The following is a 72,089-nucleotide window of genomic DNA, read 5'->3' on the forward strand; positions in this document are numbered from 1 at the left end:
TCAAAAGGAAATTAAAAAAAAGAGAAAAATTTAAATAAAAAAAAGTCCAAAGACGAAAAGTCCAAAGACGAACAGCACGTTCCAAAAAATAAGAAAAGCCAATTTCCAAAAAAGAAGGTAGCAAGTCTAAAAATCAGACATGCCGAGGATCTTGAGGACACAACTAAAGAACGGGGAGTGGGCCCAAACAATGCTAGACAGCGCAGCAGAGGTAACCATAGCTTGCAGGATCCTGAAGGATCATCTGGAGACAGTGGACATGAATGAAAGCATCCAAGTTGAAACTGCAGATACCAGGGTTAGTGTACCACATAAGTTATATGAAGTAACACTCCGGATGGAGGGTGACAAACCAAGAAAAATTAGAGCACTCTTTTGGGAGAAGCTCTCTAAGGGTTATGACATCCTACTAGCTGAACAAGACTGGCCACCTGGATTTGTCAGGGAGTGCCCACATGGCGAAGATATAATTATGCCAGCCTTCTCAAATCACATTCCAATTTATAAAAAATACACATATGCTAGGAAATGGGCTCTAGCCCAGGCCCCAGCACTATACAAAAATCATGTAGGATATGATGAGGATTCCCCTCACCATAAAATCCAGTTGAAAACTCAACCAAAAATGCAAAGGCAATATCCTGTAAAACAGGAAGCTAAAAAACAGGTCAGGGAGATTTTAAATCAACTTGACTACCAAGGGGTGATTGAAACATGCACCTCATCAATGAACAATCCTTTGTTTCCTGTCTCCAAACCAGACAATTCATATTGTCTAGTTTTGGATTACAGACATCTAAATTCCTGTTGCAAAACCTTTGCAGTACAAAATGCACATAGTGCAGCACTGATGAATAACATTGTGCGCAAAAAATATAAAACTACATTAGATATCTCAAATGGTTTCTTTTGTCAACACATTGCAGCAGAAAGCAAGTATTTGACAGCTTTCTCCATAATGGAGGCACATGGACAATGTTGCCGTCTCCCCCAGGGATTCAAGAATAGTACAGGGTTATTTTCAGCCAGAGTAACGAAGTTACTACAAATGTACGATGATGAGGCATTGTCCTATGTCAATGTCATCTATTTTACAGATGAGGATTTCGGACGTGCACTTGAAAAGAGTGAACACCATAATACTTGGGTTTGCTTCTGAAGGGTATAAATTCGATTTCAAGAAATCAAGAATTGTCCATCTCAACGTCCTATTTTTGGGATATGAGTTATCAAGTGAAGGCAAAAGCCTGGCAGCAAACCTTTTAGAGAAATGTGAGCTGCTCCAACCTCCAAAACGCTGAAAAACTTACAGTCAATTCTAGGTTTCCTGAATTTTGGAGGAACTTATATTCTAAATTACGCAGAAAGGGTTAAACCTCTCTATGAACTAATCAAACCTGATTTCAAACCTACTAATTGGACACAAAAATACACAGAAATTTTGCGTTCAGTGCAAACAGACATGTTAGCAAAAATACAGTTACAAACACGCGACAACGTGCGCAACCTAGTGATCCGAATCATCCCAGGAAGATGCGGATTCACATACCTAACCTTTAACGAAAGTGAGACGGTACCAATAGCATACAAGTCACACTTGTACACACAAGCTGGAATGAAATTCACTTCAACAGAAAAGATACTGACAGCGGTTCAGACCGCTGTAGCAAAAGAAAGAGCCCTCGTACAGGGTAAACGCATTAAAATCGTTACACCTGTACCTGCCTTAGAGGCAGTGACAAAGGCAAGCATTCCAAATGCTAAAGCTCTACATCCGAGAAGGATACAATTGGTTAACTCTCTTGCTGCAACAGACGAAAACATTTTTTACCCCTATTTAAAAACACAAGAATTCCTACAATACGAATTAAAATGTCCTCTGCCAACGGAAATTCTGCCACTTGAACATTACGGCTGTATAATATATACAGACGGCTCAGCACAACCCGCGTTTGGGGGTAAACAAGCTTATAATGCTGCGTGAGCGATTGTTAAAGGTCGCTGGCGCGAAGGTAAATTCAGACCTATGGTCACTAAAACTCAATCACTCGGAGACTGTACAGCTCAGCGAGCTGAACTACAGGCTTTGAAGATGGCGCTTGAAAATACAGATCGCGAACTCCCCACACTGATAGTGTGCGATTCGTATAACTGCGTCAGGAATTATAATGAATATCTGCAGACCTCGGTTCAAAATGGTTTCAAAAATACAAAAGGTGGCACAATCTAGCATAAAAAGCTTTGGGAACAAGTAGTTCTTTTGCAAAAAGAACTACAAAAGACTCACGTGATTCATACACTGAGTTATCAGCGTGATGGCGTTCACGTTGAAGGGAATTCATTGGCTGACAAAGCCGCAAAGGCAGCTGTGCAAACGGCTTCCGTAGCTGCAATCACTTGTTCAAAAACTAAAATAGATGGTGAAACAATGCTAGCAGTCAAAGCCTCATTGGAAGGTAGCTATGCAGCGTTACCTCTAAACTATCCACTCACGTATACATACATAATTGATGCAAATTTGGAATTAACTGCGACACCTGTTACAAAGATCATAGCTTCGAAAACCACCAGGTACCTGACTACAGTGTAGCCAGCCCAGTCCAGACACCATTAATAGACAGCATCAGGCTTTCTACTCGCAGACGTCGCCATTGACGTACGCAGTCTCACAAATATTAAGACAAGATGCATTTGGATGTGGCCCCAGCGCTGGGCTGATGCCAGAACTGTTATAGAAGATTTCCGAGTCTTTATCGGAACATACCCAATCGGCACGCTACATTCTGACCAGGGTCCTGCGTTTAGCTCTCGAGCTTACAAGGAGGCCATGGCCAGCTTGGGCGTTGCATTGCGGTTTTCGAGTCCCTTCCATCCTGAGGGAAATGCGGTAGTGGAAAGAAAAAAACGTGACATAAAGCAATCTATAACAGCTAGGGTATTAGGTTCGGGTGACGGGTGGGTCAAACATCTAAATAGTGTCCAAAGAAGTCTTAATAATCTGCCAAGAAATTCTCTGGGGGGGATCACTCCATATGAATTATTATTTGGTACAGAATGCTTATCCAGGACCTTGATTGTCAAACTTCAGTGGTGGAACAGAAACACTTTGATATCAAAGACCGTTTCGCTGTTTTACAGGACTTAAATGAAACAAGAAGAAGTCTGAGTAACACAACACAGAAGCCGACTACCACTGAAGAAAAACCACCTGTCCCAGCAATACCTGTCTGGATTCCAAAGATTGGGGATCTAGTCAGGGAAAAGATCGCGGTAAAGAAGGAATTTGGGCCTTCTTATAGAAAAGCTGTACCTGTCTTAGCAATTCTTGGAACAAGATCAGTGTTACTACCGCCGCTTGCTGGAAAAAGGGAGAACAGAACAGTGTCAATTGACCTGGTAAAACCACATCATGTGGCCGATAATAAGTAGTAGGCCCAGTGGACTCCCAAGAAGTAGCAGACGACCAAATCTGGCTACTATTCAAGAGGTTCGAACTGAAAGACTTATCACCTTTGATAAACCTACAGTGAGAAAAGAAGGACTAAGCAACAAAGCTATGGAACTCGTCCCTCTTGATACCCAAATATCAGTTTGTCAAGAAACTCCTGTCTACAATGATGTAGAATCTGACTATTCAAACATGTCAAAGGAGGTAGCTACTCCAGTGAACTCAAAAAATCCGGATGCAATACCAACTATTGACAGAACTGCCTCTGGCTATTTTATCAACTTTTCTGAGGATCCTAGTGAACCTGAAACAACGCCAGTTAATAAAACTTTCAAAGAAAAAAATAACAGAACTCTTTCATCAACTTGAGAAAACATATCTGGTATCACCATGGGTTGAATTTTGGATAGGATTGGGTGTACTTTTTTTACTACTATGGCTCATTCTGGTTTTAAGTTTGGGACGAATGATAGATGGAAAATACAGTACAATGGACACAGCGAGTAAGAACATCAACTTACTCCTGCAACCCTACAAATCATCTCATCGTGAGCGAAGAGACCTGGTTTCACCATGGGTTGAATTTTGGATAGGATTGGGTGTACTTTTTTACTACTATGGCTCATTCTGGTTTTAAGTTTGGGACGAATGAAAGATGGAAAATACAGTACAATGGACACAGCGAGTAAGAACATCAACTTACTCTTGCAACCCTACAAATCATCTCATCGTGAGAGAAGAGACCTGGTTTCACCATGACTATGACATTTTGGGCCCAGTGGAACTGTTGAAAATTCTACACCAGTTCAAGGTTTCTTTAAGTGATTTTATTTCATCAAGCACCTTTTCAGATGATTGGGACTTTGAAACTGTTAATAATATGATGTCAGACTTAGAAATGTCAGCAACATTTCAAAAACATGAATACTTAGAAGGTTCAACAAGTTATGAAGAACTGTATTGTTACAATCATTTTGGTCACCATTATTTGCACAAATCTGTAAATCCAAGAAATGTTTTTACTTATAATCAATGGGAACATTGTCCAACGCCACCAAAAGGCAGCTCTAAAACATTTAATGAGAAATTTCCATACTTTACAGGTTTTAATGTGACAAATCCAGAAACGTTTTATTTTAAAAATATAAATAAGACAGGAATGAAAACCATGTTCACCAATACTAAACAAATTTATTCTGCAAACTTTTATGCTCAGCTGTCTACATTAGGTTTTAACTTTTGGAAAGACAACATTGAGACAAAAACTGTCTTGGGCACAGAAGAATGGCAGGTTCAGGGTTTAGTAGCCTTGTTCAGAGCATGCATTATACCAGAACAATTATATTTTTGAACGACACCGTTCAACAAACATAATGTCTTGGCATAGCTAAGATAAAAGATTTAAACAAAGCGTTCATACCTAAGGCCACACCTTAATGGCAATGCAGATGAGGAGGTAGACGTAAAACAGATTTTAAAACACAACAGAACCAATTCTGATTAGAAACAATGGTTATTCTGGCCCATAGAAACGAATAACTGTCAAGATAGATTCCTGAACAAAACACAGGGGTTCAAAATTAACAGGCCAGATCCACGGTACTCCCAGAGACAACATCCAGGGATAGTCACCACATACAGTGTAGGAAAACTATGCCTTGATTGGCTACAGAAATCCACACTCCCAGAAATGAAACAACAAAGGCGTTGACTTGCGAGACTTCTTACTCGGGCCTCCCAAACAACGACAAAAAAGTTTCATATACGCCGGTATATACGCTGCGTACAACAAAGCTTGGAAAATAACGCAAATGGAAACTGCAGAAAAAAACGAGAAATTTATCGTATTAATTTAGAGAAAGCACTCTCTGTAGTGGAAAATGGGTTAATGACTCTGTCCTCCAGAATTTATTCTTTGGACAGCATTGTATCATCTGCCATTGACATAATAGAACAAGATTTGCTAATGTTACAACATGGCCAGTCTCAATTGCGTTCTATAATGCTACTAGGCTGGGCGTTGCAAAATCTCCATTCAGGCTATGTGCCATGGCGTCTAATCAATACCACATCATTGTTTACTGTCTTTAACCTTACAGATAAACACATCTCTTTGGCACAAAGAGGAGCAGACTATACGGTGCTGAGCATTGAAAAACTGGAAAGATTACCATTGACAGTTTCTGAGAAACCTGGTGTTGAAAGGATAATACATGGCACCATCTCGATACCAGTGACGATTTTCCAATTTCAGTATTGTCTACAGCACCAGGCTTGTCTACACCAGCAGGCCTGAATGAAAGGTTGGGTAAAGGATACATTAGGTTGACCTGGTCTTTACCATACACACACAAATGTTGGAGTTGGGGAAAGGAGGTATTTCTTAGTACAAAGAACTGTAAAAACTCACTAAGCGATACACTTTTATGTGAAGGTATTAATTTACATGGAGCCTGCAAAGGTTCTTTAAATAACCTTTCTTGCCACATGCACGGTACTCCAGCGGCCGTGATAGAACCAATTTTTAGGCAGCTTTCCAATGGGAGCTACGTTATGCTCAATGATCACAGCTGTTGTGGCATGTTGCCAGGAAGAGCCTATCTGGTTAGTGTGTCAGCCAGGGTCACTTGTTGTATGCAAGTATTGTATCCAAAGAGTACTACAGACAGGGAGACGGCATTATAGCATTCACTGAATATCTCTTCTATACGAATAGATACTTTAAGCAGAATGAAAGCCATTCTTTTGCAAAAAACTGTGCCACTGACCTCGTCTAGAGAAATTTATGATCTACAAGTTGCAAGGACTTCTGCAGAGATACAAAAGGGGGTGGTGATGGACGGAGCATCTGAACCAATCAAACACTCACACCCAGTCAAAAGATCTGGGTTTGATCCATCACAGTTCTTTAGCCCACTCTGCCACCCCAGTTCAGACATGGCCATATGCAAATCAGTCTGAACCTGTGCCTCATGGGAACAGTCCAGCCCGAACTGCCAAGCCATGCCTTCCCTGGACCGGAAACAAGCTTCCGAGGACCGGTTTCTGGCATTACAGCCATTCCAGGATGCTTGTTTCCGGCCGAGTGAGCTAAAGAATGGTGATGGATTAAACCCAGATCAGTTGACTGGGGGTGAGTGTTTGATTTGCTCAAACGCTCCGTCCATCATCCCCTTTTGTATCGCTTTGTTCGCCCTAAGTGTGGCAGGGTATGCTCAGACGTGAGTCCCTTGCTCACTTGGCCACTGGATTCAAGATAGCCTGGCTGATGAGGATTATGAATCCGAAACCGGTCCCAGGATGCTTGTTTCCGGTCCAGGGAAGACATGGCTTGGCAGTTCGGGCTGGACTGTTCCCATGAGGCACAGGGTCAGACGGATTTGCATATGGCCATGTCTGAACTGGGGTGGCCGAGTGAGCTAAAGAATGGTGATAGATTAAACCCAGATCAGTTGACTGGGGGTGAGTGTTTGATTTGCTCAAACGCTCCGTCCATCATCCCCTTTTGTATCGCTTCTGCAGAGATACATGCATTATTATCAACAAACTGTCCAGTACATTTTGCAGAAATGTTAGGTCAAATCTTAAACATGTCTGATACCAGCGCTATTGCACATGTATTTAAGACGATTTTCTCGGGGCTGTTAGCACCATTTGAAGCAGTCCTCTGCATTTTTCCAAATTTCGTGCACTCTGTGTTCGGTGGTTTGCCTCTCATTTTGGTACTCGTAGCAGGAATTGTATTTTTGTTTCTTCTGCTCCGATATGGCAAGTCAAGTCACCGACGATACCCAGACTGCTGCGAGAGTGTTTAACACAATAGATACCATATCACTACACAGGCAATCTCTATTGTAAACATGGCCGAGAACCAGGGCCTGTCATACACTTCGGCTGAAATTGATGAAATTATGAGTGATCTATCAGTGTTCGCGGATGTGAACATAGCACAAAGCATTTCCACGACTAAAGATTGGGAAAACCTAACGGAACTGAAGAAAAACAGAATCAGAACCATCCTACATGGAACCATACTCAAACAATATTTGACTAATAACATGGCACCCAAGGGGTTGTTAGTTTCTAACGCACCACGTATTTTTCTTGAGGATGAAGCATTTCGGAAAGACTGGGCAGCCATAGCGTGGCATTGCACGCATGACTGGATAGTCCTAATCCTAAAGACAGCCATAAGACTCTCTGAAAAAATTCAGGTGGATATCCAACTGGCGGAAGGAACTATGAAAACCACCATCACAGGTTTTAAAAAAAAGCTGGATGAACTAAACAAGGAGATGACAGAGTATAAAGAGAACCTGTCACAACAGAAAGTACAAAAATTTCAGAAAGACTTAAAAAGATTCTCCATGACAAAGGCTTACCCATACTCGGATCCTGAGTATGTACCGCCGTCAAAAGGAGATGATAATTCTGACGCCTCCAGCAATGCTTCTAGTAATACCTCCAACACCAGTGTTAACTCGAGTGGCGGAAGCACCAAACAACAACGAGGGCGAGGACGGGGTAGAGGACAAGGCAACTGGCCACCCTTGAACCCAGTACCGATGCAAGGGTATATTGATCCCTACTACAACCCACAAAATATGGGAATGTATGGCTGGCAACCACCGTTCCAGCAACCTTTTTTCCAACCAAATGCTTACAGACCGCCTTTTTTATACCGGGGCGGGAGAGGACGGGGAAGAAGAAAAACCCAGAATCAAGGGGGCCAAGTACATTGGGCACCGGAAGATCCGAATGTGAACAAGAACAGGAACAACCCCCAACAAGCAGGCCCAAGCAGTCGGAAAACTTAATAACAAACCTGTCAAGCAGACAATTGAGCACGGCTGAAAACTCAGTGCTGAACAAAGGCTTGGGGTATGTACCCACTGCCAACCTTGATAAATTCAGGCTGCACTGTGAACTGTCGTCTTTCTTTCGTAAACTACGATTGAAAGCCTTCTTTGAGAAAAAAACTAACAATGAGGAAAACTTGGACATGAACGAAACTGGACTTAGGATTAAGTCCACGTTCTTACCACCACCACACTTGATTCCAGTGGAAATCTCCACATTTGAGCAGGCCGTCTTTAATGAGATTGAGACTACTAACCCAAAAAAAACCTTTATGAATTTAACCAGGGAAGAAAGAAGTGCCCTTGACAATCTGAGAGACTGTGACACTATTGTGATAAAGCCTGCAGACAAGGGCGGAGGTATTGTTGTACAAGACCGTACAGCCTATCAAAAAGAATGTCTCCGACTTCTAGCAGATCAAACCAGCTACCGCAGACTACCAGTGGATCCAACAGAAGATCTGGAAAGCGAGATAAAATCGCTAGTGGAACATGGCGAATCGGAAGGCTTTATATCTAAACAAGAGGCTGATTTCTTGTGTGGGAGTGAACGAAAGATTCCGTATTTCTACACCCTCACCAAGATACATAAGAACAAGACACCACCACCTGGCAGACCTATCGTGTCTGGCATAGGGTCGGTATTGGAACCCCTTTCACAATTCTGTGATGTATTTTTCAAAAAAATGGTACAAAAAACAAGCACATACCTTCAAGATACAAAAAGTCTGCTTCAGATTCTGGATCAACTTACTGTTGCGAATGACACTATACTAGTGAGTTTCGACATAGAAAGCCTGTACACCAGTATTCCCCAAGACGCAACACTGGATGTACTAGGTCGAGCCCTTGAAAAAGAAGAGTGGACGTCGAGAACCCCTAGAGAGTTCGTTTTGGAATGTGCCAGACTGGCTCTCAAAAGAAATTATTTTGAGTTTGAAGGCCAGATCTTCTTACAGACGGGTGGGACATCCATGGGCAGTTCTTTTGCTCCGAGCATAGCGGGATTGTATGTTTACGATTTCGAGGAGAAGTACATCCTTGGTCAAACAAATCCCTATAGCTCAAACATCCTAATATGGCGCAGGTATATCGACGATGTGCTGACCATATGGAAAGGCACTGAGGACTCTTTGAATTCCTTCTTTAACTGGATAAATACTTGCGATGAACATCTACGCTTCACCTATGAAAAAAGTCCAGATACACTTGTGTTTCTTGATATAACAATCACGAAAACAGAAGGTAAATTAACAACTGTGACCCATCACAAGCCAACTGCAAAAAATAACCTGCTACGCTTCGAAAGCTTCCACCCGAGACCTTTGCATGAAAACCTACCCTATGGCCAATATCTGAGGCTTCGTAGGAACTGCAGTGAACTTGCTGATTACAAGAACCAGGCAGAGGATCTCACCAAAAAACTGCAGAACCGGGGATATCCAAAAAAGATTCTCCAAAAGAGCCAAAAACGTGCGCGGAACCAACCACGTTCCGGTCTCTTAGAGCATACAAACAAAACAGCTGGAGAAATACCCCGGACATGTGTTACTACCTATAACACCATTTCCAATGACGTCTCCCGAATAATAAGGAAACACTGGAATATCCTAAATACTGGCAACCTAGAGTGGGAAAAACCCTTGTTCAGCTTCAAAAGGGCGCAGAGTATAAAGGACAGGGTGGTCAACACAAGACCAAAAAAGACAACCCCCGAAAGGGAGACACAAACAACTCTATGGGATTTACCGAAAGTGACAGGCCACTTCAGATGTGGTACCTGTAGTGTCTGCCCCTTCACTAGGAACACAAAAACGCTGCAATTGGAACCAAATAAAACCTGGACTATCAGGAGTCATACAAATTGCAACAGTGAGAATGTTGTCTATATGCTGACATGCCCGTGTGACCTAAGATACGTGGGTATGACGAGCCGGAAAATAAAACTCCGGATAGGTGAACATAGAAGCACTATCAGGTGCCAAAAGACTAACACAAGACTCACTGAACATTTTCTTGCAAAAGGCCATACACCAGATGACTTGGAATGGACCATCATTGAGCAAGTCAAGCCAGGAACGAATCTGACTAAACGACTTTTCGAAAAGGAGCAAAGATGGGTATACAGGTTGTCTACCCACAAGTCTGGCTTGAATGATAATATCCCGTGGAACAGTGTATTGACATGAATCACTACCCACAAACAATATCATGATGTATCGAAATTTGATCAAAACACCGAGCAAAATGTAGACTTCAAAATTATACATTTAATAAGTCGACTTCTGACTCTGTCCGCTGATCCGTTATAAGTTACCCCTACTTTGCCCTAGTAATGAAGAAATGCCCTTCGAAAAACGATAAAAAACGATTCCATATGAAATACGATTGGTCTCCATGGCAACGTAAACAAGAGACTCTCTCTGACTGCGTCTGCTAGATACCGATGACATCAACCGAAAGCGCCGCCCTCGGAGCTACCTGATTGGCCAATGGCAAAGTCACGTGACTACCCCACGTGATACGGCCACGCCTAACCAGGAAGCGCTCCAAACGGTACTTTACCGGCAGCCACAGAGAGCACCGGTTACTCCTCGGGGCACCACCAGCCGGAACCAAGTAGGTTTACCGCCTGATGAACAGAAGCAGCAAGTAAGTGATGCGCAACCGTTTTAATGAAGGAACAAGAGGTTCCTCGTATTTCTGAAATGGAAAGCCCGCGGGCAAGGCCACATGTTCAATTGGTCAGAAAAACTAAAACCGGGCAAACTTTTTCTTTTCCTCTCTTTTCTACATAACGATTTTAAGGAGACGGACTCTTGCCGTCTTGGAAGTGCAGGTGCCCATGAAGCGGCAATACCGCAAAGAAGCGTAAGCAAAATACAATACTAGTCGCAATTCACCAAAAGCGACGTCACGACTGCCCACATATTCCAGCAGCCGTTCACTTCGTGATCACAAGTAGAGATCACTCACTCATAGCACGCCGATTATTTTTCACTAGCTATTCACTAAATGCCAGAACTAGGTCGACACCACTTCTTTGGCATTATTCGAGTAGCGACCAGCCACAGTGCTGTTATAGCACTGTAGCAATGTAACTAAAATAGATGAATCCCTCTGTTCCAAACTCAGGATTATCATCAACTATTGACTTGGTATGGCTGTGTATGTTAATTGTGACATATATGTATTGTCTACCCCTGTATGTGACCCCGTCCTGTTTGTTTTTTGTTTCCCTGTTTTTACAGGTTTTTTCTTTGAACAAAAGAATAAGCACTTATTTTACACGAGTCCACAATTTGTGCACTCTAATCTGGACTAGGGCAGGACGCACCTCAGCGTGTGTGGACCACCCAGTTCAGTCACATGGTCCTGACGAAAACCAATGAATAATATGATGGTTGAAACATGTAGACCCTTTTAAACTTATAGCATTTATCACACCTCACATAGCACACTTAGCTATTTTTATCAAACACTAATTATACCACCGAAGCCTACCTAATTAGGCATAGGTGCAACACGTTTTTAATTAAGGGTTCAAGCACTCAAGAATAAATTACTTGTAGTGAGTAGTGTTGGCCCTTTTTAAATCACCTGTTTGATCGCCCTGTATATATAAGAGAAAAAACGAACCAGCTCCACTGTAATCAGGTGTCGCAGCACACCCTATAGGCATTCGGCCTACGGGGTGGGACCCCGATGATGAAGCATGTCACCAACTAGGTTGGTGAGTGAGGGGTCTTCTATAAGGATATGCATTATCCGAGAACAGGCTGAGGCACATGGTGCTGAATTGAGCACCTGAGCCCTTATCCAGAGGAACGCATTTTCACGTTCTCTCTGTTTTTGAGTGGATACTCCTTTATTGTTTTTGTAAGTAATTCTGGGGACCAGGAGTTCTCAACTCACATTGATAAAGTGTAAAATCCCTTACTCTCTCGCTTTGTTATTTAAGATTTAGGCAGCGCACAGCTGCGAGAGTGTTTAACACAATAGATACCATATCACTACACAGGCAATCTCTATTGTAAACATGGCCGAGAACCAGGGCCTGTCATACACTTCGGCTGAAATTGATGAAATTATGAGTGATCTATCAGTGTTCGCGGATGTGAACATAGCACAAAGCATTTCCACGACTAAAGATTGGGAAAACCTAACGGAACTGAAGAAAAACAGAATCAGAACCATCCTACATGGAACCATACTCAAACAATATTTGACTAATAACATGGCACCCAAGGGGTTGTTGGTTTCTAACGCACCACGTATTTTTCTTGAGGATGAAGCATTTCGGAAAGACTGGGCAGCCATAGCGTGGCATTGCACGCATGACTGGATAGTCCTAATCCTAAAGACAGCCATAAGACTCTCTGAAAAAATTCAGGTGGATATCCAACTGGCGGAAGGAACTATGAAAACCACCATCACAGGTTTTAAAAAAAAGCTGGATGAACTAAACAAGGAGATGACAGAGTATAAAGAGAACCTGTCACAACAGAAAGTACAAAAATTTCAGAAAGACTTAAAAAGATTCTCCATGACAAAGGCTTACCCATACTCGGATCCTGAGTATGTACCGCCGTCAAAAGGAGATGATAATTCTGACGCCTCCAGCAATGCTTCTAGTAATACCTCCAACACCAGTGTTAACTCGAGTGGCGGAAGCACCAAACAACAACGAGGGCGAGGACGGGGTAGAGGACAAGGCAACTGGCCACCCTTGAACCCAGTACCGATGCAAGGGTATATTGATCCCTACTACAACCCACAAAATATGGGAATGTATGGCTGGCAACCACCGTTCCAGCAACCTTTTTTCCAACCAAATGCTTACAGACCGCCTTTTTTATACCGGGGCGGGAGAGGACGGGGAAGAAGAAAACCCCAGAATCAAGGGGGCCAAGTACATTGGGCACCGGAAGATCCGAATGCGAACAAGAACAGGAACAACCCCCAACAAGCAGGCCCAAGCAGTCGGAAAACTTAATAACAAACCTGTCAAGCAGACAATTGAGCACGGCTGAAAACTCAGTGCTGAACAAAGGCTTGGGGTATGTACCCACTGCCAACCTTGATAAATTCAGGCTGCACTGTGAACTGTCGTCTTTCTTTCGTAAACTACGATTGAAAGCCTTCTTTGAGAAAAAAACTAACAATGAGGAAAACTTGGACATGAACGAAACTGGACTTAGGATTAAGTCCACGTTCTTACCACCACCACACTTGATTCCAGTGGAAATCTCCACATTTGAGCGGGCCGTCTTTAATGAGATTGAGACTACTAACCCAAAAAAAACCTTTATGAATTTAACCAGGGAAGAAAGAAGTGCCCTTGACAATCTGAGAGACTGTGACACTATTGTGATAAAGCCTGCAGACAAGGGCGGAGGTATTGTTGTACAAGACCGTACAGCCTATCAAAAAGAATGTCTCCGACTTCTAGCAGATCAAACCAGCTACCGCAGACTACCAGTGGATCCAACAGAAGATCTGGAAAGCGAGATAAAATCGCTAGTGGAACATGGCGAATCGGAAGGCTTTATATCTAAACAAGAGGCTGATTTCTTGTGTGGGAGTGAACGAAAGATTCCGTATTTCTACACCCTCCCCAAGATACATAAGAACAAGACACCACCACCTGGCAGACCTATCGTGTCTGGCATAGGGTCGGTATTGGAACCCCTTTCACAAATCTGTGATGTATTTTTCAAAAAAATGGTACAAAAAACAAGCACATACCTTCAAGATACAAAAAGTCTGCTTCAGATTCTGGATCAACTTACTGTTGCGAATGACACCATACTAGTGAGTTTCGACATAGAAAGCCTGTACACCAGTATTCCCCAAGACGCAACACTGGATGTACTAGGTCGAGCCCTTGAAAAAGAAGAGTGGACGTCGAGAACCCCTAGAGAGTTCGTTTTGGAATGTGCCAGACTGGCTCTCAAAAGAAATTATTTTGAGTTTGAAGGCCAGATCTTCTTACAGACGGGTGGGACATCCATGGGCAGTTCTTTTGCTCCGAGCATAGCGGGATTGTATGTTTACGATTTCGAGGAGAAGTACATCCTTGGTCAAACAAATCCCTATAGCTCAAACATCCTAATATGGCGCAGGTATATCGACGATGTGCTGACCATATGGAAAGGCACTGAGGACTCTTTGAATTCCTTCTTTAACTGGATAAATACTTGCGATGAACATCTACGCTTCACCTATGAAAAAAGTCCAGATACACTTGTGTTTCTTGATATAACAATCACGAAAACAGAAGGTAAATTAACAACTGTGACCCATCACAAGCCAACTGCAAAAAATAACCTGCTACGCTTCGAAAGCTTCCACCCGAGACCTTTGCGTGAAAACCTACCCTATGGCCAATATCTGAGGCTTCGTAGGAACTGCAGTGAACTTGCTGATTACAAGAACCAGGCAGAGGATCTCACCAAAAAACTGCAGAACCGGGGATATCCAAAAAAGATTCTCCAAAAGAGCCAAAAACGTGCGCGGAACCAACCACGTTCCGGTCTCTTAGAGCATACAAACAAAACAGCTGGAGAAATACCCCGGACATGTGTTACTACCTATAACACCATTTCCAATGACGTCTCCCGAATAATAAGGAAACACTGGAATATCCTAAATACTGGCAACCTAGAGTGGGAAAAACCCTTGTTCAGCTTCAAAAGGGCGCAGAGTATAAAGGACAGGGTGGTCAACACAAGACCAAAAAAGACAACCCCCGAAAGGGAGACACAAACAACTCTATGGGATTTACCGAAAGTGACAGGCCACTTCAGATGTGGTACCTGTAGTGTCTGCCCCTTCACTAGGAACACAAAAATGCTGCAATTGGAACCAAATAAAACCTGGACTATCAGGAGTCATACAAATTGCAACAGTGAGAATGTTGTCTATATGCTGACATGCCCGTGTGACCTAAGATACGTGGGTATGACGAGCCGGAAAATAAAACTCCGGATAGGTGAACATAGAAGCACTATCAGGTGCCAAAAGACTAACACAAGACTCACTGAACATTTTCTTGCAAAAGGCCATACACCAGATGACTTGGAATGGACCATCATTGAGCAAGTCAAGCCAGGAACGAATCTGACTAAACGACTTTTCGAAAAGGAGCAAAGATGGGTATACAGGTTGTCTACCCACAAGTCTGGCTTGAATGATAATATCCCGTGGAACAGTGTATTGACATGAATCACTACCCACAAACAATATCATGATGTATCGAAATTTGCTCAAAACACCGAGCAAAATGTAGACTTCAAAATTATACATTTAATAAAGTCGACTTCTGACTCTGTCCGCTGATCCGTTATAAGTTACCCCTACTTTGCCCTAGTAATGAAGAAATGCCCTTCGAAAAACGATAAAAAACGATTCCATATGAAATACGATTGGTCTCCATGGCAACGTAAACAAGAGACTCTCTCTGACTGCGTCTGCTAGATACCGATGACATCAACCGAAAGCGCCGCCCTCGGAGCTACCTGATTGGCCAATGGCAAAGTCACGTGACTACCCCACGTGATACGGCCACGCCTAACCAGGAAGCGCTCCAAACGGTACTTTACCGGCAGCCACAGAGAGCACCGGTTACTCCTCGGGGCACCACCAGCCGGAACCAAGTAGGTTTACCGCCTGATGAACAGAAGCAGCAAGTAAGTGATGCGCAACCGTTTTAATGAAGGAACAAGAGGTTCCTCGTATTTCTGAAATGGAAAGCCCGCGGGCAAGGCCACATGTTCAATTGGTCAGAAAAACTAAAACCGGGCAAACTTTTTCTTTTCCTCTCTTTTCTACATAACGATTTTAAGGAGACGGACTCTTGCCGTCTTGGAAGTGCAGGTGCCCATGAAGCGGCAATACCGCAAAGAAGCGTAAGCAAAATACAATACTAGTCGCAATTCACCAAAAGCGACGTCACGACTGCCCACATATTCCAGCAGCCGTTCACTTCGTGATCACAAGTAGAGATCACTCACTCATAGCACGCCGATTATTTTTCACTAGCTATTCACTAAATGCCAGAACTAGGTCGACACCACTTCTTTGGCATTATTCGAGTAGCGACCAGCCACAGTCCTGTTATAGCACTGTAGCAATGTAACTAAAATAGATGAATCCCTCTGTTCCAAACTCAGGATTATCATCAACTATTGACTTGGTATGGCTGTGTATGTTAATTGTGACATATATGTATTGTCTACCCCTGTATGTGACCCCGTCCTGTTTGTTTTTTGTTTCCCTGTTTTTACAGGTTTTTTCTTTGAACAAAAGAATAAGCACTTATTTTACACGAGTCCACAATTTGTGCACTCTAATCTGGACTAGGGCAGGACGCACCTTAGCGTGTGTGGACCACCCAGTTCAGTCACATGGTCCTGACGAAAACCAATGAATAATATGATGGTTGAAACATGTAGACCCTTTTAAACTTATAGCATTTATCACACCTCACATAGCACACTTAGCTATTTTTATCAAACACTAATTATACCACCGAAGCCTACCTAATTAGGCATAGGTGCAACACGTTTTTAATTAAGGGTTCAAGCACTCAAGAATAAATTACTTGTAGTGAGTAGTGTTGGCCCTTTTTAAATCACCTGTTTGATCGCCCTGTATATATAAGAGAAAAAACGAACCAGCTCCACTGTAATCAGGTGTCGCAGCACACCCTATAGGCATTCGGCCTATGGGGTGGGACCCCGATGATGAAGCATGTCACCAACTAGGTTGGTGAGTGAGGGGTCTTCTATAAGGATATGCATTATCCGAGAACAGGCTGAGGCACATGGTGCTGAATTGAGCACCTGAGCCCTTATCCAGAGGAACGCATTTTCACGTTCTCTCTGTTTTTGAGTGGATACTCCTTTATTGTTTTTGTAAGTAATTCTGGGGACCAGGAGTTCTCAACTCACATTGATAAAGTGTAAAATCCCTTACTCTCTCGCTTTGTTATTTAACAAATCTTAAACATGTCTGATACCAGTGGCATCGCACATGTATTTAAGACGATCTTTTCGGGACTGTTAACATCATTTGAAGCAGTCCTCTGCATTTTTCCAAATTTCGTGCACTCTGTGTTCGGCCTCTCATTTTGGGACTCGTAGCAGGAATTCTATTTTTATTTCTCCTGCTCCGATATGGCAAGTCCAGTCACCAATGATACCCAGACTACCATGGAACAAGCTCTCCTAGCCATGCGGTATCGTCACAGAATTACACAGATTCTTGGCTCGGCTCGTTTAAGAGATCTGAATACCACTTGGTTCCTTTCATTCAGACCAATCTGGCAAGATTGCATCTTACCTGTTCTACGATGCCTGCTTTGCGGAGAAGAATGCGTGTTAGACATCTGTCTTACACTTCCATCAGCTCTACCAACGGATGTTGACGCCTTGCTAGGTCCGGTAACGACTCATGCATCGTGTTGCCCTCAACGACTGCCAATCCTGATGACGGCATTCATTGAGATCTCACCAGCAAATCCAGCTCTTGGTGAGGTACGTGGAACAACAGGCACACAGGTACCATCTACATTGAACATTGCTAATGCGACTGACGCTGACGGTGATGCTTCACATCTATGCACATTTGATCTACTTGATGAAGTAGTTTCACTTTCACCAACTCTGGTAGACGGTTTCTTTGCCAGCTTAGATGATTTGATGTTTTCTCCCGACACCGAGAATAACTTTTGAAAGTGCACACAGCGTTCCATGAACTCTGATATTCGGTCTTCGGTTTTTCAAAACAAACACTCAAACTTGGGAACTCTATGTTTCTACAATCTACATTTGAAAACTTTTTCTCTTCATCCCAGAATAGACCCTTTTCACTTGGCACAAAGTAATCTGCTTAAAGTAGAATTATTCTTAGAGAACAAGAGATTCATTTGATACTTCCTATAGACAAATATTTGGCATTATCTCATGAATTTAACTGTTTATATATTATGCTATGGAATGGTCTCGACTTTTTTTCTTCTGTAAATTTAGAGCCATTTCATAACTGTCATTTCATGTTTCATTTAGATAGCATTTGTTAATGACAGCCATTGCTTGTAAAATGCGTACAAAACAAATACTCATGTGTGTTCATAAACCATGTTTAATGCATTTCATGTATTTTGGGTGGAATTATGAACACATGCTTTAGTTATGTTTCTTATGCTTATAGATTTAGTAACATTAGACATAATACGTGGAGTGGGTGTTGTATAGCGTTTTAGGACCCTAGTGTAATTTTCCAGATTCATGCCCTTTTATAGGTATAAAATACTGTATCTTTATATAGGCATAGAAATCATAACCATATTAAGACATAGCTCAAGTAGTCCTAATACGGCTTGGCTACTTCCACTAGTGCCGAAAATCTACAATGATTTCTTGGAAAAACCTGCCTTCAGCAGTCAGGGACTGCCCCCTGCATGAATATTAAGTTATCCAAGAAATCATGGAGTTTTCAGAGAATTAGGTCTCTTATGACGTTATTATGTCCAATCTTACATCAAACTCGGCACCTTCAAGGTATAAATATGCCCACACTTGTCCAAACAAACACACGGTGGTTTGGAGCAGTTCGACTATCTACTTGCCCGACGCGCCCTGCTGCAGCAAGTGCCGAAGGAAGCCGACCCTCCAGCTGACACACTGAGAGACGCTGTACTTTCTCCTGCTGAGAAATCCAACTCCAGTGTTTCCAGGCTACCCTTGTGGGTTGCTGGGAAATTGAGTCCTGAGAGAGAGATACAAGACCTCCTACATTCTAAAACCAAGGTTCGGAGCTGATTAGACCCTAAGAGAATTCTTGGAATAGATTCTTGGCAAATAATACTAAAACTAGGCTACACCCTACTTACTTCTTCCCTTGTACTAGACCTAGGTTAGGTACACCGGGGCAGGCGTATTTTAGAAGCACCAGTTGAGCACTTTAAGTCCTTATTTATCACTGTATGTATTTTATGTATTTTATACATTGTAGGTATCTTATGGCTTAGAAACCATATCATGCTTTTACAATATTATTTTATAATACTCTTCGTACTGTACGCTTTGTACTTTACCGCAAGTATTACGATCGCAGCAGTTAATTTCTTATGCTTGAGAAAGAAGACTGTTCAATAAATACCCTTTTATTGAAAACGCCTGTCTCTCTATTTCTCTGCACCTCTGGTGAAACGAAGCATACACGATTGAATGAGTGAAATAACTATCTATTGTTTCCGCGACTCTAGAGATATATTTCTTATTCTTGGGGAACAAAGTTGTCATGTTTTTAAGCGGTTGTCAAAAGCTAATCCCTTCTTGTTCAATCGAGAAAGTTTCTAGTGACCTCTGAGCTAGCTGGCACACACACAATTAAGTTTAGTACAATCGGTAGAGACCTAGTTGACTTCAGTCCTACATCTAAACTACAGGATACACTATTCCAATGCGCAGAGCCTATTGGGAATATAGGAACTACACTACAGGTGATGCTTTTATATTAGATTGTGTATTCAAAAGACCAAGAAGATTCAGAAAGAGCCATATGAGACATCTGGTTTGTGAAGTAAGCGATATCACAAGTGACCAGATAGTCCATGCTTGTGAAGAAGCTCGAAAACCATGGATAATCAGGGATTATCTCATATAATGTTCTGTTATGTTCCTAATCTCCCTAATTTACTGGAGTCCCTCATATGCAAACATACATTAAAAACAAACAGTGTTACTATTCCCTAAATCAAGAAAAACTAAAAACAAGAGGAAAGTATTTCATCCTCATAGCTGGCCAAAGGAGTTCATGATTGACAAGACAGACTAGATGGCACTCACCTTAGGAAAAATATGTCCAAGTTCACCTTTGTTCTAAAAATATAGTGTGTCCCATAATACTGTGATCCAGAAGATATAAGTACTAATAAAGAGTAGTAATAAAGAGTAGTCATCTGTCTTCACACATGATACGTCCAAAGAGCAATCTGTGGGAAAACATTCAGAAAAAGGCTCAAGAAACTTGCACCTGCTTGTGTACTACGTGATAAATAGTCTGCTAAGAGACCAAAGATGTTCGCCATACCATTCTAGTAAATAATTAAAAGGGGGGTCTGCATGTAAATGGCCCGGTATGTAATAAGGGAGGGTTTTAAATTGTGCCTTTAGTAATACCATACTCAAAGTCTAAACTAATCAAATTTTGATGAAGTGCAAATAGAGCACCCCAGATATAGTAATGTCAATCTAGATCCGTATAATCCGAAGTGGCTCTAATCAAAACATAATGTAACATTGTGTATATTAATGTTCGCTAAAAAAATGAGTTTGTATATCTTAAAGTGTCTGTAGAAATACACACAATGTAAACAACCATTTAAGAAGTATCCCAAAGAAAACACAGTAAATACCATTTAAAATAACGGGACTATACACTTGAAACTTAGTTGGTTATATCTAAAACATACAAGTGACCTCAACCATATTAATGACTCAAAGCTAGTGAAGTTGTGATGCCAAATTATGGAATCTGTTTGTCAAAAGTGTCTGAGTACCGTGCTGAATATCTGCTCAAATAAGACAGCGGCGCTGCCTACAAGACATATACTATGTTGGAAATGTAAAAGACATAGAAAGGAGACTATTAGGGGTAGAACGCAAGTTCAAGTTCGACTTCTTTGACCAAGAGATCAAAACCAGACAGCCCATCTATTGTACTCAAAACACCCGGCATATTTTAATGCCTTCACGTTATGGTTAAAAGGCCAGAGCCCATTTCTGAAAAGAAGGTGTTGACTGCTTTTTTAAACTGCCAGTATGTTCAGCCCTAATGTATGGGAACGATAACGAGTATATTGGAATGTGCTTTTGGAGAAAAAATGAAAAGTACCCCAATTTATCAGTGTGTGTGTAGGTATGGGAGGTCAGAGAGGGTGAGTACACATGTGGTAGAGATTCAAAAGGAATATATAGTTTTACTAAAAGTTAGGATGATACAATAATAAGCAATATACCTTTTGGTAGCCTTTCTAAATGTCAAACAAGAGTAAATTAAATTAAGTTAAATTAGAACCATATATATCTATATATATATGTATATATATATATATATATATATATATATATATATATATATATGTATCTATATATATATATATATATATATATCTATATATATATATATATGTATATATATACATATATATATATATATATATATATATATATATATATATATGTATATATATACATATATATATATATATAGATAGATAGATATATATATATATATATATATATATATATATATCCAAGAAAAACAAAGTTCGTCTTGCGCTCTCGGGTAATCAGACAAAGGAATCCAGAGTGTAATATCAGCAGTTTATTACACAACGCGTTTCAGCATAGAAGCCTTGTTCACGTGTAACACAACACAAGTGACTCCGGTATTTAAACAAAAGTTTCAGCGTGGTCAATTACCAACAACATAAGCGTAGGACTAGTAAACAAAATGTGTAAAAGGATGGCAGACATGTTGGAATGGTAACATCAACATCATAACGTTCTCTGTAGACATCATATGTACAAAGGAATAACTGTACAGCGAAATAAATGTATAATACACAACGTCAACTGAAAAATGATTATTGTTAGGTAGTTTTAGATATTTAATCCTGACTAGTTATTGGTTTTACGCTATGCGCTCACCAAGAGTATAGATTTAATAAGCAAAACGAATGGCTGACCTGTTGCACAAATAGTCACATCACTGTCTAGTTTAGAACAATATTCAGCTGTATATGTCATGCGGAATCAAAATATAATCTGCAGTAGATCAGACTGTATCCTGGTCAAATGTAGATCTAGCTGTAAACCCTTCGTTTAGGAAACAGTTTAACGTGTATGACCCTGTCGATAATACACAGTTGGATAACAAAGTGGATCCTCAATGAAACCGTACTCAATCCCAGTAAAATACATGAAAATGTTATACAGTCAATAATGACATATGGGGTAATCCACTAATTGTCTTACTAAGGACGGAACAAGGGTAGGAATAGGTAAGCCAGGTGAGAACTCCAACCCAAATTACGGTTGATTGGCAGTAGGCAAAGTATATCCTCAAGAAGCTAAATGCTAACCTGTAATAGCCAGGTATCAAAGTCAGTAGTGGAGCGTTACATAGTAGGTAAACTATAGTTCTTACTTATGCATGATGAAAAAAAAGGCCAGTGTTGGCGCTGACTACCCGGAGAGTGATATTGCAGCAAGTCGTGAGTCCCAAAGTGACAACAGTGATTCCTGGAGTGCAAAGGATAACTAAGCCTGTGCTGGTGAATTCAATGATTGGCCCCTCCTTTCCTCCTGTGGAACAAAACAACATAAACAAATATCTATAAAATTAACTGTAAAATAATGTATCTTAGACAGAAGAAGAGTCATGGCATGAGTTATAGTTAGCAGTTCAGAGACGTCAAAGCACAACACACAACAGTGAATGAAAGATAACGTATCTACGCTCTCAGGTGGCTTGCCAATTCCTCATCCATATTGAGCCCTCCCGGGGCTTTCGTCTGGAACTCTATTATGAGCCTGGATTCACGTTGTCTCAGGTTCAGTACCCTGTCACCACCCCTCGGGTTTCTGGGAACATGTTCCAATATAAAGAAGTTAGAATCAGCGATATTGGAAAAATGTTGTTCCTCAAAGTGGCGTGCAACTGGATATTTGGGATCGTGATTGGCATATATAGATATATATGAAGGCTCAGAGTTTTCTCTCCTTTCTGAGAAAAAAACGAACAGCACTCACGGGAACAGTAGCAAAAAAAAGTGGGTTTAATTACGCCTTAGACAGACGCGTTTTGGGAGAACACTCCCTTCTTCCGTGTCAAACACTCGCGCATTGCGCGCCACCATTTTTTAAACAGTAACAAACGGTCCAATGACACAAATGAGGGACCACGCTCACTTAGAATATACATGGGCGCCATCTTGTAAATGCTAAAAGGCATTGCAGAACATACAGTTTCTGTCACATTATCTCGTCTAAGTCACGCATCAATATTGCGTCTTAAACATTATAAAACATATCGTTTTAATCTATGTTATCTTGCCGTGGATCGGCAAAGCAACCCATATGGGTTGCCACGTCCCTTCTCTTTCGTAATCAATAAAAAAGTTACATTCAAACATTACTCTCTTAAACACATAGCCTGTGAAATCAAAATCTCCTATATATACATCAATAAATCTTTTCATTCCATAGGATAAATATCTTATACGACAGGTCCCTGCCGAAATATACAAAAATTCACAATTCATCTAACACATTGTATCAAAAGATATTCCATCACTGCAACAGAGTTCATTGTTCCTTTCATGGTTCACAAGTGTATGGACAAATCCTCACCACTATTGAGCCCACCCGGTGCCTTCGTTTGCATATCTACTATATATCTCAACTCCAGTCTCCTGAGCTTTGATAACCTGTCACCCCCTCTAGGTGTATCGGGTACTTGATCTAGACAAAAGTACTGGAGGAGATTTCTATCCCTCTGATGTGTAATTGCAAAATGTCTCGCGACCGGGTATGCAAAATCTTTTTTAGCTATAGCCCGCATGTGCTCCAGTATCCTCAATTTTACGGGGTTGATGGTACTCCCAACGTAATTTAATTTACACGGACATCTCAGGCAGTATACTGCATAATTGGTGTGACAAGACAGAAATTTGGATATTCTTCTGCCTCCCGTCACTCCATTAACCTGGTATGTGAGCACTCTCCTACTGTATGCACACGCTTTGCATTTTCCACATGGGAAAAAACCTTTAGCCTCACGTAAAGTGCCTTTGGTGTTGATTATAGGATCCATATGGCTGTGTACCAATTGATTCCATATGGATCTAGCTTTCTTAAATGTTATTTGGGGACTAGGGGGTATATCAGGACCGATAATATGATCTGTTTTAAGGACATGCCAATGTTTATTTATCACAGATCTAAGCCAGCCGGCATCCTGTGAGAATGTAGTTATCATTCTGAATTTCCCCTGATCAGTGGGGATTTTGGCTTTCTTCTCAAACAGTTTATCTCTGGCCAACTGATCTACTCTCTGTAAGGCATTGTCCAAAAGTTCAACCTTGTATCCCCTCGCTAGGAACCTCTTTTTGCTCTCACCAACTGCCTGTCGAAAATCACTGTCTAATGTGCAGTTACGTTTAAGTCTTAAAAATTCCCCATACGGGATACTTTTAATAAGACTTTTCGGATGACTACTTGAAGCTTGCAAGGTGCTATTGCCCGCCGTGGGCTTTCTATACAATGATGTGTTAATAGTATTATCTGCAATCGCCACACTCAGATCCAGATAACTCGCTGCCACCGAGCTTACCTGTCCCGTGAATATCAGATTGCAGACATTGTCATTAAGTACAGTTATATAATTTTCTGCCTCAGTGATTGACCCATCCCAAATCAGGAACAGGTCATCAATATACCTGTACCATGAAATGATCTTTTCAGACCAAATTGCATTCTGTGGGGCCCAGGCTACCTGCTCCTCCCACCAGCCCACGAAAAAATGTGCGTAGCTGGGGGCAAAGCAGGAGCCCATCGCAGTCCCTGAGATCTGTCTAAATATCTTATCCTCAAACAGAAAAATGTTATTCAAAACACAGAAATCAATTCGTTCTAATAGCATCTGATTATGTATGGCATGCTTCAACGGTTTCTTTCCCAAGAAATATTCAACTGCTTGAAGACCTTGTATACGGTCTATACATGTGTATAGACTAGTGATATCAAGAGTTATGAAGCAGTACGATGATTGCCATTTTATTTGTTCCACATGTTCAATGAAATCAGCAGTGTCTCTGATGTACGATTTCAAGGTAAGGACTGAATCAAACAAAAAAAATCCAGAAATTTAGATAGACTTTCAGTTAACCCCCCCATAGAGGACACTATGGGTCGCCCCGGTGGTCTATTCATATCTTTATGAATCTAGGGCAGATAATAAAACGTGGGCAAAGTTGGGTTAGTCGTTTTTAGGAAAAGATACTCCTCCACATCAAGCATATGTTTATCATGCCATTTTTTCAGTAGGCAATGTAGATTGTCAACACTTTCCAAATACACTTTTCTAGTTGTTGCTTCATAACAGTGTACATTGCCCAATTGGCGCATGGCCTCCTCAATGTATTGTTCCCTTGAAAGGAGAACAATATTCCCCCCCCTTGTCTGAGGGTTAACAGACAATCGAGTGATCATCAATTAGATCTTTAAGAGCTTTTCTCTGTGCCTTTGTTATATTATCCAGCCTTCTCTTCGACGATTTCTTCCCCCGGAAGTTCCTCAGCTCCCTGATGACCAAATCCGAGAAAATGTCAATCGCGTCTGAAGGTAATTGTGGAACAAACTTGCTTGGAGGCTTCAATCCGCTATGCGGTGCATCTGGCACTATGTCTATATTCACTAATCTCTGTGACAGCGTTGTAGATGCCAATAATTCTCCTCCATTGCTCTCCCTGCTGAGATTCTCCAAGAGTTCGCATGCCGTGAGATCATTGACAGTAAGCAAATCTGTTTCTCTATTGGTGATCTTCATTAGTCTGTTTTCCTTGGGAGTAGGTTTAATTTTGTAAAACTTGTGTAGCTTCATTTTCCGAACAAATTTAAAAAAGTCTATCCTGGTTTGAGTATATTCAATATCATCATTAGGACAAAAAGTAAGTCCTAGTTTCAAGATGGATTCTTCATCAGAAGTCAAAACTCTGTTTGAGAGGTTGACTATGGTCAGGAGATCTTGATTGTTTACCACCTGCCCCCTTCTTGCTCCTTGTCACTCTGGCGTTTAGATTCTGTTTCGCTCTCCCTCTTCCTCTTCCGCCCACCTCTTCTGGTTTTTCTCCTGCTTCTGGGGGTTTGTTTTTCCCTCCCCTTAGCCAATTCTGGCGGATGAGGTTGAACTCCTGTTAAAAAGGAGTCTTCAATGCTGAGGCAGAGGGGCCTGCCACTTCATCTCCAGATTGTTCTTCCTCTGTAACTTCTGACTCAGAGGTTTCTACCCTTTGCACGGTAGTCGCTTTTGATGTCTGATTTTTACTTGCCATGTCCTTACGTGTTTGGTCATACTTTTTCGCAAACGTCAGGACTCTGCCCATCGCATAATCCCTTTCGTCGCGATCAAATTTTTCCTGTTTGCGAATTTTGATTTTAGTCTCGTACTTCTCCAGCCTTTTCTTCATTGCTTGTCTAAGTTGGTCTTGCTGATCTTTTTCCAAGTTAGCAAGCAGCTCTTCCTCCAGAGCTTCAATTTCCTTCATAGTGCGATCCCTATCACTCCATGCGAACTGTACCAGAATTTCCAGCATCCCTTTACACGATAATTTAATGTGTGCCGCCCAAGCTTCCAACAGAAGCAGATCCGGGTTTTCGTATGCTGGAACCGTGAAGATACGCAAATCTCTTGGGACCCTTTGTACTTCAATGTAACTTTGTAACGAAATACCCTCCCACCATTTGCGCACCTCCCTCTCGTACAGTCTCTCAAGTTTCATATATTGGTTGGCCAAAGTACTTTTCACAATAATATTGTCTTTCACAGGTTGTGTAATGTCTGGATTCTTGTTTTTAAGCATGTCGACCGCCGCTTCTCTGCGTTCAGTTACACTGAACATATTCGTGTTTGATAAGGCGTTCAGCGGTGAAGCTCCGGGCCCGGGCTCCACTCGATTCTCCCACACTTGACAAATGCTACTGCTCGCTCGCTCAGCCACACGCCTAAGTATACTGCGTTATATCGGAGGGGGTCGGAAAGGTCAGAAAAATAATTCAGTTCGTCTTACCCCATTTCCGACCAGACTCCAACGCTTAAGTGTCATCAATAGCCGGTGATTTTACTCTCCGAGCTGATCCGTTCGGCGGTGGCGGTGCTCTCGTTTCATAAAGATCCAGGCTCCAAGATTACACCAAACAACGAGTCACTTCTATGAGCGGGTGCCGTTACACGGTGGCGTATCCGTGAAATAAATGAAGGCTCAGAGTTTTCTCTCCTTTCTGAGAAAATAACAAACAGCACTCACGGGAACAGTAGTTGGTGTGACAAGACAGAAATTTGGATATTCTTCTGCCTCCCGTCACTCCATTAACCTGGTATGTGAGGACTCTCCTACTGTATGCACATAGATTAAAACTATATGTTTTATAATGTTTAAGACGCAATATTGATGCGCGACTTAGACGAGATAATGTGACAGAAACTGTACGTTCTGCAATGCATTTTAGCATTTACAAGATGGCGCCCATGTATATTCTAAGTGAGCGTGGTCCCTCATTTGTATCATTGGACCGTTTGTTACTGCTTTAAAAAATAGTGGCGCGCAATGCGCGAGTGTTTGACACAGAAGAAGGGAGTGTTCTCCCGAAACGCGTCTGTCTAAGGTGAAATTAAACCCACCTTTTTTTTGCTACTGTTCCCGTGAGTGCTGTTAGTTTTTTTCTCAGAAAGGAGAGAAAACTCTGAGCCTTCATTTATTTCACGGATACGCCACCGTGTAACGGCACCCGCTCATAGAAGTGACTCGTTGTTTGGTGTAATCTTGGAGCCTGGAGATATATATATATATATATATATATATATATATACATATACATATACATATACATATATATATATATATATATATTACGTACTGGCGGTCGCCAGTAGGTAGTTATAGTTAGGACCTAGTTTCCATAGGAAATCCACAACATTCTATTTGGAATAACTTTGGTGCCAGTGGACGAATCTTGGTGAATTTCTACAAGAAAATGGCTTGCTCGGTTCCGCTCTTTCCCTGAAAGTTTGGGGGTGATTCGTCAAGTGGGGGCCGAGAAAAAAGGGGGGTCCCAAAACGTGTTTTCCCCATGCAATTTTCCATAGGGACCTTTAGCCAGGGCTACAGCCCGAACGGCTGAACGGAATTACACGAAATTTGGCAGAGAGGTAGAGTTCTGTTCGCAGATTGTGCTTTTTGTTAAATGGTGTAAAATCCGTTCAGTAGTTTCTGAGAACATTGCAAGTAAAATCATAGCGATATCTAGAGACGGAGTTCGGCACGCGTACTGAAATCTGTTCAATTACGAGCGCGAGCTGCATGCTGATTGGCTGTGAACTGTTTGTCAACACTCGAAACCAGGAACTGTTGGTGGCCATCTTGTGCCTCGCTAGAACCGAGTCACAAGAAAACAGTAAAACAAAGTTGAGAAATAAGGGAAGGGGGTAGGGTAGAGACATTCTGACTCTCTAGGCTTGCTCAGGGGGTCGTACATGGATGTTTAGGCTCTATTTTTTATTTTTATTTTTTTAAAGGAAAATCGCGGCGTACGCGTATGGAAATACGTACAATTATGAGCAAGAGCTGCATGCTGATTGGCTGTCAATACTCCAAATCAGGAAGTGTTGGCAGCCATCTTGTTTGTCGGTAGAGCAGAGTCACAAGAAAACAGTAAAACAAAGTTGAGAAATAAGGAAAGGGGGAAGGGTAGAAACATTCTGAGCCTATATTCTTGGTCAGGGGTGTCAATGTCAATGTCAGAGGTTCTTATATAGCGCAACTTTTCACCGTGAGGTCTCAAGGCGCTTGCAGCATAAGGAACCAAAAAAGAAGACAGAAGAGAAAAGGGGATTACACAACACAGGGGGTCCTACTTGGGAAAAGCCAGGTTTTCAGTGCTTTACGGAATTTCTGGTGCTCCACGATGGAAAGGAGGTGGGAGGGCAGTTTATTCCAATGTGTCGGGGCAAGGTAGGAAAAAGAGCGTTGGCCGTACCTAGAGGAACGCACACAAGGTTGGGTCAGCAGAGACTTATTACTAGACCTTAAGGGCCTTTTCGGAACATACCAATTAAGTTTTTTTTGGAGGTAGAGGGCCCTTTGTTATGCAGTGCGTTGTGGGCCAGGTTCAGGATCCTAAATTGGCTTCTTTGCTGAATGGGAAGCCAGTGCAACTTTTCCAGACACGGCGAAGAAGCAGTTCTAGACGGCATGTCCAGCACTAGTCTGGCAGCAGTGTTCTGCAAAGTTTGCACCTTTGCCAGTAGGTCCCCATTCAAGCCATGGTACAGGGCGTTACCATAATCAAGACGACTAATGATAAGGTCCTGCACCAAAGGCTTTCTGGCCTCAATGGGGAGCCACCTAAAGATTTTTGTGAGGCGGCGCATTATTCCGTAGCAGGTACCCGTCATCCTGGCTACATAATTTTACATAGACAGAGTGCTGTCAATAATTATTCCCAGGTTGCGGACCGCCGTCTTGGGGGTTGGGCAGACACCCAATTCAGCGGGCCACCACTCCCGGGTCCAGCACCTCTCTGCCTTGCCAAACAGGATAATTTCTGTCTTGCCCGCATTTAGTTGGAGCTTATTATCCCGCATCCAGCTGCTGATCTCAACCATACAGTTTTTAAAGCGAGTGCAGGTGTCTGTGGGATCTACACCGCACTTGATCAGCAGCTGGGTGTCATGGATCTTTAGGCTCAATTTTTATTTTATTAAAAATAAAAAATGGCGGGGTACTCGTGCAGTACTTGTACGCGGTGGAAAAGGTGAAAAAAACCTAGAAGTCCGTTTTATTCATTAGGTCCCGGGGGGGCAAATTAAGGGGGCAATTTTTTTGCATATTGGGGGCTTGTGAGGTGCCCCGAGCACTGGGGAACGGCACTCCTCTGGTTTTATTTTGAAGTATGCGGGGGGTTACGGTCCTACTCCCCGCAGTCTTGGTGAGCGGCACCCCTTGGGTCTTTTTAAAAAAAAAATGTTTTGAGCTCTCTCTCTCTCTCTCCCCGTACACATCGTGGGGAACGCCACATTTCTGGGGCAGTGATATATAAAATGACCTTCCAGCTCCGGGTACCTGCATTGTCTGGAGTTTTTTATTATTGTTGGGAGGGTGGGCTTGATAATACGTCCTTGTAAATTCCCATAGAAGCCTATGTTCTGGTGTTAACATGGGCTTCTATGGGAAATAACAAGGCCGTTATTATCAGCTCATTATCGCCGTTTTATCGGCAGTTTCCTGCCAATAAAACGGCGATAATTGTAACACCGGTCCTTGATAATATGCACCTAAGTTTACTGGTCAAAAAAAGAGCAATGAGCCATATTATCAACAAAAGGCGATACATTATCGTCGCTTTTATTGGCAGGAAACTGCCGATAAAGCGGCGATAATGGGCATGATAATATGCCCTTGTGAATAACCAGAGGAGTCCAGGTTAACATCAGAAGTGGCTGCTATGGGAATTTACATGCGTCTATGGTTTTTTATTAATGTTGGGAGGGAGGGCTTGATAATACGGCCTTGTTAATTGCCATAGAAGCCTATGTTCTGGTGTTAACATGGGTTCTATGGGAAATAACAAGACTGTATTATCATGGTCATTATCGCCGTTTTATCGGCAGTTTCTTGCCAATAAAACGGCGATAATTGTAACACCGGTCCTTGATAATATGCACCTAAGTTTACAGGTCAAAAAAAGAGCAATGAGCCATATTATCAACAAAAGGCGATACATTATCGTCGCTTTTATTGGCAGGAAACTGCCGATAAAGCGGCGATAATGGGCATGATAATATGCCCTTGTGAATAACCAGAGGAGTCCAGGTTAACACCAGAACCTGGGCTGCTATGGGAAGTTACTAGGGCCTATTATCAAGCGCATTATCGCAGCTTTGTCGGCAGTTTCCTGTCGATAAAAGCGGCGATAATGTATCGCCTTTTGTTGATAATATGCTCCTTCATTTCTATGATAGTATGTAAAGCTTTCCTTTTTTTTGGTGTAGCAGTTGTACTCTCTTCGCATGCTCAGCATCGTTTAGAAGCCCACATTTTCTTTTTCTTCAAGTTCAACAAGCAAACCTTTCTTTATATCAGTTAGTAAATCTGTCGCTTTCTTTTCCCGGTTCGTGTGTCATCCGTTGCTGTACTTTTGTACAGTATTAATAGTCATATTTTTTAAATATTTATTTGAAAGGTAGTGCCGAGGAGCCAAACGTTGATAACGTACTCCGGCCACTGCCATTTTAGTAGTTTCTCACCGTTGTTTTTGTCATATCTGTTAGTTAGAACTCAGTAGTTTTCAATCCTATTCTTGAATATATTACTATAGTATTTCAACATTATTTTTATTGTGGGCCGTCATACCCCTCCCCCACAAAATAAAAGAAGTATGTCGTTTTTTTTAATGAACTTTTATTAAACAATAAATATAAACGAAACTCAATTATAACTATATTAGAACTGGAAAAATAACTTAAACAATGTTATAAACAAATTGTGAAATGGATTCCAAAAGGTGTCCGATTGGTAATCTGCAAAAGAAAAAAGAAAATTATAGTTTAGAATTATGTAGATGTGAGTAAATTAGATGAAGCATTACGGGGCATATTATCAAGAACGGCGATAAAGTTATCGCCGTTTCAGCGGCAGGAAACTGCAGCTAAAGCGGCGATAATGAGCTTGATAATATGCTGTTGTGAATTCCCATAGCAGTCTAGGTTCTGGTGTTAACCCGGGCTACTATGGGAATTCACAAGGGCATATTATCAAGCCCATTATCGCCGCTTTTAGCGGCAGTTTCTTGCCGCTGAAACGGCGATAATTTTATCGCCGTTCTTGATACTATGCCCCTACAAGTTTTGGTAACTCTACGGTTTTACGTGTGCAGTGTGACTCGTACATTCCAGTTCTGTTATAGTGCCGCGTTCAAGTGGTGTCTATATGGAAGTGCCTACTGTGTTACTGACGCCCGTTATGGCGACTTATTTCTAATGCATTCTTATGAAGGGTTTGTAGATCTAGGCCTCTGTGTTTACCGTTGTATAAACCTTGCGGGTAAACATTTCAGGCAGTTGGTGTCACAACTTATTCTGAACAATTCTTCTACACGTCTACACGTCCAAGAGAGCCGTGTCTAATTTTAAGAGAGAAAGAGAAATGATGTCACAGAGAGTGAGGGAGAGCAAGAGAGAGAAAACAACATTAAAACTGTGTCGCAGAGTCTGGAGTTGAGATTTTTTCCTTGCGTCACTTTACTCATGTTAAAAGTGACTCAAAAGTGGTGTAATAAGGTTGTGGATCTGTTTTTCAGACTTTTGTAACGTATCTGTTGTCACTGCTCGGAGGTACTTATAGATTTTACAGAGAAGCTGCTGTACACTATGCACTCTGGGCCATAATATCAAGCCTGGGCGACAAAATTATCGCCACTTTATCGGCAGGAAAGTGTCGCTAAAGTGGCGATAATGGGTTTGATAATATGCTCTATGGAATTCCAATCGAAGCTCATGTTAGATGTCCTTCACATCTAACATGAGCTTCGATTGGAATTCAATAGAGCATATTATCAAACCTATTATGGTCACTTTAGCCGCAGTTTGCTGCCGATAAAGTGGCGATAATTTTGTTGCCAAGGTTTGATAATATGGCCCTCTCTCCTTTCATAAATAAAAGTTACACTACAGGTTTACGAGTGCAGTGTACCTGGTACATTTTACTTGTTATAGTGCCGCATTCAAGTAGTGTCTATATGGAAGTGCCTACTGCGTTACTAACGCCCGTTATGTTGAATTATTTCTAATGCATTCCTATGAATGATTTGTAGATATAGGCCTCTGTGCTTACCGTTGTATAAACCTTGCGGCCAAACACATAAGGAAGTAGACTTCACAACTTCACTTCAACAATTCTTCTACACGTCCAAGCAGACAGCAGTGTCTAAGTTTAAGAGAGAAAGAGAAATGGTGTCACAGAGAGTGAGAGAGAGAAAAAACATTAAAACTCTGGGCCATAATATCAAGCATGGGCGACAAAATTATCGCCACTTTATCGGCAGGAAAGTGTCGCTAAAGTGGCAATAATGGGTTTGATAATATGCTCTATGGAATTCCAATCGAAGCTCATGTTAGATGTCCTTCACATCTAACATGAGCTTCGATTGGAATTCAATAGAGCATAGTATCAAACCTATTATGGCCACTTTAGCGTCAGTTTGCTGCCGATAAAGTAGCGTTAATTTTGTTGCCAAGGTTTGATAATATGGCCATCTCTCCTTTCATAAATAAAAGTTAGACTACAGTTTTACGAGTGTCGTGTACCTGGTACATTTTACTTGTTATAGTGCCGCATTCAAGTGGTGTCTATATGGAAGTGCCTACTGCGTTACTAACGCCCGTTATGCCGAATTATTTCTAATGCATTGCTATGAAGGATTTGTAGATCTAGGCCTCTGTGCTTACCGTTGTATAAACCTTGCGGCCAAACACTTCAGCTAGTTGGATTGACAACTTCATTTCAACAATTCTTCTACACGTCCAAGCAGACAGCAGTGTCTAAGTTTAAGAGAGAAAGAGAAATGATGTCACAGAGAGTGAGAGAGAGAGAAAGAGAGAGAAAACAACATTAAAACTGTGTCGCAGAGTCTGGAGTTGAGATTTTTTCTTGAAAAGTCAGACGTAGATTTACTTGTTCCTTGCATCACTTTACCCAGGTTAAAAGTGACTCAAAAGTAGCGTAATAAGGTTGTGGATCTGTTTGTCAGACTGTTGTAACCTATCTGTTGTCACTGCTCGGAGGTAATTATAGATTTTACAGAGAAGCTGCTGTACAGTACACACTCTGGGCCATAATATCAAGCCTGGGCGACAAAATTATCGCCACTTTATCGCAGGAAAATGTCGCTAAAGTGGCGATAATGGGTTGGATAATATGCTCTATGGAATTTCAATCGAAGCTCATGTCTGATGTCCTTCACATCTAACATGAGCTTCGATTGGAATTCCATAGAGGATATTATCAAACCCATTATCGCCACTTTAGCGGCATTTCCTGCCGATAAAGTGGCGATAATTTTGTCGCCCAGGCTTGATAATATGGCCCTCTCTCGTTTCACAAATAAAGCTAACACTACAGTTTTACGAGTGCAGTGTACCTGGTATATTTCAGTTGTTATAGTGCCGCGTTCAAGTGGTGTCTATATGGAAGTGCCTACTGCATTACTGACGCCCGTTATTGCGACTTATTTCTAATGCATTGCTATGAAGGCTTTGTAGATCTAGGCTGCTGTGCTCACCTTGTATAAAGAGTGCGGCCACCGGAGTTCACCATTCGACTTGAACTCTGCTTCTATACCGCAAAGTATATTCAATAAGTTGCAGAGAATTCCATTGCTGTGGTTCGATAGGCCGTGGTTGCTTCTGAACGATGTTTAGTGAAGGAAACAAAAGGACATTTTGATTAGTCATCGTATACTGAGTTGCGTAACTACTATCTAAAGTGAATTTTAATGTGGGATCTATATATTCCGTACTTAAGATTGTTGCAGCTCCAGCAAACAAAGGAAGATCAATAAGTTAATAGAGGCCTGGGACGGCCTCGTGACGCAGAAAAAAGAATACTATCATGGATGCACAATTAATAATAATAGAGGCCTAAGCACGTGGCGTAGTACAGAAATACGACACAGAAATGTATGCACGCACAATTTTTAAGATTAGAGGTGTATAGAACCTCATGACTTATAAAAAAATATTTCAATTATGTAAGTACAATTTAAAACCATTGAGGGGTAGGAAAGCCATATGAAGGATAAAAAAATAGCATTATGCATATACAATTTACAGTGGAGGCTGATGTTGTGACGTCTTCTCTTACCTTTGTTTCTGTCGTGTTTTGTCGTGTCTTGAAAGGCTGTGGTTTTGCTGAGTCTGGGGTGTTTTCGACAGTCTGTCTGTCACCGCAGCAGAGGCAGGCAAAAGAGAGATTGCTCACGTCAGTGCCCGCATTATATGGGAACCGCGGGGGCTGACCAAACCAAGCCCAGAGCCGTCATTGGTAGCGTTTTCGCGGTCTGCAAGAATGATGGCCCTGGGGGACATGCCATTGGGTAATGTACTGGTTTCCAGGATAAATGATAGCAAGCATGCTTGGTGGTGGCATGTGGGTAGTGTGGACGGGCGTGCACCGCGCATGTGCAAGTATGAGTGTGTGCACTAACAATTAACAACAGAGAGAGATGGGGGCGGTGTTATAATGTGCGCAGAGGCAGGCCCAGAATCGGATCTGCAATGAGACAGCACTTCTAATCATTCTCCTTAGCGTGCCCTGAGCTGTGATTTGTCACTGAAAGGTGATCGCACCATAGTTTGTACTGCTTATCATACTCAGCGTGTACCCGCGTATACGGTACGAATATGCTTTGGCGTTACGCGTCGCTTTAAAGCTTCGGTGTGACGTCATGTACGGCGTTCTGTACGCGAAAGGGGGCAATGTTTCTACTTGGTTTAAAACATGTATGTATTTAATGTACATACTAAGGGCAGACATTTGGGATAACTATGAATTTTTTTTAATATTTGTAATAATCATATATTACTTTTAAAAAGAATTACACAAATCGCGGTAGAACATCATGCGTACTCGTATTTAAAGAGCTGCGCAAGCGCATCATAAGCGTACGCAAAGCCATGTGACTTTAAAAGTAGAGATTTGATTGGTTCATAACTTTTCCTATTGGGACTGTTGAAAGTTCCGTCCCATTATAATTATTCAACTTTGACTTTCTAAGAAGAAGCATTTGTTTTGAGAATCTTCTCAAATAGAAGGAAGATCACAATAATAAGAGCAATGGAGTAATCTTCCAGAAGTTCTTCAGAGGGAGATTTCATTCCTGAAGAACGTCCAAAGAAGAGGAAAGAAGCTCTAATTTGCAAGTTTTTTACTTTTCCAGAAGGACAAAAAAAGGTTAATGCTCCAAAACTAACCTGTAAAATTTGCCAAACAACTCTTTCAAGGGGTGATCCATCTAAAAAATACTCCTTTGGCACAGCGAATATGGTGCGACACGTGAAGAACTTGCACCCCAAGAACTTTGCTCGAGCTACAAGATGGAGGATGCACGAGAACCCACCTGCTGCTACACCAAGCACATCAACTGCGGCAGCAGGATTTTCAGCAAGCAGTCCACACCCACATATTGATTCTGACTTTGCTAAAGTTAAAATTCTATGCATTTATTGCGATAAACTTTTGTGTTATGGGGAACAGTCTATAGACTTGATGAAATGCAGGTTGCAGGATCATTGCTGTCCTCGACATTAGTTGTTCTTTTTTTCATTCTTTTGTTCCGCATGGAATTTGTTGAGAAAACACAAAAAAAATACAAAACAAAAAAACCAGTTCTTTTTAGAACTACCTTCACTGGTCAAAGAAAGAACTATATTTCTATGTTAGTGTGTAAAAGTTTGTCAGAATGAATGTGTAGTTCATAAATGTATTAATGAATATGTTACTAGTGTATGGAGAATGTGAAAGTGCAGAACTATAAGGAACTGCTACAGCATAAATCTATAAGGTGTTTATCTATAGTATACGGTAGTATGTCCAAAGCACTTGAATTTATCATATGTACATAAATATGTTACAAGTCTATGTTTCAATTTGCGCTGCTGGTGAAAGTGCCTGGGTGCATTTGTATGTGTTAGGGGTGGATTTACAATCCCCTTGTGCCTCTTTTACACAGCTGGTGCGTCACTTTTGTGACACAGTGGTGGTGCAAAAGATGTGCCATGGTGTGTGGTATTGACAATGTGACGCATCTGGAGGGTGTATTGCATTGTGAAGTGCTGCGCCAGAAGAGGGTTTCTTGTGCAGAAGGGGGTGCAGCAAGGCCTCCTAAAAGTGACTGACTGAAATGTATAACATTTTATTCAGTGACTTTTGAGCTTATGCTGCGTCAAAACCTTGCACATGCTTGAAGCAGGTCTAAGGATTGATAGATACAGCATTGTGAGCATAGGGCCCCAAGAGAATTGCTGGAGCTGTGTTATACTTGCAACCGACGTCAAGCAATAATTAATACAAAAATTACTTTGCAATTTTGTTTTGTTATTATTTTATAATAACAATATGAAATATAATCTAGAAAATAAAATAAATATAAATATTTATAATAAAAATATAAGAAATTAGTATAAAAAGAAAGACATAATGATTAATACATTTATAAATTATCATTTACAAAACCTTTGAAATTCACTGAAAAAACCATAGGTTTCACACACGTTATAGTTAGGAATTAGCATTTAAAAAACCACGCAAATTCACTAAAAAAAACATAGGTTTCACACATGTTATAGTTAGGAATTAGCATTTAAAAAACCATGCAAATTCATTGTCATGAGTGATGTAATATGTGACGTCATCAGCAGTGCATTGCGGGAGCGCAAGTTATAGTTAGCTGAGCTAACTATAACCGAGGAATTTCAAAGGTTTTGTATGAGAGAAATGTTCAGCTAACTATAACATGTGAAACCTATGGTTTTTTCAATGAATTTGCATGGTTTTTTAACTGCGAATTCCTAACTATAACGTGTGTGAAACCTATGTTTTTTTTAAGGGAATATATATATATATATATATATATTCACTGAAAAAACCATAGGTTATAGACCATATATAGTTAGGAATTAGCATTTAAAAAACCTTATTTTACTCACACAAAACCATTGAAATTCCATATATAGTTAGTAGTACTAACTATATATCGCGCACCCGCAATCCACTGCTGATCATGTCACATATTACATCATTCATGACATGGTCAGTGACATCACTGATGACATCACTGATGACATCTCAAAAGACATCACTGATGACATCACTGATGACATCTCAAATGACATCACTGATGACAACATCCAGTGACTGTGTATTTCTGTAAAGTTAAAATATGTCTTACATATTGAAGAATGAGTGGATGTAGAAGTGTCTGGATGAAGGATTTAGTAGGTGCATGCCTGACTGTATGAGTGAGTGGTTAAATGTGTCTCACTGAGTGCATGGGTTAGTGACGAACTGTCTTAATTTGTGCATCATTATGTTTGTTGTTCTGTAAACTGCTGCATGTGTTGATCAGTAGCTATATGAGTAAGTATATGGGTTATTGATTGGTTGCTCAAGTATTTGTATGGGAGACTGAGTGTGTGTGTGGGTGGCTGGGAGGTGTATGACTCTGTGCATAGATGTGTGAGCAGTTGATTCACTAGATGTATGGGTTCAAAAGTGCATGTGGAAACAGCTGTATGGGTGGTTGACTGTGTGCATGAGTGCATTGGTGAGTGAATGGATATCTCAGTGCTACATGTCAAAGTAAGTACATATGTAAAACACAGTACATGTGAGAATTGGCATATATAAATAACTGTGCATAAGAGTCAGTGAATGTGTGAGTGGCTGTATGGATCATTGTGAACTTGTATCAGGGATTGTAAAAGAGAGTAAATATGTGTTAGTATATGTTTGAATAAGTAAGGTGTGTATAACTGTATAGTTGAGGAAATTGAGGTGTGATTGATTCTTTGCATGACTGACTAGGTGTGTAAGTAACTCCATGGATGAGTGACAGTCTGTGAGTGTCTGTTTACACTGAGTGTATCTAAGGTTATATTAGAGTCTGAAGAGGTTCATCGTATTATCACATGAATGATGTCATCAGTGATGTGATCAGTGATATCATCAGTGATGTCATTTGAGATGTCATCAGTGATGTCATCAGTGATGTCATTTGAGATGTCATCAGTGATGTCATCAGTGATGTCATTTGAGATGTCATCAGTGATGTCATCAGTGATGTCATTTGAGATGTCATCAGTGATGTCATCAGTGATGTCACTGACCATGTCATGAATGATGTAATATGTGACATGATCAGCAGTGGATTGCGGGTGCGCGATATATAGTTAGTACTACTAACTATATATGGAATTTCAATGGTTTTGTGTGAGTAAAATAAGGTTTTTTAAATGCTAATTCCTAACTATATATGGTCTATAACCTATGGTTTTTTCAGTGAATTTTCCAGGTTTTGTAAATGCTAATTCCTAACTATATATGGTCTATAACCTATGGTTTTTTCAGTGAATTTCAATGGTTTTTTAATAGCAAATATCATAAGCTGTCGATTGTCAAGTACGTGGTAAGAAAAAACATTTTCGTGTTTATGCACACTGATCTGCTTTCAATGCTGCCCCCCCCTCATTTCTATTAGGAGTACTCTCTCTTTCCAGATAGTGAAGGTTAGTTAACGCAGGCCTTTGCCCCCGTTGTAATCCGTCGTGCCTGCTTCTCTCTCCATTTGATTGATTGTTATCCAAGCATTTGCAAACAAGCACAGAATCGCCATACTCTGTTTAGTCTTTGCAGATAGTGAAGGATAGGTAAATGCAGACTTTTGTCCCCATTGTAATCCGTCATACCTATTTTTCTCCCCATTGATTGATTGATTGAATCGAGCATTGAATTGTTCGAAGTTGGTTCTCTTAAGGATCTTCTCTGCCTGCAAACGGGGAAGAATAGGAATATTCTCTCTCCCTTTGCAGATAGTGAAGGGTAGGTAACGCAAACCTTTAACACATCGTGCCTATTTCGTTCCTCATTGATTGATTGTTTGCCCGAACATTGACTGTTTGGGAATTGGTTCTTTTTGGAGGTATTCCCTGTTTGCAAATAAACGTAGGAAAATCTTTGCAAGTAGTGAAAGGGTAGGTAATGCGGACCTTTGTCCCCCGTTGTAATCTGTCATGCCTATCTACTCCCCACTGATTGATGCACCTGTTTCACCCGGACCATTTACTAGAGATAGGTCATCTGGCCCGACCAGAGAGCACCCCTAGTGAAAAGGACATATGCAATAATACCGAAGTGATCACTGTATCCTGTTAACAGAAACTTTAGCATGAAACAACCTGGAAAGAAAGGAATAGGAAAACGAAAATCAGTAGGCCACTGATGAACTTTTTATTAAATAACAAACAAAGAAACGATAACAATACGTAATGATAAAACCTATTATTGTCCTAGAAACAAGAAACGTTAGAAGTAAACCCGTAATAAGAAACCTGAAAACAGTAAGAGAAACCAAGTGTGACATTGCAACGGCCACAAGGCAACGAGGCGTCATCGCCCCTCACTGCCCCAAAACGTGTCTGTCCCACCGCCTGCCACGGCCAAATAACGGCAAACTGGGAAAGATACAAGTCAGCAGACATCCGCCCCATTCTGGAAACTTCCAAAGTGCAACAGGTTTCCGGCTACGCCCAGCCGGAAGCAACACATATAAGGCGGGTCCTGCTGCCAACCGTCGGCAGAAGATCATCACGTAGGGTGTAGCCGGAGGAAAGGCCGAGGCCAATGGCACCCGTCCAGGGGGATTGCTACGACCACCCTGGAGAGTTGCAAGGGGGGGAATGTCTGTGTCCTCGACCCTCCCCTCTCTCTCCCAGTCCGGCCACCATCAACCAGAGGCCGAGGCCGACGGGATCCGGCCGCGGTGGCGGTAACCCTGGAGAATTGCAGGTTAGACCCTCTCTCTCCCAGTCTGGGCCAGCATCCATGGAGGGCCTGGGAGTGGAGAGGCCACTGCACGAAAGGCCCAGGAGAGGCACCACACGCCAAGGCCTGCCCCACCGGATGAGCCAAGGAACCCGTTCATGGGGCCAGAGCAAAGGGCGTCCGGCCGCCATCCACCGGAGGTCCGGCCCAAAGACAGACGGGACATTTCTTCTTTCTTTTATAATGGCTGCGACAACACTGGGGGGGGATGTCTTGCACATGCCTCCGCCCCCCCCCTCGTCCTCATCGCCTGGTCCGGCCATAACAAATGTCAAGCGAGACGCCGTGGGGTGCACTGGGTGGGAGAGACGGTGCGAACAGGCCTCTCCCGCCTCCCCAGGTGGAGGCTTCCCAGCTGCACCCTCAGCGCTCCAGGCGCCCGGAAAAGGGTTCTTCCACTGTGGCGATGCTGCAACGTCTCGCCCGGCAGGGTGGAGCCCGTCCGCTCATTTGACCCCGCGATCGCCGGTAGCTACCGAACTCTCAAAATGGCGGTCGACCTGGCAAGAGTGGGCCCAGCATAAAGAAATGGCCCGGTCACTGGTTGACTCCACCACCGTAGTCCTCCACGACCTTGAAGATTCTAGAGGAGCCGCGGGAGTCCCCGACCCCCGCAGACACCCCCGATGGGGAATGACTGCCATGATCGCCCGTGGAGTGACGAAACTGTAGCCGCGGGACGTCGGCGCTCCCATGCTGGCGCCAGCCTCAGTTTGAATGACTAGAATCCTGCAGACCTCAGTTCCGGTGAAAGCACAGTGTGACCCGGTAGGAAAAATTGTTGCACCCCCTCCCCTTTTTGACTGATGGTTCAAATCACCGATCCTTTCCTTTGCCCTTTTAACGGAACTTTGGACTGCCTCCCCCCCCCCCGCGGCGCCCCACGCCGTTATTTGGTGGGCGGCAACTTACTGGACATCACCTTGGTGCCATCCAGATTTCAGCGCGTTCTGCTGCCTTGGAACTATTCGCACAACAGACCGCTACTGACGACCCACCCCCCGGGACGCCCCACGCCGGATACCCAAATCAGTGCGGCACCCAGGCAACATCTTCTGAATTTTCATAATTTGAAAGAACTAGTAACATGTCCTCATCAGGAATTTCCTCTTCAATCATCTCATCAGGAATCTCCTCATGAAAAGTCTGCAATGATGATTCTTGTAACTCTATGGTCTCCAAACATTCGATAAATTCGCCATCAAGAGATTGATCAAAAAAATCATTCAAGTCATCTCCTCCTTGTGAGAATATTTCATTATTGGTGCTGTCAATTTCAATAAATGTAGTGGATAATTCAAAAGAAATTACCACGGTCTCTTCATTGTTTAAATGTTTTTACTGTTTTTGTTTTGTTGTATATATTTATAAGTTATTAAAGTTTTATATTCCTACTACTTTGTTGGAGTGCTATATATTTTTAATGTGACACATAATTGTAAAAACTTTGATGTACAAAGAGTCATCCCTGGAATCTTCCGCTTCAGGCTCGGTCCCCTCCCCAATCACAATACAGGATGGTTTTCAGATAGTAGGAACGCGTGTGGTGTGACGGATCTCATCGGGTGTGGGCCTTGATCTACTATAACTCCTTTGAAGAGGGGTGATTCTTTACAGCTGGGGCCATAAACTACATCTGCAGGGCTAGCTGATAGCCTGGGACCGGCCTGGACAATCGGACACAGAGGAAGAGGAGTGTCAGAGGGTGCGGTAGTGAATAGGGCGAAAGGGAGGTGTCGGGCGGGCACAGGGTGTGATTCTCAGGGAAGAGCAGCGCAGATGGGGGGAGGTTTATTGCCCATGCATAAGACAGAGAGCGGGGGTGACCAGTGCCTGGGGAAGATGCTTGCGAGGGTGGGGAGCCATGCTACGGATCGACAGCGTGCAGAGAGTGGGTCTGGTCAAGGCATCTAAAATGGCTGCCGTGCACGACAAAAGTGTGGCATTTGAAAAAAGGCAAGATGGCGCAGACAATGTTTTTCAACACTTCCTCATTTCCTTCGAATCGAACGTTAACAGACGTTGGGGCATATTACCAAAGTTAAGCGATATTTATCCCTAACGATGCTTAGCAACGAATTTTTTACCGCTAAGCATCGTCAGAAATTATCGCAGATAAACCTTGCTATTATCAAGGTTTATCGCAAATGCCATAAAAAACGGCCGCAATGCATTAATATCGCTGAAAAGTCAGCGATATTCATGCATTACCGAGCTAATGCTCTTAGCCATGTTATCCACCTCCCATTGGATGACATGGCTAAGAACTGCTCAGGACAGGTGTTACTTTTTGGAGATATTCGCGCTTAGCGCGAATATCTCCAAAAGTTGGTAATAGGAGATAGCGATGTTAGCGACTGTTTCCAGTCGCTAACATCTTGGCATGCCCACTTTGCATGTCATTAGTGATAAATATCACTGACATGCAAAGTGGAGCCCAAGATGGTCGCTATCTCCTACTAGCGGTCGCTAACTGGTGTTAGCGACAGCTACGTAATACGGAGATAATTTTATCTCCGCTTTCTTGGCTTTTAAAGCCAAAAAAGCGGAGATAAACCCCCTTGATAATATGCCCCGTTATCTCTCCCACACTACCGGTCCCCCTGGGCTTAAACGCCGAGATGGTAGGGACTGCATCCCGTGGAGATAGGCCGACACGTCACTCAGCAGAAAAACAAGTCTATAAACATACAATAAGTTAAAAGTCAATCATTCTTCTTTCCTTGTAGTACGCTCCCCAGTCCACTTCCCGTTACGCTAACCGGGCGCACCCCACCAAAAAAACGATTTTTTTTTTTGCCCCTCCAAAAAGAACCAATTTTTGCACTCTATACTATAAGTCTTTTTTTATACTACAATCACTTCGCTACAACCTCATAAATTAAAAATAAAAATGAATAATGTCTCAAACTATTTTTGATTTCTAAATATAAATTTATTCTTCTGAATTTTCATAATTTGAAAGAACTAGTAACATGTCCTCATCAGGAATTTCCTCTTCAATCATCTCATCAGAAATCTCCTCATGAAAAGTCTGCAATGATGATTCTTGTAACTCTATGGTCTCCAAACATTCGATAAATTCGCCGTCAAGAGATTGATCAAAAAAATCATTCAAGTCATCTCCTCCTTGTGAGAATATTTCATTATTGGTGCTGTCAATTTCAATAAATGTAGTGGATAATTCAAAAGAAATTGCCACGGTCTCTTCATTGTGATCCATTTTATTTTGAAATTTCTTGCTGTAAATTGCAGAAAAAAATAATCACTTTCATTTATCGTTTTTAGTAATACATAATATAAAACTAACTTTATCAAGTATTTAGTATAACAGAAGGACTGAAAATGAATAACAGAAAACATTTTTCAAATTATCTTAAAGTGTACAACATAGTTCCCCTTACAAATTAACAACTCACCTTTTTGAAAGTAGGATAAGTGTTAGTACTGTGTAAATCAAACACCAGAAATTGAGCACCAAAAATTCCTCACAAATGTACCTCAGACAGTAGTATCACAAAATGGCTGTGGTTTCCTCTCATTTTTGATATATACATAACCAATTAACTTTCATCACACACAAATACAAAACCAAAGTAACATTTTAATTGGTTCTAAATTTGAACACTTGCAAATGTGTTTTCCCCATGCAATTTTCCATAGGACATTTAGATACGTCTACAGCCTGAATGGCTGAACGGAATTACACCAAACTTGGCAAAATGGTACATCAAACCTAAGAGGTCAGTGAGGATCTACTATGCCCCCTTATGGTCATTTGCCCCTTCGCTTTAGCCTCCTCTTGTCTCTCGATCCTACCGAGAGACAAGATGGCAGCCGCTACGGACTGTTTGGAATGTTTACAGACGCCGGAGAACCAATCAGCTTCGCAGAGCTACGTAACGCGAAAAGTACGCGAAGCGGAGCGCTGTTACAGATATATATCTTTTTTTGAACGTTAATTTCTCAAAATCCACTGGAGCACATATATTGAGACCTAGCAAAGGCACATCGGGCTACCAGTCCCTACAATTTTGCCAAGTTTCGTGCAAATCCATTCAGCCGTTCGATTATTATTATTTTTTTTTTTGCCCCGCGGGGCCCTTTTAAAACCTCCACATCAAACCTAGGGGGTCAGGGAGGATCTACTATGCCCCATTATGGTCATTTGCCCCTTCGCTTTGGCCTCCTCTTGTCTCTCGATCCTACCGAGAGACAAGATGGCGGCCGCTACGGACTGTTTGGAATGTTTACAGACGCCGGAGAACCAATCAGCTTCGCTTCACAAAGCTCCGTAACGCGAAAAGTACGCGAACTGGAGCGCTGCCTGGTCCGCTGTTACAGATATATATCTTTTTTTGAACGTTAATTTCTCAAAATCCACTGGAGCACATGTATTGAGACCTAGCAAAGGCACATCGGGCTACCAGTCCCTACAATTTTGCCAAGTTTCGTGCAAATCCATTCAGCCGTTCGGGCTAAAAGTGAGGCCAACCGCCCTATGGAAAACTCAATGTTAAAAACACGTTTTGGGACCCCCCTTTTTTCTCGGCCCCCCCTTGACGAAACCCCCCCAAATTTTCAGGGGCTGCTCAGAAACAAACTGTTCCATTTTCCTGAAAATTTCAGCCAATTCCGTCCACAAACGCCAAAGTTATTAGACAGAATTTTCAAAAATCCCATAGAGAAAAAATCCTAACTATATATACCTACTGGCGACCGCCAGTAGGTAATATATATATATATATATATATATTCACTGAAAAAACCATAGGTTATAGACCATATATAGTTAGGAATTAGCATTTAAAAAACCTTATTTTACTCACACAAAACCATTGAAATTCCATATATAGTTAGTTGCACTAACTATATATCGCGCACCCGCAATCCACTGCTGATGATGTCACATATTACATCATTCATGACATGATCAGTGACATCACTGATGACATCACTGATGACATCTCAAATGACATCACGGATGACATCACTGATGACAACATCCAGTGACTGTGTGTTTCTGTAAAGTTAAAATATGTCTTACATATTGAAGAATGAGTGGAAGTATAAGTGTCTGGACGAAGGATTTAGTAGGTGCATGACTGAATGTATGAGTGAGTGATTAAATGTGTCTCACTGAGTGCATGGGTTAGTGACTAAACTGTCTTAATTTGTGCATCATTATGTCTGTTGTTCTGTAAACTGCTGCATGTGTTGATCAGTAGCTATAGGAGTAACTATATGGGTTATTGATTGATTGCCCAAGTATTTGCATGGGAGACTGAGTGTGTGTGTGGCTGGCTGGGAGGTGTGTGACTCTGTGCAGATCAATGTGTACTTGTATCAATGATTGTATAAGAGACTAAGTATGTGTTAGTATATGGTTGAAAACGTAAGGTGCTCTATGTTTAACTGTATAGATTAGAATATGGAAGTGTGATTGATTCTTTACAGGACTGACTAGGTGTGTGAGTAACTCCATGGATGAGTGGCAGAGTGTGAGTGTCTGTATAGGTGTATGAGTGCATATGATAGTGTTGTAAAGATGATTGATTGTATGTATGAATGATTGTATGGGTGAATGAGTGAATGTGTGTGTAGACGTAGGAATCAGTGAGTGCGTATGTAGTAACTAGTATTGGTGTGTCAATGGTTTCAAAAATTATACTCTGTATTTAACACTGAGTGTAACAGAGGTTATATTAAAATGTGAGGAGATGCATTGTATTGTCACATGAATGATATCATCAGTGATGTGGTCATTGATGTCAAATGAGATGTCATCAGTGATGTCATCCGTGATGTCATTTGAGATGTCATCAGTGATGTCATCAGTGATGTCACTGACCATGTCATGAATGATGTAATATGTGACATCATCAGCAGTGGATTGCGGGTGCGCGATATATAGTTAGTGCAACTAACTATATATGGAATTTCAATGGTTTTGTGTGAGTAAAATAAGGTTTTTTAAATGCTAATTCCTAACTATATATGGTCTATAACCTATGGTTTTTTCAGTGAATTTTCAAGGTTTTGTAAATGCTAATTCCTAACTATATATGGTCTATAACCTATGGTTTTTTCAGTGAATTTCATTGGTTTTTTAAAAGCTAATATCTATAGCTGTAAAATGTATTCTTCTTTAAATCCAAAAATATATTTTATATGTTTATTAATAATTTTTTTTTAAATATTTTTTTTGTTTCGCTCCCGGTTCGTGAACCGGGAAGCTTTCCGTTAGCTCAATTTGATGCCGCGACCCGGTCCGCGAACCGGTAAACGTTCCGTTAGCGCAACTGCCGCGTTAGAAATCAACATCGTGACGCGTCGTGGAAGCGCGACGTATCACGTTGTCGCGTAATGCGTCTTATGACGCGCTGCGTTAGCGCACCCGGAAGTGCTCCGGTACGCGAACCGAGGCGCGAAGCGCAGCGACCCGGAAGCGATCCGGGGCGCATTCCGCAGCGCTTAACATAAGCGTGAGAGGTCATGTGACTTGTTAATAAAACTTTTCATTGGTTCATTTAACTTTTGGTTTCATAATCATGTAAGGCTAGGTCAGGTGACCTAAAAATAACACTTTTCATTGGTTTAGAACTATTGTTTTTCCCAAATGATGAAAACCCCTCCTTCTTTCCTCACTCTGACTTTCATCTTTGTGAGAGGAAGACCTTATTTCATACTTGAGCAATGGCTTCAATGGTAGCTTCAGCTGGTGGACCCCCACCACCACCACCACCTCCTCATGGGAAGAGAGGACCACCTCCCCAGGTCATCACCAACACAGAGGAGGAAGAGGAAGAAATAGAGGAAGAGGAGAGAGAAGGACCACAGTTCTTGGAAGAGGTGCCCCGGGTTTCCCATAGGAAAGCCAGTTTCATTTGGCAGTTTTTTTCAATCCCTCCAGGCCAGAAGAAAGTGAATGCGAGGTATGTCACCTGCCTCATTTGCAAAGAAAAATTATCAAGAGGGACTGATAAAAAGTATAGCTATGGGAACTATACCATGCATAGGCACATGAGCAGGTGGCATCCACTCAATTACAGCCGGGCGGAAATACGAGACATGGAACAAAACCCAACAGCAACTCCTGTGGCCAGGTCAACTTCGTTGATTTCATTGACAGCAGCAGAGGCACGGGAAACCGTGCCAAACATCCAGGATAATTTTGGGCATATGAAATTTACTTGTCTGCACTGCGGTGCATTGATATCATGTGGCAACATGAGTATCAATTCAATAAACCTAGCTTATAACAATCATAATTGCCCTAACCGCCCCACACAGTAATTTTTTTTTTGCTCCTGTTGAGCCCTTTTCAATGCCTGTTTTTTGTTGTTCCCCCCCCCAAAAAAACCAAATAAAATATAAAATTGTTCAAAAAATACAAAAAAAACAAAAAATGTTCAAAAAATAAAAAAAAATATAAAACAACAAAAACATTAAAAAAAAAGTTCTTTTCAGAACTACCTCCCCTTTCAAAAAAAATTGCTAGAATGTTTAGCTCTCTAGCAAGCTCTATTTCTTTTAGTTCGCTTCCCAGTTCGCTTCCCGGTTCGCGAACCGGGAGCGAACCAAAAAAAAAAAAAAAAAAAAAAAAAGAAGAGTAAGTATAAGGAAAGTAAACAGAGAGTGATGTTAAAAGAAAGACAGCTATAGGGAGTAAACCAGAGATACTGTTTAATAGATATATTTACCGAAAAAAAGACGGAAGAGGGTATAATTGTGGAAAACAAAATAGATAAGGAAGTGAAAGAAAAAAAATAGAGTAGAACAATAACAAAGAAGAGTTTCTTGGAGAATGTGAGTGAATGTTCAAAATAAGATTAAAACATGGGGAATAACAGAGAGAAAAAATAGAAAACAGAAAACAAAAAATAACAGAAAAAGATTAATTGAAACAGCAAAGAAATGTAAATAACATAGAGCCATATCATCAACATAGGCAATAAAAGTTTTGCAGCTTTTATCGGCAGAAATATGTCACCAAAGCCGCTTTTGCGGCAGAAAACTGCCGCTAAAACCACTTTTGCACCAGTTTTCTGCCAATAAAAACAGCAATAATTTTATTGGCTGTGTTCATAATATGCCCCTTAGTGTGCTTCAACTACACAGAGAAAGCATTATGAACAAGTAGTGAAAAAGTGATCAGTCAAAGACACTAAGAGTAATAGAGATGGAGTGAGTGAACAAGAGTGAGGAACTATGAGAAGAGAGGGACTGAGAAAAAGAGTGGAAGGAGTTGAGTAAGTAGGTAAAAGAGAAAGGAATGAGGAAAGTAGCAAAGGCAGGAAACTGAGGGTTAAAGAAATAAAGCTGTGGAACTAATAGTAGGTGAATGTGATAGAAATGTAACGAAAAGAATACAAAACATTTACCTTATAATTGTCGTTAAATTACTCACTTTTTGTTTTTATACTTTCAATCTGTGAAAGAGAGAACAGACATTTGAAAAATATTAAAACATGTATTTAAAAATTACAAAAGACAAGGGGAAAGATTGAAGGACAAACAGTTTTTCAACAACTTTGACACTGACAGAAGCTTCTGCTTCTCCAGGCCCCCTACACAGTCCTAAAGATATACATTTTAAACTAACAGTATCTTGATGCAGATGAAGTGAGGCCTATCTTAAAACATGGTGCATCTTTTGCACTGCTGTTGTCTCAGAAAAGTGTCGCAAGACACTAACATTTTAAATGATTGCTTCAGGATGCCAATAAGATGTGTCCTATCCAGAGGTTTGTTTGAGGTGAGACCTACTCAGGGTTCCAAATGAAATTTCGAGTTGTTTGAAGAGAACAGAGGACATAATACATGTGGAGGCCTACCAACGAAGTGATTAATGTCCACTGCACTCTTGAACAAATGTCAGACCTCCTCTGTCTCCAGGAACAGGCCTAAACCTCATCTACACAATGTGGTGTGTAATGTTAGGAAACACAGGTAATATAATTGAAAAACATGCACATTTTTTTGCTCATTCCACAATCATATGACCTGTGTTTCCTTTGCTTAGGTATCTCATTGTGGAAATGTAGTCTATCATATGAAAGACTACGTAGAATATGAGCACTGTATGCAAGAACTTTGACACTTACAGAAGCCTCTCCTTCTCCATGCCTCCTACACAGTTCTAAATGTACATCATAAATGGAAACAGTACAGAATTAATTATACATGTTAAATGGTTTATTTTTGCTGTTCTCAGAATGTATCAAATTTCACTAAAAACAGTGACTTGAAGGTATTCATCATATAACAGCGGGGAAAAAAAAACACAATCAAAATGATTGTGTTTAAAAAACCCATATAACATAACAAATCAGAATTCAGAACTCCTTAAAGTTAACTTACTTTCCATGACGTCAAAGGATGTCCTATGAACAGCTTACACTCTGTTGTGCTGTTATTACTTTCAGCCCGCCACTTTCTGAAAGAAAACCTCCATCGTTTTGAAAAACATGTTACATACAATAAATGACTTCTTGCTCTCTACCACAAGTTTCCACAAGGCCAAATCTTGTCAGAGCCATTTATAACTCTTGGATTTCTTGTAAGCCAATCCCGTCATTTGGCATTTCCGCAACTTTCAGAATTAAAATGTTGAAGATCATTTTCACAATCCTGGACTAGTAATATCTTCCCCTTCTTCCTCAGTCATGTTCTACATTTCCTATGACACTGATACTGCTTACTATGAAGCAGACTTACACTACCTCTATGACTACTACAATTATTTAATTCTCTATATCACTTTTAATCACAAAGCAATGTAAAACAGTAGACAGCATTGCAGACTTACATTCCCTCTACTCTATGTTTTGATTGGCTGCTTCAATTAGCTTATAAAAAGAAATCGTTTTTCTGAACTCATTCAAAGTGCACTTATTTCTCCATGACGTCCAGTCTTATGGTTAGAAGTTATGTCTCTGAACTACACTTATCCTCAAGGCCAAATCGTGTAGGAGCCATTAGAACTTCTTGAAATTCCTCAGAGCACATCCCGAGATTCTTTCCCTAAAATTTTGGTTTTAAAAACACCAGGTAAGAGTTTTTACGGTCATACGGCAATTTTTTTTAAAAAATTAAAACAGAATCATTGCAGAATGACCAGCCATTTCTAGACTTTAAATAAGCTGTGTAATGTCCTGATGTTATTGAAGGACCGTCATGATATATAATTGCTGCAGTTACAAAAGTCCTTCCTGATATTGACAACTGCGAAGCCACAAAATTTTTTATTAAAGTTGTCAATTTTGTTCCATCAGGCCTACATCGTTGGAACATTAAAATGACATACTGGCCATATGTTCGTATAAATAATGTGGACATCATTTCAGATTTACATTGGCTACACTCCATGTTGTGATCAGCTGCTTTTACTAGCTTATTAAAGGAGACTGATTTACTGTCTGGCAAAGTTAAATATATAAATCTTTCTGAGTCTACACTAGTAGTACTTGATACCATACAGTTCTCGCAGTCATGCTGCCATTGATAAGAAAGCCCAAACAGCTGATCTACATCTACACCTTCAGCATGCAATACATCAAGCATATACATTAAAAACTCCTGACAATCTTGCTGAATATTTTGAGAGAATTGTGTTTGGCCTGAACATCTGTCTAACAGATTTCGAATTTCAGACACACTTTCTATGTTTGTTCTATCAGTGCTACATTTTTCTAAGACAGAATTTAACAAACTGCAAAATCTTTGATCAGAATTGACCACAATCTCTTCTTTTACATTTTCTAGAGAAAACAAAACATTAACCACTACATTAGCATAGCAGTTGACACCAGAACTGTTTTCAAATTGAAAACCAACAACATCTTCAACAGAATCCTTTTTGTTTCTGCTTATAATTTCAGGTTCATCGACTTTTCGTCTTTTTGCTACAACCTCCCCAGTATTGGTCACATTTCTTCGTTTCCGGCCTACCACACGTTTCTCAAACAAAGGATATTGAGGCAAATGTGGCGCATACTCTCTTCTTAACCTATTGTATTCCTTAACACAATCTAGATCCGCACAAATGCTTGTGACATCACACTTGATCCAGCGGGCTATAGAAAATATATCATAAACTACGCTACCCAACTTCATAACCTATAAACAAAATTCTATACTAAACATGGACCCATTTATGAACCTGATATATTTTGGGCCTACTGAATCAGGTGGTCAGAATAAATCTATATACACATTATCTACACAATATATACATATTTATACATTTGCATGAAAGAATATTATCATTAGGATAAAACCCAACCATTTAAACGACCACCATAGGCGACGTGATCTAGCTAAAGGTAACCTATACTTCTAAATAATCAAGACCAGCTTGTTTGTCAAAAGTAAGATTTTATTTTCTAAATTATGGTATGTAAGTTGAAAGTTTTATAAATGATTTTTATTTGCAATATAGCAAGCATAATGGTAAGAAATATGAGAAAAATACAATTTAAGCAATTGAATCAGTTTAAAGAAATTATATAAAGTTTAGCATTTCTAAAACCTATTTCCCTAACTGAGCTAAATAGACAGAAATTAAAGTAAAGATCTTTGAGGATTCTTACGTGCTCCACGCAAAGTCCAGCAGCACATCACCCTCATCGGAAAGTCAGAAAGCAGCAGCCAGCCCAACCCTAAGGGCATGACTTTTTATACCTTTCTACGCTAACTAAACTAGCAAAGGAAAGTTTTCAGAAATCTACGACGTCCCATTGGTTGAGAGTGACAAGTGACATGTCACCCGATTCTTAAAAAGTTCCACAAAATCATGTCTTACAAAGACCATTGTCTCTTCCACGTGAAGCCAGAGGCTTCCTTCGATTGCAACTTTGTATTAAGTCATCCTCGCAGCTTCCACAGTCTTTCAGTGCAACTTCCGCGGATGCCAAGTTAAGGACTGACAAAAAGTTCACTTTCGACCTTGGCCATGTCCGACAGAATGATGTTAGCTCATCAGTTTTTGCTTTGTGAATGCAGCTTCAATAAACGTTTTAATTCAGAATGGGCGTCTTGTGACTTTCTGCAGAATTACAGATCAGCTTTTATTTTGCGGCTCAAATAGCTAGGCCTCAAAAGCAGGCAACTTATGATTTCTAGTATAAAACAAACACAAGAAAAGTATTAATGTAAGAAATAAAGTATTTTCTGTATCCACCCCATGGTTTACTAATTAATTAACCCACCCTATTAATCAAAATGTTACCTAGCCATTGCAAACAAATAAAGCAGCGTTTATATTTACCAGTCTCCGTTTTTCTATGAGACCCATATGCACCTAGAATAGTGGAAATGACATCACACAGACAAGGAAAAGCAAAACAAGCACATGCTTATTTAAGTTTGCAGCAGTTAGTAATGACAAAAACGAAAACAATATTTTATTTTATTATTTAGCACGAACAAAAAGATGCAACAAATATGCACGTTTCTGAGCACACATGTTAGTCCCCCCACGTGTAAAGTTTAATCTAGGTTGTATTAGCACGACATATCACAAATCATTAATAAATTTATTCATGTTATGGAAATATGACTTTGCGAGTTTAAACAAAATTTTGTTTTCTATCTCGCTCCATCAACTCCCTCATCTGGTGATTAACAAATCACCACACCAGCACTCAAAATTTTGGTAAATTAAATTTTTAAGAAATCGATTCAAATTCAATTGTATTAGTAAACCTAAAAGTCTGTTTCAGCATAATCTTTGCAATTAACATGACGCTCTCTATGTAACTCCTGTAACTCGATTTCCCTTTCCTCTTCTTTTCTGAGTTTATAGATTCTTTTCTTTTCTCTCAAATGTTTCTTTCTTTTATGCAACAAACAACCTACTTTAGTCAAAATAAAAATGAATACTATTATAATCAAAGGTGCCAGAATCTTGCCAAGAATTGAACTTCCGATATTATGAAACCAGTTTTTAATTGCTTGAAACCTTTTTGAAAGTTTCCCAGTAAAATCATCTTCTTCTAAAGGAATTATTTCTGAATGCATTTGTGTAATATTCTTAATATACATTTCAATATTTTTACTTTCATCCGGTATATATGTACAGCAATGTTGGACATGTAAAATGCCACAGACTCCTCCCTCTTTTGCTAGGAGTATGTCTAAAGCAAGACGATCTTGAATTACCATAGATCTAATTGCAATAACTTCAACATTCACTAATTGAAATCCATCAGCAGTGTCAGTTGATAATCTATCAACTATAGTGGATAATTTTCTGATTCTCCCTGCATTTAGGGTTATACCAACGAAAGGTATTACAGCTTGGAAAATATCTCCTAGAACTTCAGTAAAAGTTTCTCTTTTAGCTCTATTTACATAATTATGAATTTTAAACAATCCTTCTGAATCTCTGTCAACATGAAACACTTTAGGAAAAACAATTCCCACATAACAAGTTCCATACCAATGGTCTGGAAGGTTATAGTAAGCTTTGTCACCACAAACAAAATAAATTCCAGGGAAGATAGGATCTTTTCCACCTTTAAATCCCCAACCTCCCATAATCTGATAAGTATCTTCACAGTTACTTGCACCTACAAAATAATTATCAAAAAGTGTGTTATCTCTTCTAATGCAAAGCTTTCCACTAACAGGTTTGTCTATGTGAATTGCAATATTTTCAAGCATTTTGCTATTTAATTTCTCATCCTCTTTTTGCCAGAAGGATGACTTAGTCTGCTTGACTAATTCATTTCTCTTATAAATTGCTCTTCTCTCCTCAACCATATTCAAAAATTTCTTTCCTTCAGCACTTAATTTACATGTTAGATTATTCTTATAAGCATACTCATAAGTGAGTTCGTTAGTAACAAGGAAATATTCTCTCATTTGTTTTGCTTTCTTATGCTTATTTAAAACATTATCAATTTTAACATTAGCAAAAATCTCATCATAATTTGAATAGTAATATTCTAAACGACCAGTTTGATAAAATAAACTAGTTAATACACTACATGTAACAGCATAAGTGAGAGGAAGCATATTATATGTTACTCCCTCAGAAACAGAAGCGGGTAATTTAACGCATACATAACAGTCCTTTGCATCCATCACTTTTACATATTCACTCAAAAGCTTTGTGAATGTATTGCTTGAAAAATCACCTATTGATTTATCTTGATGAATGTTAGGCTGATGATCAATTACTTTTGCAGATGTACTATGTTTAGTTTGGCTAACCAGAGCTTTGCTTGTTATGTTAACTTTGTGTAATTCTCTATTCATTTCTAAAGGTATAATCACAGCTAGTACCAACCAGAGCAGAACTAAAATGAGCAGACACACCAGAGTCATCTTACAGCATCTTTTAAAAACAGAACATCTTGAAGTGCTCTCCTTAACGTAAGGCATTTTTAGGTTAGTTTTAGCCTCAAAAATAAAAATAAATTTTAAAATTTATATACACCCCCCTTTTAAAATATATTTTTCTTTTATAACCCTGAACAAGATTTCTTCGACCTTATGTCATGTCATACATAAGTTTTCTTCTATTAAACAGTTTTTCTTCGACCTTGTGTCAACTAACAGGATTTCTTCAGCCTTCTGCCAATTTAATAATTTTGTACTTTAATCATTGTCACTAATTTCTTGGATTTCGTTTTCTTCTTCACTACTATCATATATGTCAATAACAGGTGGAATTACCAAGTAAGTCCACTCAGGAGACTTGTATTTCTGGTTTGGTCTAATTATTCTTTTCCCTTTTCTCGATATCACTTCTATTTTTCTTCCAACTCCAACTTCTTTTCCAGGACTCTTTTGACTACTTATTTCTTCAACTTGTTCTATTGGCTTTTTAATCAATCTGACTCTCAATCTTCCACCAGGCCAGTAGTCTGCTTTTCTCACGTACTTCTTCTTTGGTTCAGAATTATTTGATTCTGATTTCCAAGTCCTTTTCTTTCCGTTTTCACTTCCACCCTCCACGTCACTTTCCTCAGTTTCGTAGTCTGAAATTTCAATTGACTCAGGAACTTCTCTATTCGGCAATTTCACTCCTTCAGGAACTTCACTTTGTCTTCCATCACTGGTACTCGGTAATTCGTTCTCCTCTTCTTCTTCAATTACCTCTAGCTTCCCAGATTTCGGATCTTTGTTCCTTACTTCAGAGCTTGTTCTCTGCCTTTCGATACTCTCCTGGTCTGAAACTTCCCTTGGTTCAGCTTCTTTGTCTTCAATATAGACAACCGAATCCTCAGTTATCTTTCCTTTTAACAGATTCTTTTCACCTTCAGAATCTATTTCAATTATTTCTAAGTCTTTCCTTGTCAGATTTCCATTCACTGGCACAGTTTCCAGATGTCGACTTTCTTGTCGATCTTCAGAATCTGGAATTACTTCACCTTCTGTTCTGTCTTCTGCTTCAGAATCAGAATCATCTGTGGTATCACTTTCAACATCAGAATTTTCTGGAGTTGGTATTGGAATAGTATGACTTGGATGAATCCAGCGCTTCAATCCTCTGCACTTTACAGCATTAGTAGTGATCAAGATTACCTGCCTAGGTTTCTGCCATCTAGGAGATAGACAATTCCTCCTCCGATGTACTTTCGTTCTGACCCAGTCTCCAGGTCTCAGATCATGTGTCAAAACTTTGTCATTTGATTGAGCTTCAGTTCCCACCTGATTAGACACAGAAGTTACCATATCAGATAACCTTTTACAGTAATCCAAAATTGCACTGTCATTTATGCTTAACAGTTTACCTACAGGTACAAAAGCTTGCCTCATAACTCTTCCCATTAAAATTTCATGAGGACTCAGACCTGTCTTTTTATCTGGTGTACTTCTTAATGACATTAAAACAAGTGGAAGAGCATCAGTCCACTTAACACCTGTCTCAAGACACATTTTTCCAATTCTGTTTTTGATAGTTCCATTTATTTGTTCAACTACACCTGATGCCTCTGGTCTGTATGCACAGTGTATTTTCTGCTCAATGCTCATAGCTTCACAAATTAACTTCAACAGTTTGTTATCAAAATGGCTTCCTCCATCACTCTCAATAGTGACTGGAAAACCGTATCTTGGGATGATTTCTCTGAGCATTAGTTTTGCCACTGTAATTGAATCACAATGTCGTGTAGGGAAAGCCTCTACCCACCTTGAGAATAAGCATACAATTACAAGTACATATTTCAAACAGTTGTGTAAGGGCATTTCAATGAAATCTATTTGTAACCTGGTAAAGGGACCACCCTCTCGACCAATTATTCCTGTCCCCACCACTGATTTTCTGTTTGGATTCATTTGTTGGCATGACAAACACCTTTGACAAAAAGATTCTGCAATGGTTCTAAATTTGGTATTGAACCATGTTTCTCTAAAAAGTCTGACCATGGAATCTCTTCCTAAATGTGCAGGACCATGATATAATCTGGCCATATCAGAAATCATGCAATTTGGTAAAACTACTCTGCCATCTTTGTAAACCCACACTCCATCTTCATCACGTGGTCTACAATCTGATCTTAACCATAGGTCTTTTTCTTCATCATCTGCTTCATTTTGTAAATCTCTAATCTCATTCCATGTTTCTACAACAGTTGTTAGCATTAATGAATTTGAATCAGTTTCTGTACTTCTATTCCGATTGTATGAATAATTTTTCCTTGCGCAGTACTTTGCTGTTTCGTCTGCGAAGGCATTTCCTTTGGAAATATAATCAGTTCCTCTAGTGTGCGCTGCACACTTGACTATGGCAATTTCTTTTGGCAATTGTATTGCTTCAATTAATCTCCTAATGAAAACTGCATTTTTAATTGGTGATCCTGTTGATGTCATGTATCCTCTCTGTGACCAGAGTTGTCCATAATCATGCACAACTCCGTACCCATACTGACTATCAGTAATGATGGTAACTCTTATATCTTTTGATATTTCACATGCACGAATTAAAGCAATCAGTTCAGCCACTTGTGCTGAACGAACTCCTTCAAGACATGATGCTTCTTCAACATCTTCGACTGTACAAACTGAGTATGAAGCTTTCAAGACACCACCTTCGGATCTTAAGCATGAGCCATCTACAAAGTAGACAAAATCCGATTCAGGCAAAGGTCTGTCTTTGATGTCTTTTCTTGGTTTTGTGCAGAATTCCATGACATCTAAACATTCATGTTCTGTCTCAATGTCATCAACAATCTCAGAATCAGGCAGTAATGTAGAAGGATTCAGATTCAAACATCTTGAAATCGAAACATTATCTGCTCCCAGTATGATTTTCTCATACTTTGTCAATCTGCTACTTGTTAAATGTTGAGTCTTACCTCTTGTCAGTAATATTTCAACTGAATGAGGCACAAAAACTTTCACAGGAAATCCCATAATGATTCCTTCACTTTGTTCAAGGCTGATACTTGTAGCTGCAACTGCTTTCAAACATCCTGGTAATGCTTTTGCAATTGGATCAAGAACTGCAGAGAAGTATGCAATAGGTTTCTTTAAATTTCCATGTCTCTGAATTAACACAGATAATGCACATCCTTCTCTCTCACTGCAATACAGTTCAAAATCTTTCTCATAATTTGGCATACCCAAAGCAGGAGCTTGGCATAAGCTCTTTTTCAGGTTCTCAAAAGATTCCATCTCAGCATCATTGAGAATAATTGGGTCTTTTACATCTGATTTGGTCAGTCTTTGTAGTGGTTTCGCAATTACTGAAAATCCACTTATCCATTGTCGACAGTAACCTACCATTCCCAAGAACATTCTGACCTGTCTTTGTGTTCTTGGCGGTAACATTGCTTGAATCATTTTTATTCTCTCTATAGTTACTTGTCTTTTTCCTTTTGCAATTCTGTGACCAAGATATTTTACTTCTTGTTTGCAAAACTGTAGTTTTGCTGGGGACACTTTATGTCCTTCTTCTGCAAGGCGATTTAACAGAACTATTGTGTCTGTTACACAATTTTCTCTTGTCTTTGCAGCTATTAACAAATCATCAATATACTGCACCATCGTAGACCTACCTGGTAAGTCTAAATCTTCTAATGATCTTTTTAACAGTTCGTTAAAGATTGAAGGACTTTCTGTATAGCCCTGAGGGATTCTTGTCCATCCAAGGGTCTTACCTTGGAATCTGAAAGCAAAGATTTCATAACTGTCTGGGTGTAAAGGAACAGTAAAGAATGCATTGCATAGGTCAATGACTGAGTACCATTCAGCATCATGTGGAATCTGAAATAGAATTACTGCTGGATTTGGAACCACAGGACAACATGGAATAACAATTTGATTAACCTTTCTCAAATCTTGTACAATCCTAAATGTTCCGTTTGCCTTTTTAACTCCCATAATTGGTGAATTACAAGAGCTACTCTTCATTTCTTTTAATACACCTTGCTTGATTAACTTTTCAATTATAGGTGTAATACCTTCAATTGTTTCTGTTTTCATTTTATACTGTGGAGTATTTGGAAATTCTATTCCCTGTTTCAATGCAATTTTTACAGGATCTACATTTTTCATTAGACCCATCTCATTTCCAGTAAAATCCCATATTTCAGATTTCACTGTTTCTTTTAGCTCTTCAGGTAAATCCTTTTCTTCAAATGCAGGAAACAATTTTGTTTCTTCTGCTTCTATCATCATCATTGTCATTCTGTACAAACCATCTTCCTCCATTGTTTGTAATTCAACTCCTTCAGGAGAACAATATATTCTGCAATTCATTTTACATAGGATGTCTCTACCTAATAGATTTACTGGACTACTATTACAAACCACAAATCTGTGTTTGTCTCTGTAATTTCCAATTTCAACTGGTACTGGATCAGTTAAGTCTGTTTTAATTTGCTGATTACTTACTCCCACGACTTGGATGGTATCCCCAGAGAGAGGTAGGTTTTCAATTTCCACTGATCTAACAGTAGAACGGGTAGCACCAGTGTCCACTAGAAAAGTGATGTCTACATCATTAACTTTCCCGTTTACATAAGGACCAGACTGGTCAACCTCAAGAGTGGCTCCAACAACACACTCTTCCTCCTCTCTCGGGCACCGTCAACAATAATCATCAGAATCACTGTCTTGGCTTTCTGTTAATAAAAATTGTTGTGAAGCATTTTGCATTTGAACCCTTTGTTGCTTTTGCTGTTTTTGTGGTTTTATTACCTGTTCACATCCCTGAAATCCCACGTTTGGATTATATTTTTGAACTCCCCCACAATTCGGAAAAGGTGGTTGTGGCAATTGGTCTTGACGATTATTCACCTGTTGTTGTTGCTGTTGTTGTAACTGTCGTTGAATATTAAATTCATTTAACCCCTGTTGCATCTGTAGCTGTTGCTGCACGTTAACACCATTCTGCATCTGTGGATTCAATAAGGGATTCTTTGAGTTTCTAGGAGGATGAGGACACTCGTCCCTCCAATGTCCAATTTCGCCACAATTAAAACAAGGTAATCTTTGTTTCAGCTCTTCTATCTTTGGGCTAAATTTCTTTGGGAAATTATTATTACCTTTAAACTTTCCTTGTATCTGGTTTGTATTTCCAGTTTGAACAAAATTAGTGTTCTTGTTTCCCATGCTGGCAATCTGTTGCTCAGCCACCTTTACCTGAGCCCACATGGCTTTCTCCTTCAGCTTCTTCTGTTTTACTTCTAATTCATCGCTACAATATTTTGCTTTTCTCAGAATATCATCTATAGATAGTGCTTGCCATCCGACAATACTAGTTCTAATCATTTCTCCAATTTCAGGTTTTAGTCCATAAACAAATCTATAGATAAAATGACTCATGTCTTTTTCATCTAATTTTTCATAACCACTGTATTGTTTAAAGATTAACAATAGTCTTTCATAAAAGGAATGAACTGATTCTTTTGTTTCCTGTTCTGTTCTTTCTATTTTAACCCAATCAACTTCTTTGGGTGGAATTTTGTTTTTCATCCAAACAATTACTTTCTCGTAAAAATCCATTACAAGTGGATTTGGGGCACCTGTTTCTTTAATTCTTTCAGGTTCTGCTTTTGGCCAACTAATAGATATTTTACATTCTGTCCAAAGATCAGATGGGACTACTATGTCAAAAAATCCATCTAAATCAATCCACAGAACTTTTGACACTTTGATAAATCTATCGACTTGCCTGTACCACTCAACAGGTTTCTCTCTTAATTTCGGAAAGTCATTTGTGAATAACAGAATGTCTTGTCTCGACCATGGAACATGAACATATCCTCCACCTGCAACTTCTCTCATTGGAAATTGTTTTGACAATTTTTCCAATCTTTCATCTTCCTTTCTTTTGGTCCATTTCACTCTCCATTTGTTCAGTTCTCCTAGTTTTTTGATATAGACAATCAAATCTTTAATGTGAACTATTCTTCCCATTGAGTTCAAACTCTCAATGTCACTTTCTGAAAAATCTAATCTGTAATGCTTTGCAAAATTCTTTTGTTTACTTACATCGATTTCAAGTTCTGCAGCTAGATCCTCTAATTGATCATATTTATTTTTCGTTTTCCACTGAATACTTTTGCAAATGAATAGTAGTTCATCATCTCGATAGTAATTTAAACTATCTGGGCCAATTGTTCCAATTATTAATTCTTCTATATTCGCTTTTAATTTGGCCACATCAAGTTTTGGTGTGGTTACCCTGACTTCAGGACTTCCTACATCTGACATAGCACCCATTGGTGTTTTTGGAGATAAATCCTCATTAAAGGTTAAATCAGGCATTCTCGATCTAGAAGTGTTTAATTCAGTCAAGTCTGAATAAAATTTTTCAGCAGGTTTTTGAATTTCTGTATTTAAAGGAATAGTTAATCCATTTTTGTTTGTATCTCTTTGATCAAATACAGGCTGAACAGGACCTATTGTTACTGGAACTGTGACAGCTTCTATGCTTTTTGTCATTCTTTTAATTAATTTTTCTTTAGATCTTAAATATTCATTATAATCAACATCCTCAACATTTCTTGTCTCTCTTGCATAATCTTTTGGAGGATCCCTTGCTCTTGGAGTCATTGAAAATTGTCTGCCCTCATTTCGAGCATTCTCGAATTCTGGTCTTCTAGGAGTTTCAGTGATTTCACAATTATTTGGATAAAGTTTAGGAGCTTCGTTAATTGGAGGTGCACTCGGTGAAGTTTCAGTAGAAACCACCGGAGTAGACCATGATCTAGGAGGTCTCAAAGGCTGATTAGGCTGTTTATTTCTAGCAGTTGTATATATTTCTTCCATAATTGCATCCTCAGATTCACTTTCCATAGATTTTCCTGTAGGAGAACCCATTACCATTTCATGAATTAAATACAATCCTTCACTCATGTTACCCTGTCTCCACATTCGCAATCTATCTTCATGAGTTTCTCTTTTCCATGATGGATTTTTAGAAGGTCTTTTAATTCCACTAGCTTCTCTTTGTAACTGATACATCTCATCTTCCCACTCAACTAAAGCTTCAAATTGAGTTGGTCTCGGTTTTGGGACAAGAGCATTCATTTTTTCTCGTAAGTTTCTTAAAACTCTTACATTAAATGAACCATCATCAGGCCAAGCTAAAACACCATCGTTTTTAGTATAACGTTTCCAACTGTCGAACCATAAGACAGTATGATATCCGTATTCACCTTCCATGTACGCTGCAGGTGTTTTATACTTATGAAGTAATTTACCACCTCGCGTTTCGATTTTCTTGTCAGGTGAAAATAAATTCTTAAATTTCTGAAATAATGTTGTCTTTTTCTCAGCATATTTAAAATGATAACTCATTTTTAAGAGTTAAATTTAATTCACAAAATTGTTCGTAAAATATTTCCGGGATGTTCCGCAAAACAACCAATCCGTGCGCGAAACACACCAACAAGCCAATGGCAGTTGAGCTGCGTCACTTTTCAGCTCGACCAATAAATTTGGAGAATTTTCGAACGACCAATCAGCTCACAGGCCGTCAGAGACTCAGGAGCCAATCAGAATACAGCTAGTGACGTAGGTCACCCAATCCCAGCGCGGCTCTGTGACGTACACAGCAGCTGCGGTTTCTCGCTTCTCACTCCTGGCGCTTACCCCTCCTTCACAAAATCTTTTCACAGCGCCATTTTAAGGACACTTTTCAGTGTAAATTAATTCTTAACAATGACTATAAAGACAACATCTGTTCGTTTCACTAATTAGGATAGTTTTACACACATTCAAGTATCCACACTTCGGAATAGACGGCGCTATTCACACTAAGGATAATATTCAATTGTCAGTAGAGTAACCTTACCCCACCCTTCTAGCACGTATAATTATGAACTCGTTTTGCTCTGAACCCACCGCGAAGTGAAAGTTCTAAGAGTTCCACTTGAACATAAAATACAATTCAAACTCGCACTTTTACACGGAAAATTCCCTAAATTCAAACACACATGAAATCCGTACAGGACTCTCACCTGTTTATAGAATTCATGCACCGTTAGCAAAATAACGACGTTATCCGTACAGGGCTCTCACCTGTTTATAGATATGAAACATGTACCCGTACAGGACTCTAACCTGTTTATAGATAATCATGCACCGACGTTAATTTTACCCTTCACTCAAGCTCGGATATAACTAATACTCTCATCACAGTGAGTTTTATGGAAGGCGCTTTGTCCCTATTCTCATGCTGCTTTGATTTCTTAGAAAACCCTCACTATACAAGATTCAGACCTAGCCCTAACACTGTGCTGCTCGGCGACAACACTATGGTATACGGCGATACCTCTTGTGATACTCGGCGATATCACTACAAACTGAACAGATGGCTTGCGTGACTAATTTCTCGTCACACAATCTATACCGGTATAGCTTACAGATAGGCACGAAAAACGAACTTAACAAGTGTTAAAACATCGATCCTATTTTCATACCATGACGTAACCCTTAGCAACCAACATATTACCTTGGTTACCTCTTAGCAACCATCAATTTCTGCTACCAGATAATTGATCCAGCGGGCTATAGAAAATATATCATAAACTACGCTACCCAACTTCATAACCTATAAACAAAATTCTATACTAAACATGGACCCATTTATGAACCTGATATATTTTGGGCCTACTGAATCAGGTGGTCAGAATAAATCTATATACACATTATCTACACAATATATACATATTTATACATTTGCATGAAAGAATATTATCATTAGGATAAAACCCAACCATTTAAACGACCACCATAGGCGACGTGATCTAGCTAAAGGTAACCTATACTTCTAAATAATCAAGACCAGCTTGTTTGTCAAAAGTAAGATTTTATTTTCTAAATTATGGTATGTAAGTTGAAAGTTTTATAAATGATTTTTATTTGCAATATAGCAAGCATAATGGTAAGAAATATGAGAAAAATACAATTTAAGCAATTGAATCAGTTTAAAGAAATTATATAAAGTTTAGCATTTCTAAAACCTATTTCCCTAACTGAGCTAAATAGACAGAAATTAAAGTAAAGATCTTTGAGGATTCTTACGTGCTCCACGCAAAGTCCAGCAGCACATCACCCTCATCGGAAAGTCAGAAAGCAGCAGCCAGCCCAACCCTAAGGGCATGACTTTTTATACCTTTCTACGCTAACTAAACTAGCAAAGGAAAGTTTTCAGAAATCTACGACGTCCCATTGGTTGAGAGTGACAAGTGACATGTCACCCGATTCTTAAAAAGTTCCACAAAATCATGTCTTACAAAGACCATTGTCTCTTCCACGTGAAGCCAGAGGCTTCCTTCGATTGCAACTTTGTATTAAGTCATCCTCGCAGCTTCCACAGTCTTTCAGTGCAACTTCCGCGGATGCCAAGTTAAGGACTGACAAAAAGTTCACTTTCGACCTTGGCCATGTCCGACAGAATGATGTTAGCTCATCAGTTTTTGCTTTGTGAATGCAGCTTCAATAAACGTTTTAATTCAGAATGGGCGTCTTGTGACTTTCTGCAGAATTACAGATCAGCTTTTATTTTGCGGCTCAAATAGCTAGGCCTCAAAAGCAGGCAACTTATGATTTCTAGTATAAAACAAACACAAGAAAAGTATTAATGTAAGAAATAAAGTATTTTCTGTATCCACCCCATGGTTTACTAATTAATTAACCCACCCTATTAATCAAAATGTTACCTAGCCATTGCAAACAAATAAAGCAGCGTTTATATTTACCAGTCTCCGTTTTTCTATGAGACCCATATGCACCTAGAATAGTGGAAATGACATCACACAGACAAGGAAAAGCAAAACAAGCACATGCTTATTTAAGTTTGCAGCAGTTAGTAATGACAAAAACGAAAACAATATTTTATTTTATTATTTAGCACGAACAAAAAGATGCAACAAATATGCACGTTTCTGAGCACACATGTTAGTCCCCCCACGTGTAAAGTTTAATCTAGGTTGTATTAGCACGACATATCACAAATCATTAATAAATTTATTCATGTTATGGAAATATGACTTTGCGAGTTTAAACAAAATTTTGTTTTCTATCTCGCTCCATCACACTCAATCAAGTACAATCCCGATAAAGTTCTAACTCGTGACAATGCCACATATGCCATACCCTCCTTGAACACAGAACTGCCAATATTCACCAATGCACTGTCTACACTTAAACCTTGCGATTTATGGATTGTCACCGCATATGCTAAGCAAACAGGAAACTGCTTACGGCGAACATATAAGTCTTTTACAAGCAAAAATCTAGCAGAACAACGACCAATTAGCTGTACTTCCTCAATGCCATCAAATTTAATTTTTAAAAATTCAATTCCATCTCTATTTCTGTATTTTACAAAATCAACAACATTACCCATTGATCCATTTACCAGACCTCTTTCAACATGTAAATTCCTTCTTAAAATTATACGGCAGTTCAAGCACACATTCAGAGTCTTTTCAAAACCTGCAGTTTTAGATATACTCTTCTCTAATGAATCCAATTTTGTTTTCAGATTCTCAGACAAAATAATTGTTGATCCCATATGCTCTACTCTGTCAATAGCTTCCAGTTTCACAATCTCTTGCTTTTCTAAATGCAACATTTTGTTGTTGAATTTGGCACATTCTGCAAGAGTTGGCATCAAACATATTCCAGATTTCTTCTCAGTAATTTTCTGAAAAATATTCTCAGGCACAACATCTTGTTCTGGATATAAATTTGACAGTAATTGTGCATGTAAAGCTTCTTTCCCATGCTCGGTCACTTTTCCAATTCTAACATCTTGTAGAATAGTCTTGTAAACTTCATCCTTTGCCTGACGCATATTTTCATGCAGTTCAGCATAATTGAAGTTTAACCATATATTGACGTTGCCAATGCTGCCTAGGCACTTCCTGGTATCTTCATGCGTGAGCATTTTGAACACAGGTTGCCCTTTCACTGGTGTCAGCTGCAGAAGATCTCCGAAAACAATGATGTGTTTGCCACCAAATAACACATCATACTCTGTTTTGAGAACTTCTTGCATTCTCAAATGCACAAAGGCAAGCATGACATTGGAAACCATGCTTACTTCGTCAATGATAACAAGTTTCATTTTCCTCAAGATTCTTGAAACTTCAAAACAAGCATCTCCAGATAGCTTGTGATATTGTAATTTGTTGTCATGCTCCACTGGCAGCATCAGTAAACGATGTAAAGTAATCCCTTTAATGTTATGTGCTGCCAGTCCAGTTGGAGCGGTGACAACACAAGACAGCGATGACTCTGTCCTTTCCTGCAAATAACATGAAATTGCTTTAATAAGGAAACTTTTTCCAGTTCCCGCTTCTCCACTCACGTACAGTCGGACAGGCTTCAACGACGTACATGAGCACTCTTTCTTGTCATGACTTAATCCATGATCAATTTGCATGGTAACTTCGTCATATATTTTCCTCTGCTCAACGTTGAGTTGTCTTTCCAACTCTTCTAAGTTAACCGCATCCTCCTGAGCATGTGCCATGGCTCTTTCCACTTCATTCATAGCAGTGGCAGCTTCATTTTCGATAACAGGTCCTCCTAGTGGATCCTGACTCAATGAAGCAGAACTCTGACTGTCCTGAGAACTGTCTCTGGCAATCTCGGCTGCAATCATTGCTTCCTGCTCAATTTCCGCATTCAACATTTCTACATATTTGGGAAAAGCAGGACATTCTATGGTCTCCTTGGCGGCATTGAAAGAGTCTTCGTAACAGAGAAAATCTCCAAAGCAGTTCCTCTTCTGCACGCCAAGGCTTGAAAAGTTGAAAAAGTGCTAAATAGAAAAACTCCTTTTTTTCAGGAGATTCGCCACTCAATTTTCGATGGTTTACCAAGTGGCATTTTCTTTGCTTGACCAGACATCCCTCACTTCCTATTACAGCATACACTCCTTTCTCAGTATCTTCTTTGATGTTCCTCTTGAATATGTAATTTTGAAGAACCTCATATAAACAAACATTCTCGAGGTGAATGCTTCGATTTGGATAATATGTATCCAACATGTTGGTCTTCAAAATGTCGGTACTGTTTGGCTCCTTTTCCGCCAAATACTCAATTTCCCGCACAGGTTTAAGAACTCGATTACGCGTTGCAGCAAGACCAAGACTCGCCCAAACGATACTCCTGGACTTGGCATAGAGACTTGCTGAAGACAACCGGTCAGAACATTCGTACGCTCCAATTTCTCGATGCGACAACATCTTCAGACTGAAACTGTACAACTTCTTGCTGAGGCTCTTTTCATGGGAAATGTCCTCCCACATATCCTTCAATTCTGTCTTCTCTTTTTTGGTGATGTAAGACGTCACATACCGAGCCACAGCCATACAGTTATCAGCCACAAACTGTATATCCATGTTAGCATTCCACATGGACAAAATCACCGGGTTGTAGTCGTTGATGTACTTGGACTCTTCGTTCCTCTTCAAATTGTATGTGTTTTTAGGTGATTTCTTCATCACATTATGTCGCAGCGAAGACATCAAACTGTTTACTCTTCCTTTAGAAATCACCGGTCGTGGAAAGCTGAAACGACATTTGGTGTAGAACTTGTCCTTGTTTCGGAATTTACGACGACAGTACTTTCCACATCGATGGCTTTGGAAACGCAGAACTTTTTCTCTTAGGCTTTTCTTCTCCTTTGCGTTTGGAACAGCACACGTAGAATACTGTTGTATAAAACTCATCACTGAGTCTTCTGGATCCGTTCCAAATTTAGGTGCATCCTTGATCCACAGCAACATATGTATATGAGGAGCACCTCTTGCTTGGTACTCCTTTCTCCAGAAGAAATCCAACACCTCTCCAAGAGGTGGATTCTTCTTATTCATGATGAAAGACATCATAGCTTCAATTCTATGATTGAAGTACCTACATACATTGACTGGATCCAAAGAGCACAGTTCTCCGGGTGTCTTTAATTCGATGTTTTCTACGTTAGCATTTGCCTCTCGTAGAAATTCAAGTAAGTCTTCCCAGCCATACTCGGCACAGCTCAGAGTGAGGAACCATGTGGGAGTTCCTAAGTTCCTCAGCATACATTTTAAATCACCATGACGACGGTACCAGTACTCATTAGTACCACGCTGACACGCCATGAGATTAATCAGGTGAGAATCCAAAATACTGTCTTGGACATTGACTTTATCCATAAAGTCACTTGCCGAGATGTTTTGCATGTGTATACCACTTTTCAAGATGTGGTTCACTGCATATGACAGTCCAGACAGATCGCTTTCAAACAGGAGATGAAACAAATAAGGAATGCATTGTCGAAACCTAGCATCTCCTGCATACAATCGCAAAGTCCGGTATTCAGAAGCAGGAATTTGATGAGGTCGCTCATCATATCTTCCTCCCTGACCTGTTGGAAAAAGCTGTGGGAAACACCGAGCTTCCAAACTTTCCTCCCAAACACTAATGGGACTCCCTTTGGCTTGTTTCATTTGAAACAACTCAATAGCATTCCCCATGACTTCCTTGGAATGCAAAGGATGAACACTATAATGTTCATATATTTCTTCACTAGTAGAGGGTTCTACTTTCTCAATTTGACCAGCACACAAATCGCTATCCTCTTCCTCACTTACTTCCTCTTCTGCAACATATACATTCTTATAGTATTTATTATTTTTTTTCAAATACAATGTTGCCTTTTTAACTTTCCTAACATCCACTAAATCTTGCCATATTTTCTTATTCTTTGTCGGAACCCCATTAACTAAGATAACCAGAGGTTCCTCTTCCACTTTTTCTACTCCAATTGTGTTAATGTTTTTCTTCAAATCTAGAGGCAAATAAACAACTCTTCCCTTTAATCCTCTCTGTAAATCTGATGGAGGCAATTTCCCTGTCTTTGGCTCCATTCTTACAATAGCCTGAAAGGGATGGATACTTTGAATCAAAATAGATTCATAAGTATTTAAATCCTTCAATTCAGAAGGAATCTCAACCAATTCCAGATTATTATGAACTGCTCTAGCAGGCATCTGGTTTTGATTTAATTTGCAACAACAATAAGTACACACACGTTGATCCAATCCCAAATCAAAACAATTTTCTACCATCAAGTATGTTGTGAAATCCTTCCATTCACTATCATTTTCCCTTTCACTTTTTGCATATAAATCCACTAACTTAGTCTGATTCTTATAATAAGTGCGTCGACAACACACACAAGTGAAATTTGGCCTCTCACTTGATTTGACCTGAAACGTCGCAATTTCCCTCTGGAAATTATCTGTACTGGAAACCTGTACACTATCTTCCACATTACCCGCTTCTTCTTGGTCAATTTCAACATTCTCCTCTTTACTTCCAAAGTAACAAAACTCAATTTCTTCACATATATTCTTCACATCTATTTCAGAACCATGCAAAAGAGCAGCGCATAATTGTTTAAGCATAATTGCTGGACTCTTAGCATAATACAACATTCTAACTAATTTCCTCACTTTATTATGATGCACTGCTAGCATCCTGAAATGATGAAAAACACTCTGGCATACTCTCCTGGAAAGACAAGCCAGTGAATGACCATGCAAACCTGTCACTTCTCTCACTCTGCAAGGATCTAATTCTTGCAACAACCTCATTTTCTGCTTCAAACTTTTCTTATTAAATGACCGTACAAAATCACAAAGCAAATTGATGGAATCCTGTCGCACACTGCAAATACTACTACACTTCCAGGTGTACACAGGACCCTTGGCACGTCTTCCTAAAACCTCATTACCTAACACCTCTTCTGCCTCTGTTGTCACAAGTTTTTCTTTTTCAACTGGACAACCATCTTTCACTTCATAAGCACGACCACTGGTGTCAACTGCATGCACCAAATCATTATCCTGGAAATAACTCTCCTCATTAAAAAATGCCTCACAGCTTGAACTATGCATCCATTCTCCAGAAAAAACTTCACACAAATTACTACGATTAACTATTCTCTTCCATCTACTATTTCTTTTGAAATCATAAATTGCCTTGTTTAGCTTCCTAATTCTATTGATTATCAAAATAAATAACTTACGTTTAATTTCAAATGCCTGATCAATAACTTTCTCAACTTTTTTTTTTCTCTTATAAAAAAGCACTTTCTGTTGACCTTTCTTAATATTTTTTAACAAATTGCCAATTATCCTGTTGCGGAACATTCGTTTACGAATGTCCCTAAACTGTTGTTTCCTTCTACTATCATGCACAGAGTTATCTCTTGCTCTAGCAGTAACATTTTTGATTGGCCTTTCCTTTCCGTTTGAATTGCTTCTCTTTTTCTGGACTGAAACATTTTCTGTAGTAATATTTTTTTTACTACAAATATTTCTTATGAATGTTTTTGTACTCTTACCCGGTGCTTTCTTGGTGACTTTACAAATCTTTTTGTTAGAGGACTGCTGCTTTTTTTCATTCACCTGCTGTCTTTGACGTTTTGCAGCCTTTCTCAGTCTTTCTTTCGTTGGCATGGTGAAATGTTGAAATGATCTGCAGTTGAATCTGTGGTAAAATATATTAAAAAATGTTATTAACCACTATTACCCAACAGTACATCAATAACAGTAATCAAAAACTTAAAACACTACTTGACATTTTTACATAGAAGATTTTTTAGTGCTTGGCAAATTTAGAATACAAAAATAGCAGAAAAGAAATGGAATTTATATTCATGTTACCTGTGCTATTTTATATGTGAATCTGATCTAATTTTATGAGCATATTTTAATATTTTATTGAAGACACTACACATAACCTGTTTTTGAAGGTGTCTTTATTTTTAAATTAAACGGTTTACATTTTTACTTTTTATTTATTATAAATTTTAAAAATAAATGTTTATAGTTCCATAGGCTCAAGCAGGTCAGCCTCCCACCCTATGTCATATAATTCGGACAAATCTGCATCCTCATCACGTTCTTCTTCATCCTCAGGATTTAAATCATCCAAGGGATCAACATCCACTGATGTTTCAATTACGAGTTCAATGATGAGGTCAAAATCAACTGATTGCTGATTGTCGCTCATGTTGATGTTGTCTTTATCTTTAAAGAAAGATAACAACAATGAGATGTTGCAGAGTAAGAGACAAATCTCAGAGATTATAATAGTAAAATTGTTTAACAAGAGTAACATTTTGCAGCTATTATTTAGCCATGTCCAGCGATGCTGAGCAGGTGAAGCCTATGTCTAATTTTTCAGTGAACAGGACTCATCTCTTCTTAACCTTGGATAAGCCTCACCGACTCTGTGTCCCCTGCACATACTTAAATGTAAAGGGGCAGATTTATGTTAAATGGCACATCCCCAGCCATGCACCAGTTAACGTGCACCACTGCTCTGCCACCCATGGTGTGCCGCATTTACAATCAGATAGGAAAAAGCTGCGTCAAAACCCTGCGCCTGCTTTAAGCAGGCATAGGTCTTGACGCAACATTGTGGAGATGGGGCACCCCTGAGCCTTGCTGGAGCTGCATCGCACTTGCGATACAACTCCAGCAATGCGCCACCTTTACGGCACAGATGCGTCACGCATCTGTGCCATTTTTGCCCCATGCTGCGCCGCATTGTAAATGCAGCACACCATGGGTGGCGGAACAGCGGCGCAGGATGACTGGCACATCCCTGGTGATGCGCCAGTCATCATAAATCTATCCCTAAGCTTCTTATCTTGTTACAGATGAACCGCCATATGTATCATCAAACTATTTTGCATTTCCTAAATAGCGAATTTTAAGGGATAAATAGCGATTCTTTACCATTCCTAATTTGCGATGAGCAAATTGCTAATTGCAAATTACCCATTCATTTCCATGGGCCAGGAGGCCCATAGGAATGAAGGTGCAATTTGCGATTAGCAATTAGCTCATCACAAATTAGG

This window comes from Lissotriton helveticus, chromosome 1_2, assembly GCF_964261635.1.
Source record: "Lissotriton helveticus chromosome 1_2, aLisHel1.1, whole genome shotgun sequence".
Classification (NCBI taxonomy): domain Eukaryota; kingdom Metazoa; phylum Chordata; class Amphibia; order Caudata; family Salamandridae; genus Lissotriton; species Lissotriton helveticus.